We start from the raw sequence: 70,310 nt of genomic DNA, 5'->3' as shown, positions 1-70,310 counted from the left end.
TTCCCTTTTGAAACTTGTAGTTATTATTACGCTAAGCAAATTTAGCACACATATTCTTGGGTCTAGACCAACGTTTGGGTCAAGTTTTGTCGAATTCTGAGAACCTTTAAAATTTAGCAGTTTGGCTCGGTTTTATTAAAGCAAGTTTGTTTCCCTTTTATACAAACTTTTAGTTATTATCACACTTAGAAAATTTACCACACAAATTCTTGGGTCTAGACCAACGTATGGGTCAAGTTTCGTCGAATTCCGAGAACGTTCAAAATTTAGCTATTTTGCACGGTTTATTAAAGGCAGTTTGTTTCCCTTTTATACAAACTTGTATTTATTATTACGCTTACCAAATTTTCCACACCAATTTTTCGATCTAGACCAACGTTTTGGACAAGTTTCGTCCAATTCAGAGAACATTCAAAATTTATCTATTTTGCACGATTTTATTAAAGTATGTTTGTTTCCCTTTTATACAAACTTGTACTTATTATTACGCTTAGCAAATCTACCACACAAATTCTTGGGTCTAGACCAACATTTGGATCAAGTTTCTTCGAATTCTAAGAACGTTCATAATTTATCTGTCTTGTAGGGTTTTATTAATGCTAATTTGTTTTTCTTTTATACAAACTTGTAGTTATTATTACGCTTACAAAATTTACCACACAAATTTTTGGGTCTAGACCAACGTTTTGGTCAAGCTTCTTCGAATTCTGAGAACATTTAAAATTTAGCTGTTTTGCACGATTTTATTAAAGCAAGTTTGTTTCCCTTTTAACAAACTTGTAGTTATTATTACACTAAGCAAATTTAGGACACAAATTCTTGGGTCTGGACCAACGTTTGGGTCAAGTTTTGTCGAATTCTGAGAACGTTTAAAATTTAGCTATTTGGCTCGGTTTTATTAAAGCAGGTTTGTTTCCCTTTTATACAAACTTTTAGATATTATTAGTCTTAGCATATTTACCACACAAATTCTTGGGTCTAGACCAACGTTTGAGTCAAGTTTTGTCGAGTTCTGAAAACGTTCAAAATTTAACTTTCTTGCACGGTTTTATTAAAGCAAGTTTGTTTTCCTTTTATACAAACTTGTAGTTATCATCACGCTTAGCAAATTTAACACACAAATTCTTGGGTCTAGACCAACGTTAGGGTCAAATTTGGTCGAATTCTGAGAATGTTCAAAATTTAGTTGTTCTGAACGATTTTATTAAAGCAATTTTATTTCCGTTGTATACAAACTTTTTGTTATTATTACGGTTAACAAATTTACCACACAAATTATTGGATCTAGACCAACATTTGGATCATGTTTTGTCGAATTCTGAAAACGTTCAAAATTTAACTGTTTTGTACGGTTTTATTAAAAGAAGTTTGTTTCCCTTTTATACAAATTCTTGGATCTAGACCAACGCTTGGATCATGTTTCGATGAATTCTGAGCACTGTCAAAATTTAACTTTTTTGCACGGTTTATTAAAGCAAGTTTGTTTACCTTTTAAAACTTGTAGTTATTATTACGCATACCAAATTTACAACACAAATTCTTGGGTCTAACCAACGTTTGGGTCAAGTTTCGTCGAATTCAGAGAACGTTCAAAATTTAGCTGTATTGCACGATTCTATTAGAGCATGTTTTGTTTCTCTTCTGTACAAACATGTAGTTATTATTACACTTAGCAAATTTAACACACAAATTCTTTGGTCTAGACCAACGTTTGGATCAAGATTCTTCGAATTCTGAGAACGTACATAATTTAGGCGTTTTGCAGGGTTTTATTAATGCAAATTTGTTTCACTTTTATACAAACTTGTCGTTATTATTACGCTTACAAAATTTTCCACATAAATTCTTGGGTCTAGACCAATGATTGGGTCAAGGTTCGTCGAATTATGAGAACGTTCGAAATTTAGCTATATTGCACGGTATTATTAAAGCACGTTTGTTTCCCTTTTATACAAACTTGTAGTTATTATTACGCTTAGCGAATTTACCACACAAATTTTTTGGTCTAAACCAACGTTTGGGTCAAGTTTCGTCCAATTCTGAGAACGTTCAAAATTTTGCTATTTTGCACAGTTTGTTAAAGCAGGTTTGTTTCTCTTTTATACTAAGTTGTACTTATTATTACGCTTAACAAATTTACAACACAAATTATTGGGTCTAGACCAACGTTTCGGTCAAGTTTCGTCGAATTCTGAGAACGTTCAATATATAGCTGTTTTGTACGATTTTATTAGAAGAAGTTTGTTTCCCTTTTATACAAACTTGTAGTTATTACTATGCTTAACAAATTTACCACACAAATTCTTGGATCTAGACCAATGCTTGGATCAAGTTTCGACGAATTCAGAGCACGATCAAAATTTAGCTGTTTTGCACGGTTTATTAAAACAAGTTTGTTTCCCTTTTAAAACTTGTAGTTATTATTACGCTTACCAAATTTACAACACAAATTCTTGGGTCTAGACCAACGTATGGGTTAAGTTTCGTCGAATTCTGAGAACGTTCAAAATTTTGCTGTTTTGCACGATTTTATTAAAACATGTTTGTTTTCGTTTTATACAAACTTGTAGTTACTATTCCGCTTAGAAAATTTACCACACAAATTCTTTGGTCTACACCAACGTTTAGATCAAGTTTTTTCGAATTCTGAGACGTTCATAATTTAGCTGTTTTTTGCAGGGTTTTATTAATAAAAATTTGTTTCACTTCTATACAAACTTGTAGTTATCATTACGCTTACAAAATTTACCACACAAATTCTTTGGTCTAGACCAACGTTTGAGTCAAGCTTCGCCGAATTCTGATAACGTTCAAAATTTAGTTTTTTTTGCACGATTGTATTAAAGCAAGTTTGTTTCCCTTTTATACAAACTTGTAGTTATTATTATGCTATGCAAATTTAGTACACAAATTCTTGGGTCTAGACCAACGTTTGGGTCAAGTTTCGTCGAATCCTGTGAACGTTCATAATTTAGCTGGTTTGCTCGGTTTTATTAAAGTAAGTTTGTATCCCTTTTATATAAACTTGTAGTTATTATCACGATTAGTAAATTTAACACACAAGTTCTTGGGTCTAGACCAACGTCAGGGTCAAATTTCATCGAATACTGAGAATGTTCAAAATTTAGTTGTTCTGAACGGTTTTATTAAAGCAAGTTTGTTTCCCGTTTATACAAACTTGTTGTTATTATTACGCTTAACAAATTTACCACACAAATTCTTGGATCTAGACCAAGCTTTGGATCAAGTTTCGTCGAATTATGAGAACGTTCAAAATTTAGCTGTTATAAACGGTTTTGTTAAAGAAACTTTGTTTCCCTTTTATACAAACTTGTAGTTATTATTAGTCTTCGCAAATTTACCACACAAATTATTGGGTCTAGACCAACGTTCGGATCAAGTTTCGTTGAATTCTGAGAATGTTCAAAATTTAACTGTATCGCACGGTTTTATTAAAGCAAGTTTGTTTCCCATTTATACAAACTTGTAGTTATTATTAGGTTTAGCGAATTTACCACACAAATTCTTGGGTCTAGACCAACGTTTGGGTCAAGTTTCGTCGAATTCTGAGAACGTTCAAAATTTAGCTGTTTTATACGGTTTTATTAAAAGAAGTTTTTTTCCATTTTATATAAACTTGTAATTATTATTATGCTTAACAAATTTACCATTAAATTCTTGGATTTAGACCAATACTTGGATGAAGTTCTGAAGAATTCTGAGCACGGTCAAAATTTAGTTGTTTTGCACAGTTTATTAAACCAAGTTTGTTTCCCTTTTAAAACTTGTAAGTTATTATTACGTTTACCAAATTTACAACACAAATTGTTGGGTCTTGACCAACGTTTCGGTTAAGTTTCATCGAATTCTGAGAACGTTCAAAATTTAGCTGTTCTGAACGATTTTATTAAAGCATGTTTGTTTCCCTTTTATACAAACTTGTAGTTATTATTATGCCAAGCAAATTTAGCACACAAATTCTTGGGTCTGGAACAACGTTTGGGTCAAGTTTTGTCGAATTCTGAGAAGGTTCAAAATTTAGCTATTTTGCTCAGTTTTATTAAAGCAAGTTTGTTTCCATTCTATACAAGCTTGTAGTTATTATTAGTCTTGGCAAATTACCACACAAATTTTTGGGTCTAGACCAACGTTTGGGTCAAGTTTTGTCAAAATCTCAGAACGTTCAAAATTTAACTGTTTTGCACCATTTTATTAAAGCAAGTTTGTTTTTCTTTTATACAAACTTGTAGTTATCATCACGCTTAGCAAATTTAACACACATATTCTTGGATCTAGACCAACATTACGGTCAAATTTCGTCGAATTTTGAGAACGTTCAAAATTTAGTTCTGAACGGTTTTTATACAAACTTGTTATTATTACGGTTAACAGATTTACCACACAAATTCTTGGATCTAGACCAATGTTTTGATCAAGTTTCGTCGAATTTTGAGAAGGTTCAAAATTTAGCTGTTTGGTACGGTTTTATTAAAAGAAGTTTGTTTTCATTTTATACAAAGTTCTAGTTATTATTACGCTTAATAAATTTACCATACAAATTCTTGGATCTAGACCAACTGTTGGATCAAGTTTCGACGAATTTTGAGCATTGTCAAAATTTAGTTGTTTTGCACGGTTTATTAAATCAAGTTTGTTTTCCTTTTAAAACCTGTAGTTATTATTACGCTTACCAAATTTACAACACAAATTCTTGGGTCTAGACCAACGTTTGGATCAAGTTTCTTCGAATTCTAAGAACGTTCATAATTTAGCTGTTTTGCAGGGTTTTATTAATGCAAATTTGTTTCCCTATTATACAAACTTGTCGTTATTATTATGCTTACAAAATTTACCACACAAATTCTTGGGTCTAGACCAACGATTGGGTCAGGATTCGTCGAATTATAAGAACGTTCAAAATTTAGCAATTCTGCACGGTTTTATTAAAGCAAGTTTGTTTTCCTTTTATACAAACTTGTAGTTGTTATTACGCTTAGAAAATTTACCACAGAAATTTTTTGCTCATGACCAACGTTTGAGTCAAGTTTTATCCAATTCTGAGAACGTTCAAAATTTAGGTATTTTGCACGGTTTATTAAAGCAAGTTTGTTTCCAACAAATTTGTAGTTATTATTACGCTTAACAAATTTACAACACAAATTATTGGGTCTAGACCAACGTTTGGCTCAAGTTTCGTTGAATTTTGAGAACGTTCAATATTTAGCTGTTTTGTACGGTTTTATTAGAAGAAGTTTGTTTCCCTTTTATACAAACTTGTAGGTATTACTATGCTTAACAAATTTACGACACAAATTCTTAGATCTAGACCAACGCTTGGATCAAGTTTCGACGAATTCTGAGCACGGTCAAAATTTAGCTGTTTTGCCGGGTTTATTAAAGCATGTTTGTTTCCTTTTAAAACTTGTAGTTATATTACGCTTTCCAAATTTACAACACAAATTTTTTGGTCTAGACCAACGTTTCGATCAAGTTTCGTCGAATTCTGAGAACGTACAAAATTTAGGTGTTTTGCACGATTTTATTAAAGCATGTTTGTTTCCCTTTTATACAAACTTGTAGTTATTATTACGCTTAGCAAATTTACCACACAAATTCTTGGGTCAAGACCATCGCTTGGGTTAGGTTTCGTCGAATTTTGAAAATGTTCAAAATTTAGTTGTTTTATACAGTTTCATTAAAGCAAGTTTGTTTTCCTTTGATACAAACTTGTAGTTATTATCATCCTTACCAATCTTACAACACAAATTCTTGGGTCTAGACCAACATTTGGGTTAAGTTTCGTCGAATTCTGAGAATAATCAAAATTTAGTTGTTTTGTACGGTTTTATTAAAGCAAGTTTGTTTCCCTTTTATACAAACTTGTAGTTATTATTAAGCTTACCAATCTTACAACACAAATTATTGGGTCTACATCAACGTTTGGGTCAAGTTTCGATGAATTCTGAGAACGTTCAAAATTTAGCTGGTTTCCACGATTTTATCAAAGCATTTTGTTTCCCTTTTATACAAACTTGTAGTTATTATTACGCTTAGCAAATTTACCACACATTTTGAAAATATTCAAAATTTAGTTGTTTTGCACTGTTTTATTAAAGCAAGTTTGTTTCCCTTTTATACAAAACTTATAGTTATTATTACGCTTACCAAATTCACAACACAAATTCTTGGGTCTAGTCCGACGTTTGGGTCAAGTTTTGTCGAATTCTGAGAATGTTAAAAAATTTAGCTCTTTTCCATGGTTTCATTAAATCATTTTTGTTTCCCTTTTATACAAACATGTAGTTTTTATTACGCCTAGCAAATTTAGCACACAAATTCTTGGGTCTAGAGCAACATTTGGGTCAAGTTTCGTCGAATTTTGAGTTCAAAATTTAACATTTTTGCACGATTTTATTAAAACAAGTTTGTTTATATTTTATACAAACTTGTAGTTATTATTACGCTTAGTAAATTTACCACACAAATTCTTGGGTCTAGACCAACGTTTGGGTCAAGTTTCATCAAATTCTGAGAACGTTTAAAATTTAGCTGTTTTCCATGGTTTCTTTAAAGCAAGTTTGTTTACCTTTTATACAAACTTGTAATTATTATTACGTTTGCCAAATTTTCAACACAAATTCTATGATCTAGACCAACGTTTGGGTCAAGTTTCGTCGAATTATGAGAACGTTCAAAATTTAGCATTTTTGTACGATTTTATTAAAGCAAGTTTGTTTACATTTTATACAAACATGTAGTTATTATTACTCTTAGTAAATTTACCAAACAAATTTTTGGGTCTAGACCAACGTTTGGGTCATGTTTCGTCGAATTTTGAGAACGTTCAAACTTTAGCTGTTTTCCACGGTTTTATTAAAGCAAGTTTATTTCCCTTTTATACAAATTTGTAGTTAGTATTACACTTAGAAAATTTACCAAACATATTCTTGGGTGTAGATCAACGTTTGGGTCAAGTTTCGTTGAATTCTGATAATGTTCAAAATTTAGCTGTTTTACAGGGTTTTATTAAAGCAATTTTGTTTCCCTTTTATTCAAACTTGTAGTTATTATTACACATAAAAAATTTACCACACAAATTCTTGGGTCTAGACCAACCTGTGGGTCAAGTTTCGTAGAATTTTGATAAAGTTCAAAATTTAGCTATTTTGCACGATTTTATTAAAGCAAATTTGTTTCCCTTTTATTCAAACTTGTAGTTATTATTACGCTTAGAAAATTTACCACAAAAAAAATTCTTGGCTCAAGGCCAACGTTTGGGTCAAATTTCATCGAATTATGAAAATGTTCAAAATTTAGTTGTTTTGTACGGTTTTATTGAAGCAAATTTGTTTCCCTTTTATACAAACTTGTAGTTATTCTTATATTTACCAAATTTACAATACAAATTCTTGGGTCTAGACCAACGTTTGGGTCGAGTTTCGTCGAATTCTGAAAATGTTCAAAATTTAGCTGTTTTGCACGGTTTTATCAAAACAAGTTTGGTTCCCTTTTATACAAACTTGTAGTTATTATTACGCTTAGCATATTTAGCACACAAATTTTTTGGTCTAGACCAACGTTTGGGCCAAGTTTCGTCGAATTCTGAGAATATTTTAAATTTAACTGTTTTGTACGGTTTTATTATAAATTAATGGCATTAGATTATATTGGGATTGTTCTATTAATTTAATAAGTTGGATCTTACTAAATAATAAGGATAATTTGGGCATGTGTATTTAATTAGATTAAATACAAGTTGGTCTCAATTAAATGTATTTTTTTATTAAATTGAATTTTAATAAAAAATCATTGGGTTTGTATTTTAAGAGTATAAATCGTCTAAGCCCAATTTTTTTGAGCCCATAGAAAATTCCATCGAAGGAAATAATTTCTAGCAAATTGTAATTTTGGAAAGTGCAAGTTTAGCCATTTCGAATAAAGAGAAATATGCATTGTAGATGATAGAATGTATTTAAAAATATTCTTAATTATCAACACAAGATATATGCTGGCAGAGGGGCCAGCGCAGGCAGCAACAACAACGCGCGCTGTAGGGTCGACGGCCGACAGCTAGCCCGTTTTTCACCTCTTTTGAAAATTTGATTTTCGTGAATTTTTCTTCATTATTAATTATGTTGTTTTTTAGTTTTTGGATGAAATTGGATTTTTCTAAAAATTAAAATTTCATAATTAATTAGATTTATTATGTGCATTGAAAGCACATATGTTCGGTCATCCTTTAATTGCAAATTACAAACCTGTGTTTTCTTCGTATAATTTTTATTTGTGAAATTGGATATCATGGATTGTTGTATTACATGGGATGTATACTATGAAATGTATGTATGGATGATCACGAAGCACATGACCTCTTGTATGTTTATGATTATGGTTGAAATATTATCTTCTCTCACCCTCTTTTTATTTGCCTTAGAATAATAAGGCTTGCTATCTCCCTCCATATGAGTACCCGACTTTTGATCAGCATTTCTTTTTTAAATGTAAAGAGAGGAGTATAGGAAATTTGATGAGATTTTTATTTTTTATTTTTTTAAGCAAGCCTATGGAGAAGAAGGTCTAATGAGAAGGAGACCCACGAAGAAATTACAAGGCCCATCTATATGTTGATGGGTAAAATAATTTGTAATGAGAGTTTGTTCCAGTAAGGTCAATTTCACTGATAGAACACCTGTTTTCTTTTTTTTTTTTTTGGGTAAATGTAAGTTTCATAGTAAAATAAGATTGTACAGTACAATAGTGCTCAACTGGTGGTTTCTCACGCGATAGGCAAAGGGATACACACCATAATCTATATAACGCACATCAACTGACAGAACGAGATAAATTAACACTGATAATCCTCTGTCTAATATCTTCCACAATAATGGTGGCTATGTATTCGGTGATCGCTCGCTCCTTATGCTCAAAGTGTCTCTAATTTCGTTCCCTCCAAATGAAATTATCCACAGTGGCACGTCTAACAGAGCCTGATATCTATCACCTGCCTCTATCTTTCTCCGCCTAACAGAGCCTGATAGAAGGAGAAAAACTCATGAATAACCGGTCCTGAGTCTGGGTAGGTGGTCCCGTGTTCATCATTTATTTGCAAGATTCTCCGAGTGGCACGTCGTTGAGCTATCATGCAAAAGAAGACTCGTGAGCATTGATCCCCATCCTTCATCTATTGCATCTTAGCTCACTGCTGTAACATGATTTGATCCATTTTTTCCGCCTTAGAGTATACCAAACGACAACAGTGTTCGAGGAGTAGAAAGAGGTCATTCTGTCTATCCGAGCTAACCAAGATCTGTACTTCCTCAAGGAATCATTTAGCCAGTCGTACATTCTCTGAAAGATCTCCTTTATTGCGCTGTTGTTGTCGGAAAACTGGCCTTAAAGCTTTTAGTTTTCGCGTAATCGCGTACATAGGCACTCCAATAATGTCGTGTTTCCAGACATTCTGCACACTGGGAATAAAATCTGGTGAAAGAGTAAGGTAATTATCAAATCTGAACATACCTCCCAGTTGTTGTTGTCGATCCCCACAAAGCACCAGTGGTGAATGATCCGAGGTGCGTGGGGTGAGGCTTGAATAGTATGAGTTAGGAAAACGCTCAAGCCATATTTCAGTTATGAGCATCCAATCCAAATGCTTCAATAAACTTGGCGAATTCGAACTCCGGTTATGCTACGTGTACCATTCACCCTGTATGGGCATTTGTAGCAATCCCGTATCCTGTATGCATGCATTAAATTCATCCATCGCCAATATAATATCCCCATAATTACCACACACCTCACTGAGGTCACGAACAGCATTAAAATCTCCTCCTACTATCCACGGGTCATCCACACATTGACCAGCAAGCACCCCCAGTGATCGCCACAACTCACGCCGCTCAGGAATTTCAGTGGCACCATACACAATAGTAATAACAATGTACAAATTGATTACCTAACCCAAACACCTATTCCCACTGGCGGTTTTCCATAGGAGTTTTGGGTCTCCCTCCCTCGCGGTATACACTATACTTTATTTCTAGCTTCACAAATTGTCTGACGAGAGAGATCTCTTTACTTTCTTGCTTTGCGTTTTCGTTGTAGGGTGTGTCTCTATTGTTATGGCATGTTGGCAAGTAGTATAGCACCGTGTCAGCATTGTAGTTGTGTCGTCTCTCATTCTTGCTCTTTCTTTCGTTGTTCTAGTTGTAGTTCTGTCCTAGGTTTCTTAGATGTTCGTAATCTCTCTTAGCTGATTACCTTCCTTTTTGTGTGGCTGTTTTTTTTTTCTATTTCAGGGTAGTCTAGTGCGGGCGTGATTAGCGATTGGCAGTGGTTTCTGAAAGGTGCGGCGACTGGATCAGTCTGGGAATGCGCAAGCGAAAGCGGTGATTAAAATATATTAATTAAAAACTGAATATAATAAAACCATAGTTCCAAGGGTTGTACCCTTGGAGTCCTGAGCGTTCATTGTAGGTAATTAAATAAACAATAAAAATTTAAACGGGGCTTATGGTGAAATTAAAATTGAGGAGCGAAAGAAACGTAAATCAAATATTACCTCTTGTTTGATTTCTTTCAAACCACTTTTTGTCGATTTGTTCACGCTAGACTCCAACGTAGAAGTTCTCTAAAGACATGTTCAAACCACACCGAAAAATAGGAATCCCTTAATTCCCTTTGCTAGAAGAGAATAAAGGAGAAAACACACCAAGTGTGTTTGGAGACAGAGGGGGCGGCCGATTGGAGTTGTTCTAGGGTAAGAGGATTTTTTTTGTGTTATGTAATAATTAATTATTTTAAATAATTAATTAGAATATATATATATATATATATATACACCTTGTATGGGGGTACTAGAATGTTCTTAGATTCATTCCATTATCCATAAGGCAATATATTCTTTATTCGAAATAAACAATGACCAACATAGCACTTCCGGAAAGAGAGAATTGCTAGTCAATTATTACCTTCCCCAAAATTATCTAATGTGCTTAATTTAGGGGATTGTTTGGCCGATTTTATTAGGATAAAAAATACAAGGCCCAACTAATTTTGATAAAATCCAATTTAATTAACATCCACCTAAATAAGTCTATCATATATTTAATCCAATCAAATACATGAGCCCAATAAGTCTATTAATTAATAAGTCCAACTTATTATAATAATGACAAGCTCAATATAAATTAATTCTATTATTTATCCTTGGGCTTCTCCATGGATCTCTCTCATTTGTAAGTAATCCAATTACTTATGGAATTAACTCGTCACTTCTCGTGATTTGTGTGTGACTCTTTAGGTTCACCTCTTAGCTACTTGAGGTAGTGTTAAACACTATTATTAATTAAATCTAATTTAATTGATAATTCTCGATCAACCCTTGATCAAGAAAGTCCATCACCATAGGTAGTCGTCTAGCAACAATCCATGGCACTAGACACTAGGTGAATATCCATGTGAACTTTCAAGCTCTCAAATACATACGGGTACGATCCTTCGGTATACAGCCTCCCGATCTTAGTCTAGGGCATGGAATTTGGTGTCGGCTCCCATCCTGGACTAGCCGCCTATACTTAATACTTGAGATCGTGTTACGCTAAATTGCTCGACATAGAACCTCTTTTTCTATTCGACCAATGACTGTGAGCACAGGTTTATAGAGCGTAAACGCATCTCCAAGTGCATAGGAGATACCTTTGTCACCTATTGATAGAGGATAGACCATCTTCTTGAAACTGACCATCGGTATATGCTTTGACAGCACTGGACAAGGCTTATGATGACCATATCTATGACACAATTACCTCTCGCATAAATCCAAGATACAATCATCATATGCACGTGGCTTTCGTGATTCTCCAAGATTGAGGACTACTCCCGTACTATTGAAGCCGGGGATTCAAGTCATACCGACCAAGCCTCTAAGGCTTCCATATGACTATCCCTGCGAGTCAGTTCAGTTGATTCAACACTTAGCCAATCGACCCACTAAGATCGCATGGACGTCCAACTTGATGCCCATTGTTGAGGTCCAAGGAATATTTCAGACCCAACCCTCGGCAATTGATTTAATGACCGCCATCTAAGCAGTCCAGCTGTTGCACAATTATCAAAGTGGTCTGTGGGCTTTATTGTGATGTTCAAAACAAATGCAAACATATACAATGAGCACAACAAAGGAAATGCTAATAGCGAATACTCTTTTTATTTCTTCATTATCAAAGACTGTTCAGTCGTGGCCCCTTTAGAAAGAACTTCACTAAGTGAGAATCGCATTCTCATTTTAGATATTCAAGAATTCCCACTAAATATACACCCTCTCGATCCAATCAAAAGGAAAACAGTATGGTTCACCACTCCAAGTCTAATACTTTGAACATTTCAAACATAGTTAGACTTGTGAACTGCACATTGATCTTGTGTTTTTAGATAAACTGCAAATATCACATTGAATCCAATCCAACGTGCAACTAGTAAGCTCATTTTATCCCATAAAAGAGTTTTTGTGGTCTTTCTCCTTCTCAGAAAAAAGTTTTGAAATCTAATTGGTGTAAATCGCATATTTTTAGAACTTTGGAATCCATCACAAGAGAATCGGTATGACCCGGGAAGACGATGGAAGCGTGAAACAAAAAATAAAAAATAAAAACCGAATCAAAGGGGTCTTCCCTTTGAAATTCCCGGGAGTTTGGTATTGAAAAGCATAGTAACAAATATATAAACAATCAGCAGCAACGTGTGTGGTTCCCTTTTCGTTCTCTCATTTATTTGAGAATTCAAATTTGAATTCCTCTAAGTTGTCCACACGACAAAATGGAATAGATATAGTTCTTTTTCTATTGTTAGATAGAACAAAGAACAAGAAGAAAAACAACTCCAAACCAACAATACTATTTAGTGCTTTTGGATTATTTTATGTTCTAACTTGGATCCTATTCAATATAGAATGAAAGAAGAATATTTTTAGAGAGAAAAAGAGAGCAAAATTCGTGGCTTATGAGGTAGATTATGTTGGATATGTGTGTAATTTTATATATCACATACAATTGAATTCAAAATTCAATAACTACCAAGTTTCCCTTCAAGGCAACCTATACAACCACATGCATATAACCTCCAACCATGATGAAATAACCACTCCATCATGTTCATCATAGTCAGGAGTTTCAAATCCTTCTTAACTTGCTCCAACCTCCCTCAAATGGGCTTGGACTTCAAATATGCACCGGGCTTGATTTAATCAAATTAAACTAAGCCCGAACAAAGTTCATTGGACAATAATTAATTAAATTAATTTTAACCAGTTAAGTCAAAGATTTATTTAAATTCAATTAAATAAATTTAAGCCCAAACACGAATTAATTGATCTAATCAATTAATTAAATCAAATCTAATAAATTAATCCAATTAATTTAAAGGTCTTAAGCCTAAAAATTAATTAATCCAATTAATTAATTCTTGTGCCATCCATCAAATGGATTATTAAATAAATGAGCCAACCATTTATATATTCTCCTTGAATTAATTTAATCCAACTAAATTACTTCATCTCTTCTTTAATTAATTCCACCAATTCCATGGTGATTTGTGTGTGACTAATTAGGTTCACCCTCAGCTAGACTTGGACTTGTGTGACTCTTTAGGTTCACCCAGGCCGCAAGTCATGTACAATGCAATCACATCAACTAATAAATATTCATCGTATAGCAATAGCAGATGTAAAGAATAATATATACCCACAACTATAAATCAATCCACGACATAATATTTGATGTTACCGTTTATTAACTAAAGGCCCTACTTACTCTAATTGGAGTATATTAATCAATGGTTTTGGTGGTCATCATCATCTCGGTCAATGTCATATCATATACAACACAAGATACCTGTTGTATGTGATATCCCCACACTCTCTACTCCAGTGTGTAGCAATATCAGCACAAAACATCACAACAAAACATGGTATCTCCATACTACTCCGGTGTGTAGCTAACAATACAGGACATTCCCCACCACCCGGTCCTTACCCGCTATGGTACCTAGCATGAATCATATATTTTTCATATTACATCATTAATCATATCATCATCAATCACATTATCATAAACCATTGACTATGTTCCCAATTAGATAAGCACCATCGTTTATTTCAATTCACGATCATCATTCTATTCTCTATAATACTCACTTTTCAATAATAACTTCCCAATTTGATTTCATACAACAATCAATTATACGATCATCACATAATCATACCTCTCACGTCCGTACGTTACAATCACATGACACATAGTAACAATTCCACCGGTATTAAGGTAATTCAATAAATAATCCAACTAATTATATAAACAACCAAAATACAAAATCCACGTATATTAATATAAACCGAAGTTCATGATCAAATATAAGAAACCAATATATATATAATATATAGTACTAAACATATATATATATATATCTAATTGACTATACTTACCTTCAATTCCAAAATACTTCAATTTACACAAGGGACTGCTCAACCCTCTATTTTGTCGTCATGTCCTATAATAGAAACTTATACATATAATTAATATATAGAATATCTTAAACTCTAAATAAAATATTGATAATGTTCATACATATTCCACTAATATTTTAATATTTCACTTATTTTAAAGTTCAAACCCCTGTTTCGTTTTCTTTTAAATAACTACACTCTCTAAACTTCCCAAGTATATATTTAATTTATCAACTAACTCATAAGAATTCATTTACTCAAACCCCTTATATACTTATTACTATCATTTTTAACAACATCTCTATATTATATTACCATTAAAACTTCATTTTCATGATATCTTTTAAATATAATTTTCTGAACATTTCTATGATTGTTTTTTCAATTTATTGTTACTATATAATTTAATTAAACAACAATATATAGAATTATGTATTTGGTTAATCATTTCGATGAAATTATGTAAATTAACTATAATAATAATTAAATCTAGAAATCTAATAATTTAATTAACCAACTATGTCATTTTTATATAAAATGTGATATTTAATTCGACACTAATTTAACTAGCCAAACTCGTAAAATATTTACTAGAACATCACATCTTGTCTTAATTCAAAAGAAGCATCTTGCCTAATACACTGAAGGTATTTCATCCAACCATTCATATGATGTTTGTTCTGCATCCCTTTTTGGCTATATTCTTTGAACTTAAGTCATTGTTTTCAAGTGTTGGTTAACACTATAAGTTGAAGAAGCTTTGTGGAACATCGTTTTTCAAGTGTTGATTAACATTAATGATGAATTAGAATTTGATTCTGACTCATCATTTTGCACTTCATTCTCAACCCCAGTTTGAACCTCTGCATCAACCCCAATTTCCACCTCAGTTCGAAAATCTTCTTGTACCCCACCCCAATCAACATAGTCTCCCCAGAACACCCTTATCTCATCCCCTACTTCCTCACCCTCTACAGCCTCAATCTCTTCCTCACCCTCTACAACCTCAGTCTCTTCCTCAACATTCCTAGCCTCAGCCTCTACCCCCTCATTCTCAACCCCTTCCTCAACCCCAACTCCCTTATTCTCAGCCTCATCCCCTTCTTCAAGCCTTTCCTCAACCCCAACACCTCATTCTCAACCCCTTCCTCAATCCCTACATTCTCATTCTCAGCCTCAATCCCTTCCTCATCCCTTGCACCGTCAATACTATACTATAATAATGGCACAGGTTCTTCAGAATTAAGAATATTACCACTAGCATCGATAAATAACAAAGGGCCTGCTTTTTCTTCAATGTAAATTGATATACATTACAGCCTTTATAGTCTCTTAATAATTCTCTAATAGCCTCATCCCCTTCTACAATCTTTATAGACATTCATAATAATTTTTGGGGAAGTAAATAATAGATTACTACATTACTACCCTTGCCCCCAGCTTTAGTGTATATTGTTATTAGGTTATCATAGAATAATCTTTCTTGATCAACTCATGGAAAAAAGATCTTATACCCCCCAACATACCTAATGGTTGGTACGGATTTTATAACCCCACCGAATCACACAAAAAAGTCTGCATAGTCTCCGAAAACCATTCTCTGCAAATTAATTAAGAAACTAACTTAGCCATAACACATAAAATTGATAATTGATAATTAATTACTACAAAAATTGTAAATATTTCTGTTATTAACCGCAAAAATTTAACAATAAAGCATATCTAAACATTTTCAGTAGTAAAAGAAATACAAAAACAAACAATTATAAACTGTAATACACAAAGCTGGAGGGACCAAAAATAGTAATACACAAAAATTAGGAGGGGAACCAGAATACGAAAAAATATTTTAAACAACTAGTAAACAACAAAATACACACATAGAAAAAAAAAAACTGTAACCATATCAAATGTAAATAAAAATCCTACATGTTTTCAAACAAAACCACAAAACTCTTATAAGAAGCACAATATTTTTCTCAAAATAAATAAAAAATAAAAACTTACCCATTCTTCTTCAAGAACACGAACAACCTCTATGCAGCTCCACCTTCTCCTCAAATCCAAACCCCAAATCTAACCTACGAACCTTAAAATTGGTATTTTTGGTTCTATTTAGGGTAAACAAAATCAAATTTTTCAATCAAATTCCTTTGAATTCGCCCTCTCAATACAGACCAAAAAACCCTAATGGATAGTTAAATCTTATTGGCAGCTAATAAGATCTTAATCTTCCCTTGAACATTTATCACTGTTGTCCGCTAAGGTTTAGTATAATTACATGTGGACTCCTAATGATTTGAAAAATTAAATTCAGTAGCCCTGAAATTTACTTTTGTATAAAAAATAAGTCCTTTCAACAGTTAAAATTCACAAAAATTATTGATATCAACAAAAAAATTAGATAAAAATTTATATTTACCTCCGATTAACTTATAACTTACTTATTATAGATTAAACAAGTTTTTTTACGACCAAACTATCCCCATACATCATAAGTTAATACATATGAGGAAGTGTATCTTCACCCTTGCAAGTGCAGTTTAGTTAGAGAATACTTGTTTAATATCCAATAAGTTAGTAATAAGTCAATATAAGGTAAATATTGTTTTTCGTTCATTTTTTTTGTTAATATCAATAATTCAGTGAATTTTGACTAATGATGTGACATATTTGTCAGATAGAAGCAAATCTTAAAAGTACTAACTGTAATTTACAAACCACAGGATTTTTTCGATAATCACATTAAACCTTAGGGATGAGAGGTGTAATTATTCATTTATTTTATGGTGAGTAATAAATCAAGATTTATTAAAATATTAGTAGCTCAACCTCACTACATTCTTACTAGAAGACTAGAAACTTATGTATAGTTGTATGTCTCTTTGTGCAAATCAGTTCTATCAATATATACTATATAAAAAAGAATACCCAATTTTCACTCACAAATAGCGGTTAGTTACATCGCAACAATAATTTTTTAAATGCAAAAATATCCTTTTGCATTTTCAACCACTTCTACTCAAATTCTATTTTTAATTATATATCTATACTAATATGAAAAATTTCACTCACAAACATTAGTTTGTAAAACAACGACAACAAATTTTTTTGGAGTGGATAATATCGTTAAATTCGTTTATTTTTAATTAATTAATTATTTATTTTTTAAAAAATATGATGTGTTGGTTTATGTATCTTATTCTTATTTATAATATATTTTAAAGTATAAATAGTTACTCATTATATGCATGCAGGGATAACGTGCCATAACGACTAAGTATAAATTGTAATGTATTTACACTAGAAATCAAAATTAAAAGGACACAGAAAACATAAATTTCAATTAATTCATAACAAAAATTTGCTAAACTTTCTATTTATCAAAATAATCATAACACCAAAATTTAAGGATAAAAAGATATTAGAAAGAAACAAAAAGGGTATTATTATAACATAGAAAATTACCCATTCCCTTATCCCCTCCAAATCGCTATTGAGAAACCCTCATCAAACCCCCCTCCTCCCCCGTCTCACCATGCTGTAAATCAAGAAAGTGAAAGTTCATGTGCGTTATATAAATTATGGCGTATCACTTGGCCTGTCGAGGGAGAAACCACTAGTTGAGCACTGTTGTACTGTACGATCTTATTTTATTAATAAAACTTACATTTAGCTGGAAAGTTCACTGTTAAAACCGTCCTCTTCCCAGCAGAATGACATGTTCCCCCTCACATTCGTTTCTCCTTTCCTCTGTTCCCTTTTCACCCAGAAAAACAGAGGGAAGAAAATCAAGAAAATGGCGTTTCGTTCACCAATCTGCATGCGTAGTCTCGGTGAAGGGGCTACGGTGGAGTGTGCCCAGGATGGGCGAGTCAAGAAGGCGAACGTGATGGGGCGTGATGGTGCCCCTGTGCAAGGCAGCGTCAGCAGGAGAAGCAACGGCGTAGGTTGGGTACAAGATAGAAAAATCCGAGAAAGAAAAAATCCACTGGTAAAAATACTCAAAATCATCTTGCTCTTCCTTTCATTTCATTTCTTGAATTTTTGGTGAAAAGGGTTTCTTCAGTTCATTTCTTGAATTTGTGGTGAAGAGGGTTTCTCCATTTGATGGTGGATTTGATATGCAGGAGTTTCAAAGGAGAGTTGAGAGTTGTAAAGAGAGTGCTTCTTTGAGAGAATAGTACCATGATTCCTTACAACTGTTTCAGGGATATGTAAGGGTGTATGCATCTATCTGTTTGTTGTTGGAAGAATGGTGTGTGAGGAAGGGGATTTTGCTGTCTATCTCTTTTATTCCCACTCTTTTTATCCTATTTGCAGTTATATGATGTATTTATTTGTTTTACTGGTAAAAGACAGACACATGCATGTTATCCCTTGACTTTTAGATTATTTCATTGTTGGTTCTATGGTGGTTAGTTGCATGCATATTACGAATTGAGGATTCGCAATGCTGATTGCTCTTAAAGTCTGAATTTGGGTGTTATTTGCTATAGTTCGACAAAATATCACTCACTTACAGAATTCTTCATACAGATTCAAAGTTATAACAATACAAGGTACTTAATTATTTACGAATATAATACTTTTACATGTGAAAATTGGATATTATGTTATCAAGTCAGTACTATGTATTTTAAAAGAAAAAGCAAGTTAGTATTTCTATTTATTTTAATCATACTAAAATAGGACTGAATTTCACAAATGAACAATTTTATTAACTGAAATTTGAGGAGAATTTCGCATTATAATTTATCTAAGAATTTTATTAATATGGTGGATGAGTGTGCCATACTCTAGATCATAAGGGAAAGATCAAATCCTTGTTGAACCATTTTTTCGGTTATTCTGAATTCTGCTGCATGTATCATGCTTCGATGTCAAAATCATTGCTACTGCAATGTAGATGGTACATTTTTCTGGATAAGTCATATATCCGTAATTTATGCCATCCAGGTTATATATTTTACTCGTTGAAGTTAATTAATACTAGTTAATAATTGACAACTATTTTCGGAAGGTCTATATTTCAATGCAGTATGCCCATGCTAAAATTGTATATTAGAGATATTGAATCAGTGAGAACTATATAGCCTTCTTCTCTAATGAGAGCTCCTTGCCTTTTTCCTTTTTTCCATTTTCCAGTTCATATCTATGTCATTGTAATTTTACTTATACCCGTCTTTATTATGTAAGATATCTCGGGCATTCGATTAATCAGTACCTGTCCCAATTTCTGAATTCTGACCATTATTTTTCATTTCCTTTTATTTCATGATTTGTGAATATTTGTAGACATCTGTGGTTGGAACTTTGTGACCAATGCACTTTCAACTAATTGACTACTAACAATGCTGCATCTAAAGTACATGCTTATCGTACTAAAATTACTCAGAACAAAATATAGGACACAGTTCATTGGCATTTGAACCAGTTGGATCTAGAGGCACATGTTCGACAATGAACATAATTTCACCATACGATATTGTTGTAAAAATTAAACCTTCTTTGTTTATATGTTTTCACTTTCAATTTTCAGTTTTAACAAGAAATATGTGTCTTCAATTCTCTATTGTAAAATGATTTGATTTTTCCTATTTATATAGATTGTTTTTTGCCTATGTAAGCTAAACAAGCTATTGATGATCACAAAGTTGTTTGAATTATGTTTCTTCTATTTGTGTGCAATAGCTTTTTTTTATTGTTTGTACACAAACTCATGAGCTTTATTTTCATGTGGATACACCAAAGTTATTCACAAATTGAGAAAGAATGAACGCTGCTATTGGCGTAGGGAGAGATTGAGAACACAAGGTTAAGAATCCAAAGGAAGAGGGGCAAGTGGAAAAGTGTTACTCAAGTAAGAACTTTGAAACTCTTAACTCTCTCTTGTGCTTTTATGATGTGTAAATGAATTTTTCTGTAAAATTGCATTGAGTCTGCATTCTGTTGCTTGACAATTAGAAGAATTGCAGAATTCAAAATCAAATTCTACTGCAACCTTTGAAATCTTATATTTCCGTTGTGCATTAGGGCTGTTTAATTGGATTCTGCTGCACAATTGAATTGTGTTGCTGCAGAAGCTCAATTCTGCAGTAGCAGAATCACGAGAATTCTAATTGTGGTGCATCAAAATATTCCTCTTGGTTTGCTGCCTGTGATTTGTCATGAACAGCTGGATGATTTCTATCTCATGCTTCAATGTGATAAATGAAGTGATTCTAAAAGAGCTAGGATAGGAGGGGTGCTCAACATATTTCTGGGCTTCTCTTTGAAAGAACTGACGTAAATGATCTGATAGCATTTGCTTCTTGCAGGCTCTAAAGACATATTTTCTGCTTTGAAAGAGAATGCCGCAGAACTCAGTGGGGGTTTGGACTCCTTGAAGCATCAGGTCCGTATCTTCTTATCTTGTTCTGTATTTTATAGTGCACCTTAGTTGCACTAAGGAATTTTAGAGTTTGGTTATACATTAGGTGCATGCAGTTCAAATGTACTCACATAACATTTATTTCAGTTGTCTATGTATCTCGGAGAGATTATCCTTTTCTTAATCTATACTGACTTAGTGCTCTTTCAAGTTTCCCCATTACTATAAAGGTTTACATTAAATTTATTTTCTTCCCTTGACTGGGATTTATTTATGTTTATTACAGATATCCATCCCACTGTACTAATTACATAGGTTAAATACAGTTATATAATGTTAATACAGACTGAGAAGTGAGAACAAAGAATTGATGACCGGTACTCATTTTCTAATAGCGTGGGAACTTCTGTATGTTCTAGCGTACATGCGGTATATTCTATTTTATATTTGCTGATGACCATATAGAAAGAATATGTATTGTTATAGGCTTACCATGAAATTTTGCTTATAGATTTCTTCATGGTATGATTTTTCTGCAAGTGTTCAACCAATTTCTTACAATATGGTTTAAGGTCATCTGCAATTTATTTTATATGCAAAAGCACTGTAAGTTTCATATTTACGTGGAGCATGAATATGCTAGAGCCAAAAGTTCCTCCATCAATAAACTAGTATCTGTTTTGTTAAAATGGAATTGTTTATTTACACTTGCTTGCTTTTTCCTTCCTTTTTCATTTTTGATTCTTGTTTGGTTAGGAAATTTTGAATGCGTCTTTCCTGTTTATGTCATTTTTCTATTTTGTTATTACTGATAATGCAAAGTTCTCTTTGTTTGTGCAGATAGCATATAACCTTCTATTCTCTCTTGTCATCGCTTTCATATCAGATCTTTGAGCACAGTACCAAACAAAGCGCCAGTCTTGTCCTAGGATGCTTCTTTTAGGCATGAATTTCATGAGATTGTATGATAAAACCTTACCTATTTGTTTGACACTGTACCTGTGTCTATGACATCATGAACCTTACTGGATCCAGTGCTTCTTCCAGGTGATGGTTGCTGGAAATGATACTGTAGTTGAAGGCTTTGTTGATTGTGTAAGGCTTCAATGGGTTGTACATTTGATTATGGTAGAAGATGTAAATGATGCAAACGAGGCACTGACAAGTACTTTGTCTAATGATATGAAAAGTGTTTGCTCATGTTTGGACGTCGGTTTTGCCAATAACGTTTTCTAGTTTTGGCTGGATAAGATCTTTCATACAGCAGCATATCAGGTTGGTGATTAATCTTTCTGAAAGCTAATTTGACACCAGAGGTGGTATTGCAAGCTCCATCATCTAATTTTAATCATGCTCTTGACTGGAATGAAAACTTCCTGGTTGAAGGATCATGACTAGTCCTAAACTGATGTTGTGTCATACCCTATTTGTTCTCTGTGGATGAATTCTTTATAGAAAAATATTTGGTTTTTATGCAATCTCCAGAACCTACCTAGAAGTAGTTTTGAGTTCTTTCATCCTAAGAAAGTTAGGGATGGACGCAACATTTGATGGTATCATCTTGTTTTGAATTGGCATCATGCAATTCTTATGTTGAGGATAGTTCCGTTTAATGACTTGGCTACATCTGGGCCTGAATAGTTGTTTTCTGTAGCATATACCAATCCTGAAGGTTGGTTTATGACTTGCTCCATTGGAGTGACTTGAAGTAATGGAAAGTTTGATAAGTGAACTTCAGCAAAAGTGAAGAGAGATATCAGTATTTTTTTTTGTGAAAGAAAATTTATTTCTCTTTCTTTTATTTTCTTCCTTTTGTTTCACTCTCTCCAATAAAAACTGAAGGATGGTTCTTGCTTGGAATTTGCGTTTCGTAACTGAAGGCTTTGAAACATGTTATGCATGTATTAAAACTTCTCTTATGGTTTTTGCTTCATTCCATTTTATTCAAACCTAAGGAGCTCTATTCCTGTATTCTCAAGTCTCGCGTGTACTAATTCGCTGCGAACTGTTTAACCAAAACCAATGGCTTGTCTCATCTGTTCTGCACCTTAATTAAATTATTAGATACCGACCTTTGAATTTTTAGAACATATTAAGTTGACCACTAGTGCTTCATTTGGTAAATGCTCTCTAGAACTTAAGTAAATATTGCTATAACAGGTGCTGAGTTTTCTCCCCTTATTTTTTCTTTCTTAAGTTGGTGTCTCCCTTGCTATACATGTACATTTGCATGTCATGCTTGAATCTTAAGGCTATACTATATCATCCCTTTCCTTAATAAAACAAGTGGCACCACCTTTATCTAAATTGATATTTGGTTGACCTTAAGTAGCTCTTAGATTGTTTTTCTATATCTATGTCCTTCGGCTGGCCATCAATTGCAGTTGTGTCTTTTCATGCAGAATGATGATGAGGATATGGTCTACATGTACAATGCTTATCTTCACAAGCAAATGGCATGCTTTCTTTCTCATCCACTTGCCAGAGACAAGGTTAGTTGATTATGATTTGTTTGCTGTCATGCATCAATCTTCATTGAATATTGAGAACTCGGTTGGCTTAAATGTTTTAGCTTCTTCAAATGTGGTACAAGTTTGTAGTTTTATCGTATGTTTTATTTATGTTTCTGATTCATGCGATTGATAACCAAAAGGGTGCAAGTTACTGAAGTTAGGGCTGATTGTCAAGTGGAGAATAATAGAGTTGGGGGTCATGTGGTCACTGGTAAACAAATTCCCTCCAGGTTCTGTAGGAAGTTCCAATAATGCTGGTATTGTAATGATCCTCTTGGATAAAAAACATCCATGTTACCCTTAACATGTATATATTAAGGTGGACTTGGATTACTAGAAGAAGATGAAGTAAGAAACAGAGACTTGTGAAAGAGTAGGCTGACGTTGATATAGCGCGAAGACTTAATTAAGATGTTATTTTGCAATTTAAGAATGGTACTAGCACACTGATTAGGACATGCAATTTAATGAGTACTAGTGAGTCGTCTTTGAGGGAGGGGTTGACTGAGACGATTCATGATGGAAAAAAGAATCTCCATGTCAACATAGAATTCGTATTAGGCAATGAAATAAATTTTGGGGTAGCAAGTTGAGTTGGTTTGCAACTCTATAAAAGTCCATTATCATTTTATTTACGTTTATTTGGTCTACATCAATTAATGGTCTATGTATTCAGTTTCTTGGTAGTTGTGAATGTGACAGTAGGCCGCTTTCATGTTGAAGCTACTAGATAGGTTGTGGGAACCTTATTGTCATGAGAGAGCTTATTTGTTACTTTCAAATGAGTTCTCATGTCTATTTTTGTGTTTTCGAGATACTTCACATAAAAAGGATAATTACATAGTCATCCTTTGAGATTTGACATAATTACAGATTCAATGATTACATACTATTGTCAGTTATATTTTTCCTATATATTTCCCTGCTGGTCGAACTTCTATCCCAGAAATGTTGATTTCATCATAAAAATGCTTGGAAAAGTTGATTTTGCCCCTGCATGTTCTTTTAATCACCGTCAGAGTGTTTTGGACCAAAACTGTTTTATTCTTGTGTATACTTGGTCATGTGAGGGTTCTGGGTAAGATCATGAAAGAACTTTTTAAGGGGCGTGACTGCATGTAATTTTATCTTTTCCACTTTCCTTTTGAGTTTCTTGTTTTCTTTGTCATTTCACCCTTTCATTTTCATTTCTGGTCTAGTTGTTTGCAATTATTTATTTTTTTTTGTGGGGGGGGGGGGGATGAGCACAATGAAGGAAGAGGGGTTTAAATAGAGTTTTTACATAATTCTCATTGAAGATTGATGTAATTACAGAAAGGCCATCTAAACTCTCCCTTTATGTTTGACATAAATATGAGAAAGAACCTCTAGGGATAGTTTGGACACTCAATTTGATATTTTGGTTATTTTTTCCTTTTCTTTGGATGAATAATTCACGTCAAGGTCATTTCAAATGAAATCATCTGCTTTTGGTGCAGTCTTTGACCGGGGGTGTTGGTGTAATTATTAAATAACGAGTCTTTCTAAATTATGGCAAGCCTTAGGGTTGTTTAATTAATTTTTCATTTATAACTTGGCATGTCTTGATTTGTTGTGTAGGACCAAATATACACCTCTTAAAGCAAGTCCATGACAAAGTATGTATAGCTGAGGTAGGAATGTCATCTGATTTCTGGTCGAATACCAAGAGATGCAATTGATAATGCCATATTTACTAGTCAATTAAATGAGATATAGTTTTTGGGATTGAAAGCTACGTCAGTGAACAGCAGTTGGGAAAGTCAGGAACTTGTATTATGGACAAAGCTAGAGGAAGATGTCTACCCAAAATCATCTAGCATGAGGTACTTTAGGATTTGAGTCTTCGTGGCTTAACTTTGGAATGGTCCTTGATCTCATGAGTGGAAAGAGGATTCCTGCAATGGACTAATGTTAGTTTGGGATGAGGCTAGGGCAAGGCTTTATTGAGTAGAAATTTAAACAATAATAATGCAAAAGTTTTTCGTTCATATAAAATGATACAGCTTTTGCTTTGCTGTAACTTCAGTGTGCTTTATAAGAATGCTAAGTATACAATAATTGCTGACATTGCTTCTTTGATTGAAAAATAATTTGACGGGTAAATGAAGCAAAAGAGAAGGCTATTTCTATGCTTAGTCCATACCACCCTACTGCCACACAATCAGATGATTGAAGGCAGTGGCCATCCTCAAGAAACTTACGAAACTGTGCGGGAACCTTTTGTCTCCCTTTTGGAGTTTGTGAGTGAAATTTATCAGGACTGCATGCTATTTCCTCTTGCAAATGCCACATGTGAATTTCTAAGCGAGCCACTTTCCAGCATGTGAAGTGGTATCTTTTGTGCATGGTTATTTGTAACTGGTCAATTTTTAGATAATACAAAAGTTTCCATAAATCGATAAGCGGCTGAAGGTGGAGACTGAAAAAGTTGTTGTGACTCCACGTAATTACTGGCCATATTTTCATTGTTTTGAGACATTTCTCTTAATTTACTGAATGATCATGGGTGTCAAAGTTCTCAACTTGATTTCTACTGTATTGCTTCCATTTCATTCATGATATTGCCTTGATGTGGGCCTAATGTTCTGTTCTCATATTTACATTATACCGAACCTGTTAGTACACTGATGCTGGGTCATATGGAAACTGTTTGGCGATGCGATCACCACATTTTGGTTTTGCAAAACTAATGTTTATTCCCAAAAATTATAATATATGTATTTTTTAGGTCATTTTGATTGGATCCTAGTAAATAATCTTCCTGTTTGGTTTGATTAGATCTTGGTCATAGAATCTTCCTGCCAGTCATCGAATTAATCATCCATATAGATATGTTTAAATCTTTGCAGAAAGGAATTGAATGACCTCTAACCAGTGTAGTCAATAAAGCGCCATGGCGCCCCTCGCGCCATACGGCGCCAATGGCGTGCGCCTTCTCCATGGCTTCTCCATCGTGCACGCCTGGGCGCCATTTTGGCATTGCCAGGGCCTGGGCGGCCGGCTCCTAGCTAGGCTGCCCAAGCCCATGAAATAAAAGAAACCCTATTAAAAAAGGAATTTCATCAAATTATATGTACTTTGCATGCATGGGTAACTATCATTCTTGACTCTTCTTTATTCACTTCTCTCTTCTTCCTCTGCCAATGCATCTTTTTCTCAATTCTTCTCTTCTTCTTCTCTTCCATAGTAATGTGCCGCTGCTGTTCACCGTTTATTTATGGGAAGACTTTTTTTCTAAATTCATGAAGTGTAAATCTTTGGCATGTACAGCAGTACAAGCTCTAATTATGCCGATTGAATCATTGAATTTGATGTGATTTTATTAATGTCTAAGTGCTTTAGTTGTTTTATTAGTGTTCTTTTTGGGATGATTAATTACAATATTTTATTGTATGTTTATGTCGGTATTTATTATGGACTCATAGACTTCCACATTCAGATTATCAAAGCTAAGAGCATACCTTATTTTGTATGTCTTATTTAACTCCTTATAACTTAATCTAGTCAAAATAATACTAATTATATAAATGTATAGATTATTTCTTATATTTGCGTCATCCTACGAAAGGCGCGCGCTGCACCGTGTGCCATGCCTTCAGGAGCCCTTGACGCCATTGTGTGCCGTGCGCTACTGACTACTATGGTTTACTCGATTGGATTCTGTGTGCACAATGACAAGAGGGCCTGTAGCTGTTCTGATTGCGAGGTAATTATGTTCGAATGTGCAGTTTCACATGTGCAATTTTCACTTGTTCAGTTTGAAGGATATTAAGATTCAAACCAGTTCACTAAATAGTTTTCATCCATTTAGAGTTCCTCTTTAGTTTCCAATGTGGTAATGCAACCAAGCTATGATTTCACTTATGTTGTACTCGTCCTTATCACTTTAGGTTCTTGTAACTTATCAACAAAAAAGTTTAATATTTTTGTTTGCAACAATGTGATTTATCGCAGAAGCCTCTTTGGAAGAAACGGTAAACTTAATCCGTGGCTGGAGAGGGGGCAAATTGATACCATATTTAGGATAAACTACACTCATTCGTGGATTGAAGGAGATGATAAGAGGGCATCAAGAGCAATCATGATTCAGGTGCCTAATGTCTTGTTGCCGAATGTCCAACTCATTATTCACTTGATATGCCTATTACATAAACTGCTTTTTGTTTCTTCCACTATCCGAATTCAAGAATGCCAGGAACACTTGTTCATGGAAATCATGCTTACAGTAACGGCCATATGATTGGGCACATCACTGCTGGAATTGAGTATGGTAGGCCATTTTGGCCAAAATGGGATGGAACAACTCGAATTATTTTTTAGGTGCATTTCTGTAATTTATGGTTTCAATTAACAGTTGTGCTCTCGTGTTCCTCATTTTTGGGGCTACCTTGAGTTTATGTTGCCAGTTCAAGTGACCATTCTTGTGCTTTAACTCTTGATTTTGGGTTGAAAGTTTATTAATTGCATTGCCTTTGTGGAATAGTTTGGTATTTAGTTTGAATAGGTTGCAATTCCTCAAATATATCTCGATCTAACTGTCTTTCATATATTGGTAAAATATAAAAGGACCTTCATATTGACGGATAAATGATATAAAGTATGACAATAAGAACAAAAAAGGTTGAAATTCAAAATTTTGAGCAGCTTTTGAAGCAAGAATATCTAATCAATCTATAACAACAAACTTGCTTCGAGCTTTTCTCTCCTACCATTCTTTGATGATAAGGAAGTGCTTCCTCTAGAATAAAAAAGGTTCAAGCACTTCAATTAGTAGACGAGTTGGTTAGAGTGTTACCAAGCACGAGACACGCGTTAGGTCAAATAGCTCTCCACACTCACTCATCGTCGAAATTATGTGTTCAAGACTTTCTTTGTTGTTTGTTTCAAGAACTCAACAAAAGAATTTTGCAACTGGATTTGGCTTATTTTGATGCATCTATTTCTGCAAAATTTTGCTGAAGAATAAGTTGATTCAGCAGCAAAATTTGCTCATTATGCTGCAAAATGAGGCTGATCGTGCAAAGTGTGCTGATTGAACTCAGCTTCCAATTTGCTCATGTGATTTAATTTTTCTTATTTATATGGATTTTTTTTGGCCTATGTAAGCTAAACAAGTAGTTGGTGATCACAAAGCTGTTTAAATTATGATCCTTCTATTTGTGTAGTGTTGCTTTTGTTTCTTTTTTGTACACAAACTCATGAACTTTCTTTTCATGTGGATATGCCAAAGTTATTCACAAATGGGGAAAGAGTGAATGCCGCTTGTGGCATAGGGAGAGATTTAAAAACCGAAGGTTGAGAATCCTAAGGAAGAGGGGCAAGTGGAAAAGTGTTACTAAAGTAAGATTCTTGAAGCTCTTAACGTTCTCTTGTGCTTGTGTGATTTATAAATGAATTTTTCTGTAAAATTGCATTGAGTCTGCATTCTGTTGCTCGAGAATTAGAAGAATTGCAGAATTCAAAATCAAATTCTACTACAACCTTTGAAATGTTATATTTCCATTGTGCATTAGGGATGTTTAATTAGATTCTGATGCACAATTGAATTGTGTTGCTGCAGAAGAACAATTCTGCAGTAGCAGAATCACGAGAATTCTAATTATGGTGCATCAAAATATGCAGTAGATTTCCGTTTCCACAGCAGAAATTTTGCTGTTTGCTAATTATGTCTGCTACATACTGTTGTGCCGCAACAACCATTTTGTAAATGTTAGGGTTTCTTATATGGTTGTCTTGTCTTCTATTTTTTTTTTTCAGATTACTAGAACGGATTTTCTAAAGATGCAATGGGAGATAAGCTTAAGAGAATTCGAACGGCAAAAAGAAAATCCGGAAAAAAAGAGCAAAAGGAAAAAAAAAACAAAAATCCAACAAGAAAAGAACAAAAAAAAAAAAAAGAAAAAGAGATCAGTATTCGCAAAAAAAAAAAGAGATAGAAAAGCGATCCCCATTGAGTTTTGATAACGTAAGTGTTGATGGGAAATGTCGAGCTTTCTCCATTGTTGGAATATCCTTTCGCAGTGGAGTATCTCTGAAATTTGAGTTCTTGATCCAATTGCATTTTAGGATATTATTAAATTACAAGTTTGAGAAGAAGGGGTCAATGATATATCCATACATATCCTTGATAAGAAGTACGGGACTCGTTCCTGATTTTTCTTGAATCATGTGAACTAGGGTGTTTCCATATCGCTAATAGATCTCACAGCTCGTGTTATTTCTTGTTATCTTTAGTGGTGAGCCAACTGTGGGGGAATAAAGCCAGCAACATTAGTCTTGCAACTTAACACCAAGAAAGGGCAGGTATTTGGTACATTTGATCTTTGATGTCTTATGGAATACTTCCTTCTGTTGTATGCATTGGGTAACTTGCTCCAAAGAACTTTTTCTATTGCTTTCTTTCCTTGTAGCTTAGTTATTCTAAAATACCAGACCAACTTCCGATGCACTGACCTCAACACTCTTTACCACTTTCTTCTTGAAAGAAGTTCTGAGTTGTTTTGACAGTGATAAATAATGAGGCCATTATACAACTTGTTTCATAAGCAACAATTAAAAAATCCAATATAAGGAATTGTAGAAATTGAAATTGGTAGATTAGTTTACTATCTCATGTTTAGGATTGCGTTCTTTGTGTTATGAAGGTCTATTGTATGATTTATTGGAAAAGTGATGTGTGTTATGTCCTAGCTATGGTATTATGGACGACGTTAGTATTATTCGTGAGCCGGCTGTTGCTAAATGATTTTTGATGCTACTTCAATATTTTTGGTAAATGTGGTTAAATGTTAATGGCAGTGTCCACCTGTATCTATTGGTTTATTGTAATTTCGTCAATGCAGGAAAAGTTGATTTGATCATGAACATTGTTGAGCGTAAAAGTGGTGGAACTTATATGTAACGGGGGTTTCTAGTGTAGTTTACTCGATCGGATTCTGTGTGCACAATAAGAAGCGGGCCTGTAGCTGTTCTGATTGTGAGGTAATTATGTTAGAATGAGCAGTTTCACTTGTGCAATTTTCAGTTGTTCAATATTAAGATTCAACCAGCTTACTAAATAGTTTTCATCCATTTAGAGTTCCTCTTTATTTTCCAATGTGGTAATGCAACCAAGCTATGATTTCACTTATGTTGTACTCGTCGTTATTACTTTAGGTTCTTGTAACTTATCAACAAAAAATGTTTAATATTTTTGTTTGCAGCAATGTGATTTATCGAAGAAACCTCTTTGGAAGAAACGGTACACTTAATCCATGGCTGGAGAGGGGGCAAATTGATTCCACATTTAGGATAAACTACACTCATATGTATGAACAAAATTTATAATTTTGATAATTTTAGTAATTTATACTAACTGTCGAACACTAGTTTAATTGGTATAAGTAGAGATAATAAATTTTGTTCGTACATATATAGAAGCATCATATGGAAATATATTAATTTAGTTTGAGTAAGGATTACATCCTTCAGCGATCATATCCATATAGAAGTGAGTTTTAATTTAGTTTGTGTAGGGATTACATCTTTTGTTGATCGTACTTAATGTATCGGCATGTTTTAACTAGTTGCAAATAGGATTATATATATTTCTTGTTGATGTGCATAGTGATAAATTAAATCAAATTGTTCGCGATTGCATTTCAGATTGATGAATAAATGTATAATGCGATTATATTAATATAAGAAGACTAACATGAATTGTGATCGCATGTTAACGTTTATAATATCTATAAAAGCGTATTAATAATTGCTATATTCTTGAATATTAACGAGGAATAAGTTGTGTAATTATTTCCTGTAACATATAATGAAGAATTCATGTAAAATAATTCAGAAAACTAGTTTAGTACTGCATACAATAGCGTTATTACAAAACTAAAATAATATAAAATAAAATTAATGGATGCAATCAGTATCATCAACGGATGGATACTGCAACTTAATTGCTTTCATATTAATCATGGACCACAAAATGTCCAAATACATGAATCAATTGCATATAGTAACAATGACAAGAATAGTATAATTAACATTCAGAATTTGCTACAATTATATTTCAGTAAATCTAAATAAGAGATAAAATCTGTAGACCACATTATTAACGTTTAATTAATATAGATTTTGTCATTATAATATATATTTTTTCATATATAGTAGGTTGACGAATTAATGAGAATAGTTAAACTCACTCTATTTTACTCAAAAGCAAATCCTACGTTAGATATGGATAATCACTAAGTACTTTGTCATTATCTTTTAATTTTTCATAATTTGTTTCTCATTCGATATAGTAAAATTACTCATTATACATCTCAAGAATAATTTTTTTTTCAAAAAATAATTATCGATTGATTTATTGCATTTCTTATGGTACCTGCATGGTGTAGATTTTGACATCTTAATTATGATTATTATTTGTATTATCTTTTTACGACATCTTTGCAACAATTAATGATTCTTTTTCTGTTTCGTAAATACAGTAAAAAATACAGTAATTTTAATAGAGCCTTACTCATGATTTATTTGAATTGTTATATAGTAAGTGGATAGGGATAGGGATGAAGTTATTACTATGCATGGCTTGATTTGTTCCACATTGTGTGTACGTATGTATGTATAAATACCCCCCTACACATCCTATTTTTCTTCACGTTCGAACAATTGTCTAGGTAATTTCTTTCGCATCAATGAAACTTATTCGTGATTCTCTCTAGAGCCCACAAATGTTTGAAGTTTTTCTACAAAAAAATCCTTTTGAAGAAGAGAAATTACTTCAAGAATATAGAAGGGCTTGTCACTCTATGGTAGATAGATATTCTAAAATAGTAGATTGTACTGGATACATGTTTTGTTTGTTTTATTTGGGAGTATTCTAACACGTGGCCTTTTTCTTTTTTTATTTGTGTGATGAAATTTGCCGATTGTATTGGGTATATTTTCAACAAGAAATATATATAATCCTATTTGCATCTAGTTAAACTTGCCGATTCATTAGTATGATCAACAAAAGATGTAATCCCAACTCAAACTAAATTAATACTCACTTCCATATGAGTATGATCAACGAAGGATATAATCCGTACTCAAACTAAATTAATACTTACTTCAATATGATGCTTCTACATATGTATGAACAAAATTTATTATGTCTACTTATACCAATTAAACTAGTGTTCGAGCAGTTAGTGTGATCATTAAAATGTTAAATCCTACTTATTTGTATAGGTATAAAAATACAGTTTCTGTCTTGTAATTTATGAAGGGGTGTCATTTTTTATCCAACATAAGTTTTGAAAATTAGTTTTTACAAGACTACAATTATAAAAATTATAAAATTAATAGAATTAAAAAATTACTAAAATAATTAGTGTTATCAATAAAATATAAGTAAAAATACAATGGGTGAGTAGGTGGAAATATACGTACACATATATATCCGGAGTTCTTGAACAAAGTTGAAAATTAAATCAAATTATTCGCGATTGCATTTGAGGTTGATGTATAAATTTGTAATACGAATATATTAGTATAAGATGACTAACAGGAATTGGGATTGCATGTTAAACTTAATGATTTCTATAGAAGCGTAATCATCGCTTTATTCTTGAATATGAACGAGGAATAAAATCTGTGATTAATTCTTGTAACATTTATCTAAGTTAATAAAACTCATATACGTACATTTACGGTGCATCCATCAACGAAATATTTAGTCCTAGCTACCAAATTAAACTTTGTTTATAGAATCTTTTGAAATATAATCCTACTCATATCAATTTAAAGCTCATGTCAGTACAATTAATATGATCAAGAATAGTTGCAAATTATCTAAATTATAAATGTGAATATATTAATGATGTTTGTATCAATAAAGTATAATACAGTCTTGTGCGAACGTACTTATACAAAGTAAAAATTCATGTTCCGTGTATTTATTATGATTATCAAGTGAAAAATCGTGGACGTGCAATTACTGTGGTGTACCAAAGAAGTTATTATGTTGATCCAGTCTAACACCAATGTCCGTACAATTAGTGTACAAGCATAATGTGATGCTTCTACTAACAAAATATATATGTACCTTCTTGCATATGAACAATTAGTATGATCAACAAAATTATGTAGTTCTACTTATATACTGAGTTAAAATCCATGGCGGTAGAATTAGTATGAAAGAAAGAATATTCAATGCTTTGATCAACGAAATATATATGTAATCCCTTTTATACTAATTAAAACTCATGCCCGTGCGATTAGCATGATCTACAATAAATATATTTAATCCTATTTGCAGCTAGTCAAAAGTTGCCGATACATTTAGTACGATCAACAAAAGATGTAATCCCTACTTGTTATAATTTGTAGCCCAATGAGTTATTAAAAGGCCAACCTTTGCAGCCCAACTACCTGACCCGCTTGGCAGCCCACAACCGACCCGATAACCCGACCCATCCTATCTACCTACATATATCACATCTGTAACCCTAAATCTCAATTTCTCTCTTCTCTGTTTTTTCTGCGCCGTCTACTTCCTCTCCTCTCCAAATCCTCTCTGTGATTTTCTGCGTTCTCTTCTCCGAGAGCCATGGCCACTTTCATGAACCAATCTAATGGTTTCAGGAAAGCCATCAAGGTTTTCCTTCTCTACCACTGTTTTCACCCCTTTAAATAGAGGATTCTCCCTTTCGGCTAAAACATGAATCAAACTGTTTATCTCCTTCACCATTCACGAAAGTTCTTTGTGAAATTTTTAGTAGGGGTCTTTGTGGCCGTGTGATACTAAGATTTGAGTGATCGGAGTTGTGGTCGGGTTCTTGGTTTGTGGAGTTACCGTGAGTCGGTTCACTGGGGAAACAGTGCCTAATGACCGTATTCCTTTATCGAGATAGTGGATCTAGCTGCTCTAAGGAGGTAATCCGTACTCAAACTAAATTTATACTTACTTCCATATGATGCTTCTACATATGTATGAACAAAATTTATAATTTTGATAGTTTTAGTAATTTATACTAACTGTTCGAACACTAGTTCAATTTGTATAAGTAGAGATAATAAATTTTGTTCATACATATGTAGAAGCATCATATGGAAGTAAGTATTAATTTAGTTTGAGTACGTATTATATCCTTCGTTGATCATACTCATACGGAAGTAAGTATTAGAATAGTTTGAGTAGGGATTACATCTTTTGTTGATCGTACTAAATGTATTGGCACATTTTAACTAGTCGCAAATAGGATTATATATACTTCTTTTTGATGTGCATAGGGATAAATTTAATCAAATTATTCGGAATTGTATTTGAGATAGATGAATAAATGTATAATGTGAATATATTAATATAAGACGACTAACACGAATTATGATCGCATGTTAACGTCTATGACATCCATAAAAGCATATTAATCATTGCTATATTCCTGAATATTAACGAGGAATAAGTTGTGTGATTAATTCCTGCAACATATAATGAAGACTTCATGTAAAATAATTCAGGAAACTAATTTACTACTGCATACAATAGCGTTATTACAAAACTAAAAATAAATAAAATAAAATAAATGGATCAATCAGTATCATCAACGGATGGATACTGCAACTTTATTCCTTTCATATTAATCATGGACGACAAAATGTCCAAATACATGAATCAATTGCGTATAGTAACAATTACAAGAATAGTATAATTAACACTCAGAATTTGCTACTATTAAATTTCAGTAAATCTAAATAAGAGATAAAGTCTGTAGAACACATTTATTAACGTTAAATTAATATAGATTTTATCATTATAATATATGTTTTTTCATATATAGTAGGTTGACGAATTAATGAAGATACTTTTTCAGATTCAAAATTCAATTTTGTAAACTACTCGATTTTACTCAAAAGCAAATCCTACGTAAGATATGGATAATCACTAAGTACTTTGTCATTATCTTTTAATTTCTCATAATTTTTTTCTCATTCAATATAGTAAAATTACTCATTATACACCCCAAGAATAATTTTTTACAAAAAATAATTATCAATGGATTTATTGCATCTCTTATGGTACCTGCACGGTGTAGATTTTGACATCTTAATTATGATTAGTATTTGTATTATCTTTTTACGACAGCTTCGCAATAATTAATGATTCTTTTCCTATTTCGTAAATACAGTAATTTGGACAGAGCCTTACTCATGATTTATTTGAATTGTTATATAGTAAGTGTATAGGGATAGGGGTGTAGTTATTACCATGAATGGCTTGATATGTTCCACATTGTTTGTACATATGTATGTATAAATACCCCCCTACACATCCTATGTTTCTGCACTTTTCAAACAATTGTCTAGGTAATTTCTTTCACATCAATGAAATTTTTTCAATATTCTCTCTAGAGCCCACAAATGTTTGAAGTTTTTGTTCAAACAAATCCTTTTGAAGAGAGAAATTAATCCAAGAATTGAGAAGGGCTTGTCACTCTATGATAGATAGATATTCTAAAATAGTAGATTGTATTTGGTATATGTTTTGTTTTAGAGTATTCCAACACATGGCCTTTTTCTTTTTTTATTTGTGTTATGAATTAGACAGGTGTTAAAAAAAGTAAAAGTAATTACCCATTAGAATGTCGATCTCCGCTTAGAAGCCAGCACAATCTAGCATGACGAAATTTTTAGTTCGGGGCATGATGAAAAAGCGCCAAGGGAAGGATAGGGTGGTGGTGGTATTGGGTGCCAATGGCACAGGCAAATCGCGCCTGGCGATTAACCTGGCCACAAGTTTCGAGGGAGAGGTCATCAACTCGGACAAAGTTCAGGTCTCAAGGGCCTACACATAGTAACCAATAAGGTGAGCAATGAGGAATGCCGCGACGTGCCGCACCATTTGCTCGGAATCATTGATCCCGAGGTGGATTTCACTGTACATGATTTTGTGCATCATGCATTACTGGCTGCTGATGGCATCGTACAAAAGAATCAGTTTCCAATCATTGCTGGAGGGTCCAGTTCCTTCGTACAGGCACTTGTCAATGACAACACTGAGTTTTCCTCCAAGTACGAGTGTTGCTTTCTCTGGATGGACGTGGCGATCCCGGTCTTGCATTCGTACATGTCGAAAAAGGTTGATCAGATAGGTGGATAGCGGGTTGGTGGAGGAGGGTAAGGCATTTTTTGACCAAAAAATTCGGGACTATGATTATGGGATTAGGCGTGCCATTAGGGTCCCTGAGATGGCTGAATTCTTCAGGAGTGAGGGTCTTGTCGATAGTGAAACTTGGGCTAAGCTTCTTAAGGCAGCTATTGATGAAATTAAGAAGAACACTTGGAAATTAGCTTGCCGTCAAGTTGAAAAGATTTTGATGTTTGTATCAATAAAGTATAATACAGTCTTGTGCGAACGTACTTATACAAAGTAAAAATTCATGTTCCGTGTATTTATTATGACCATCAAGTGAAAAATCGTATACGTGCAATTACTGTGGTGTACCAAAGAAGTTATTATGTTGGTCCAGTCTAAAACCAATGTCCGTACAATTAGTTTACAAGCTTAATGTGATGCTTTTACTAACAAAATATATATGTACCTTCTTGCATATGAACAATTAGTATGATTAACAAAATTATGTAGTTCTACTTATATACTGAGTTAAAATCCATGGCGGTAGAATTAGTATGAAAGCAAGAATATTCAATGCTTTGATCAACGAAATATATATGTAATCCCATTTATACTAATTAAAACTCATGCCCATGCGATTAGCATGATCTACAATAAATATATTTAATCCTATTTGCAGCTAGTCAAAAGTTGTCGATACATTTAGTACGATCAACAAAAGATGTAATCCCTACTTGTTATAATTTGTAGCCTAATGACTTATTAAAAGGCCGACCTTGGCAGCCCAATTACCTAACCCACTTGGCGGCCCACAACCGACCCGGTAACCCGACCCATCCAATCTACCTACTTATATCACACCCCTAGCCCTAAATTTCAGATTCCCTCTTATTTGTTTTTTCTGCGCTGTCTACTTCCTCTCCTCTCCGAATCCTCTCTGTGATTTTCTGCCTTCTGTTCTCCGAGAGCCATGGCCATTTTCATAAACCACTCTAATGGTTTAGGAAAGCCACCAAGGTTTTCCTTCTCTACCACTGTTTTCACCCCTTTAAATAGGGGATTCTCCCTTTCGGCTAAAACATGAATCAAGCTGTTTATCTCCTTCACCATTCGCCAAAGTTCTTTGTGAAATATTTAGTAGGGGTCTCTATGACCGTGTGATACTGAGATCTGAGTGATCGGAGTTGTGGTCAGGTTCTTGGTTTGTGGAGTTACTGTGAGTCGGTTCTTTGTGGAAACAGTGCCTTGTGACCATATTCCTTTATCGAGATATTGGATCTAACTGCTTTAAGCATGTTAATCACTATACAGTTGATTTAATTATTTCATTATTTCTTTCATTTGTTATTATCATTTAAGTTGTATATTGGCATGTAATAATTGTATGGTGTTTCGTACTCCAATTTTTGTAATAGTTGGATAGGATTTTCTGGTGATTTCCGCTCTATACTACTCAAACTAAATTTATACTCACTTCCATATGAGTATGATCAATGAAGGAGGTAATCCATACTCAAAATAAATTTATACTTACTTCCATATGATGCTTCTACATATGTATGAACAAAATTTATAATTTTGACAATTTTAGTAATTTATATTAACTGTTCAAACACTAGTTTAATTTGTATAAGTAGAGATAATAAATTTTGTTCGTACATATGTAGAAGCATCATATGGAAGTAAGTATTAATTTAGTTTGAGTACGGATTATATCCTTCGTTGATCATACTCATATGGAAGTGAGTATTAAATTCGTTTGAGTAGGAATTTACATCTTTTGTTGATCGTACTAATGTATCGGCAAGTTTTAACTAGTCGCAAATAGGATTATGTATATATTTCTTTCTGATGTGCATAGGGATAAAGTAAATCAAATTATTTGCGATTGCATTTGAGAAAGATGAATAAATGTATAATGTGAATATATTAATATAAGATGACTAACACGAATTGTGATCGCATGCTAACGTTTATGATATCCATAAAAGCATATTAATCATTGCTATATTCCTGAATATTAATGAGGAATAAGTTGTGTGATTAATTCCTGTAACATATAATGAAGAATTCATGTAAAATAATTCAGGAAACTAAATTACTACTGCATACAATAGCGTTATTACAAAACTAAAACAAAATAAACTAAAATAAATGGATCAATCAGTATCATCAACGGATGGATACTGCAACTTAATTACTTTCATATAAATCATGGACCACAAAATGTCCAAATACATGAATCATTTGCATATAGTAACAATTACAAGAATAGTATAATTAACATTCAGAATTTGCTCCCATTAAATTTCAGTAAATCTAAATAAGAGATAAAATCTGTAGAACAAATTTATTAACGTTAAATTAATATCGATTTTGTCATTATAATATATGTTTTTTTCATATATAGTAGGTTGACAAATTAATGAGGATACTGTTTGAGATTCAAAATTCAATTTTGTAAACTCACTTGACTTTACTTAAAAGCAAATCCTACGTAAGATATGGATAATCACTAAGTACTTTGTCAGTATCTTTTAATTTCTCATAATTTTTTTCTCATTCAATATCGTAAAATTACTCATTATACATCCCAAGAATAATTTTTTACAAAAAATAATTATCGATGGATTTATTGCATTTCTTATGGTACCTGCACGGTGTAGATTTTGAAATCTTAATTATGATTAGTGCTTGTATTATCTTTTTATGACAGCTTCGCAATAATTAATGATGCTTTACCTATTTCGTAAATACAGTAAAAAATACTGTAATTTGGACAGAGCCTTACTCATGATTTATTTGAATTGTTATATGGTAAGTGGATAGGGATAGGGGTGTAGTTATTACCATGAATGGCTTGATTCGTTCGACATTAAGTGTATGTATGTATGTATAAATACCCCCCTACACATCCTATATTTCTTCATGTTTCAAACAATTGTCCAGGTAATTTCTTTCAAATCAATGAAACTTGTTTGTGATTCTCTCTAGAGCCCACAAATGTTTGAAGTTTTTCTTCAAACAAATCGTTTTGAAGAAGAGAAATTAATCCAAGAGTTGAGAAGGGCTTGTCACTCTATGATAGATAGATATTCTAAAATAGTAGATTGTATTTGGTACAAGTTTTGTTTTAGAGTATTCTAACACGTGTCCTTTTTCTTTTTTTATTTGTGTGATGAAATTGACAGGCGTTACAAAAAGTAAAAGTAATTACCAATTAAAATGTCGATCACTGCTTGGAAGCAGCACAATCTAGCATGACAAACTTTTCAGTTCGGGGCATGATGAACAAGCACCAAGGGAAGGATAAGGTGGTGGTGGTATAGGGTGCCACTGGCATAGGCAAATCGCGCCTGGCGATAGACCTGGCCACCCCTTTCCGGGCAGAGGTCATCAACTCGGACAAAATTCAGGTCTACAAGGGCCTTGACATAGTAACCAAGAAGGTGAGCAATGAGGAATGCCACGGCGTGCCGCACCAATTGCTCGGAATCATTGATCCCGAGGTGGATTTCACTGTACATGATTTTGTGCATCATGCATTGCTGGCTGCTGATGCCATCGTACAAAAGAATCGGTTGCCAATCATTGCTTGAGGGTCCAATTCCTTCATACAGGCACTTGTCACTGACAACACTGAGTTTTCCTCCAAGTACGAGTGTTGCTTTCTCTGGATGGACGTGGCGATCCCGGTCTTGCACTCGTACGTGTCGAAAAGGGTTGATCAGATGGTGGATAGCGGGTTGGTGGAGGAGGGCAAGGCATTTTTTGACCCAAAAATTCGTGACTATGATTATGGGATTAGGCGTGCCATCGGGGTCCCCGAGATGGATGAATTCTTCAGCAGTGAGGGTCTAGTCGATGGTGAAACTAGGGCTAAGCTTCTTAAGGCAGCTATAGATGAAATTAAGATGAATACTTGCAAATTAGCTTGCCGTCAAGTTGAAAAGATCTTGAGGATGAGGGAGGAATTTGGGTGGGAGATCTATCGGTTAAACGCCACACAGGTATTCCTTCGATGTGGTGGAGAAGCCAATGATGCATGGGAGAAATTGGTGCTGGAGCCGAGTACGAACATGGTGGCTCGTTTCATTTGCAAAGAAAACATAGATCCGAAACCTACTGCATATGAACAATTAGTATGATCAATTATGTACGTTCGTGCATATGAACAATTAGTATGATCAGCAAAATTTTGTAGTTCTACTGATATACTGAGTTAAAATTCATGGCAGTACATTTAGTGTGAAAGCATTAATATTCAATGCTTTGATCAACGAAATACATATGTAATCCAATTTATACAAATTTAAACTCATGTCTGTTCGATTGGCATTATCAACAAGAAATATATATAATCCTAATTGCGTCTAGTTAAACTTGCCGATTCATTTAGTACGATCAACAAAAGAAGTAATCCTTACTCAAACTAAATTAATACTCACTTCCATATGAGTATGATCAACGAAGGACGTAATCCGTACTCAAACTAAATTAATACATACTTTAATATTATGCTTCTACATATGTATGAACAAAATTTATTGTCTCTACTTATACCAATTAAACTAGTGTTCGAGCAGTTAGTGTGATTATTAAAATGTTAAATCCTTCTAATTTGTATAGGTATAAAAATACAGTTTCTGTCTTGTAATTTATGACGGGCTGTCATTTTTTGTCCTACAGAAGTTATGATAATTAGTTTTTACAAGACTAAAATTATAAAAATTATAGAATTAATAGAATTAAAATTACTAAAATAATTAGTGTTATCAATAAAATATAAGTAAAAATACTATGGGTGAGTAGGTGGATATATATGTACACATATATATCTGGAGTTCTTGAAGAAAGTTGAAAATTAAATCAAATTATTCGCGATGAGGTTGATGTATAAATTTGTAATACGGATATATTAGTATAATATGACTAACACAAAATGTGATTGCATGTTAATTTTTATGATATCTATAAAAGCGTATTAATCATCGCTATATTGTTGAATATGAACGAGGAATAAGATTTGTGATTAATTCTTGTAACATTTATCTAAGTTAATAAAACTCATATACGTATATTTATGGTGCTTCCATCAATGAAATATTTAGTCCTAGTTACCAAATTAAACATTATTTATAGAATTATTTTGAAATATAATCCTACTCATATCAATTTAAAGCTCATGTCAGTACAATTAATATGTCAAGAAAAGTTGCAAATTGTCTTAATTATAAATGTGAATATATTAATGATGCTTGTATCAATAAAGTATAATATAGTCTTGTGCGAACGTATTTATACCAAGTAAAAATTCATGTTCCGTGTATTTATTATGATCATCAAGTGAAAAATCGTGTACGTGCAATTATTGTGATGTACCAAAGAAGTTATTATGTTGGTCCAGTCTAAAACCAATGTTCGTACAATTAGTTTACAAGCATAATGTGATGCTTTTACTAACAAAATATATATGTACCTTCTTGCATATGAACAATTAGTATGATCAACAAAATTATGTAGTTCACTTATATACTGAGTTAAAATTCATGGCGGTAGAATTAGTATGAAAGCAAGAATATTCAATGCTTTGATCAACGAAATATATATGTAATCCCATTTATACTAATTAAAACTCATGCCCGTGCGATTAGCATGATCTACAATAAATATATTTAATCCTATTTGCAGCTAGTTAAAAGTTGCCGATACATTTAGTACGATCAACAAAAGATGTAATCCCTACTTGTTATAATTTGTAGCCTATTGACTTATTAAAAGGCCGACCTTGGCAGCCCAATTACCTGACCCACTTGGCGGCCCACAACCGACTCGGTAACCCGACCCATCCAATCTACCTACTTATATCACACCCCTAGCCCTAAATTTCAGTTTCCCTCTTATTTGTTTTTTCTGCGCTGTCTACTTCCTCTCCTCTCCGAATCCTCTCTGTGATTTTCTGCCTTCTGTTCTCCGAGAGCCATGGCCATTTTCATAAACAAATCTAATGGTTTAGGAAAGCCACCAAGGTTTTCCTTCTCTACCACTGTTTTCACCCCTTTAAATAGGGGATTCTCCCTTTTGGCTAAAACATGAATCAAGCTGTTTATCTCCTTCACCATTCGCCAAAGTTCTTTGTGAAATATTTTGTAGGGGTCTCTGTGACCGTGTGATACTGAGATCTGAGTGATCGGAGTTGTGGTCAGGTTCTTGGTTTGTGGAGTTACCGTGAGTCGGTTTATTGTGGAAACAGTGCCTTGTGACCGTATTCCTTTATCGAGATATTGGATCTAGCTACTTTAAGCATGTTAATCACTATACTGTTGATTTAATTATTTCATTATTTCTTTCATTTGTTATTATCATTTAAGTTGTATATTGGCCTGTAATAATCGATGGTGTTTCGTACTCCAATTTTTGTAATAGTTGGATAGGATTTTCGAGTGATTTCCGCTCTATACTACTCAAACTAAATTTATACTCACTTCCATATGAGTATGATCAATGAACGAGGTAATCCATACTGAAAATAATTATATACTTACTTCCATATGATGCTTCTACATATGCATGAACAAAATTTATAATTTTGACAATTTTAGTAATTTATATTAACTGTTCAAACACTAGTTTAATTTGTATAAGTAGAGATAATAAATTTTGTTCGTACATATGTAGAAGCATCATATGGAAGTAAGTATTAATTTAGTTTGAGTACGGATTATATCCTTCGTTGATCATACTCATATGGAAGTGAGTATTAGATTCGTTTGAGTAGGAATTACATCTTTTGTTGATCGTACTAAATGTATCGGAAAGTTTTAACTAGTCGCAAATAGGATTATGTATATTTCTTTTTGATGTGCATAGGGATAAAGTAAATCAAATTATTCGTGATTGCATTTGAGATAGATGAATAAATGTATAATGTGAATATATTAATATAAGATGACTAACACGAATTGTGATCGCATGTTAACATTTATGATATCCATAAGAGCATATTAATCATTGCTATATTCCTGAATATTAACGAGGAATAAGTTGTGTGATTAATTCCTGTAACATATAATGAAGAATTCATGTAAAATAATTCAGGAAACTAAATTACTACTGCATACAATAGCGTTATTACAAAACTAAAACAAAATAAAATAAAATAAATGGATCAATCAGTAACATCAACGGATGGATACTGCAACTTAATTACTTTCATATAAATCATGGACCACAAAATGTCCAAATACATGAATCAATTGCATATAGTAACAATTACAAGAATAGTATAATTAACATTCAGAATTTGGTCCAATTAAATTTCAGTAAATCTAAATAAGAGATAAAATCTGTAGAACACATTTATTAACGTTAAATTAATATCGATTTTGTCATTATAATATATCTTTTTTTCATATATAGTAGGTTGACAAATTAATGAGGATACCTTTTGAGATTCAAAATTCAATTTTGTAAACTCACTTGACTTTACTCAAAAGCAAATCCTACGTAAGATATGGATAATCACTACGTACTTTGTCATTATCTTTTAATTTCTCACAATTTTTTTCTCATTCAATATCGTAAAATTACTCATTATACATCCCAAGAATATTTTTTTACAAAAAATAATTATCGATGGATTTATTGCATCTCTTATGGTACCTGCACTGTGTAGATTTTGACATCTTAATTATGATTAGTATTTGTATTATCTTTTTACGACAGCTTCGCAATAATTAATGATTGTTTTCCTATTCCGTAAATACAGTAAAAAATACTGTAATTTGGACAGAGCCTTACTCATGATTTATTTGAATTGTTATATAGTAAGTGGATAGGGATAGGGGTGTAGTTATTACCATGAATGGCTTGATTTGTTCTACATTATGTGTACGTATGTGTGTATAAATACCCCCCTACACATCCTATGTTTCTTCATGTTTCAAACAATTGTCCAGGTAATTTCTTTCACATCAATGAAACTTGTTCGTGATTCTCTCTAGAGCATACAAATGTTTGAAGTTTTTCTTCAAACAAATCGTTTTGAAGAAGAGAAATTAATCCAAGAGTTGAGAAGGGCTTGTCACTCTATGATAGATAGAAATTCTAAAATAGTAGATTGTATTTGGTACAAGTTTTGTTTTAGAGTATTCTAACACGTGTCCTTTTTCTTTTTTTATTTGTGTGATGAAATTGACAGGTGTTACAAAAAGTAAAAGTAATTACCAATTAAAATGTCGATCTCCGTTTGGAAGCCAGCACAATCTAGCATGACAAACTTTTCAGTTCGGGGCATGATGAACAAGCACAAAGGGAAGGATAAGGTGGTGGTGGTATTGGGTGCCACTGGCACAGGCAAATCGCGCCTGGCGATAGACCTGGCCACCCGTTTCGGGGCAGAGGTCATCAACTCGGACAAAATTCAGGTCTACAAGGGCCTTGACATAGTAACCAATAAGGTGAGCAATGAGGAATGCCACGGCGTGCCGCACCATTTGCTCGGAATCATTGATCCTGAGGTGGATTTCACTGTACATGATTTTGGGCATCATGCATTGCTGGCTGCTGATGCCATCGTACAAAAGAATCGGTTGCCAATCATTGCTGGAGGGTCCAATTCCTTCATACAGGCACTTGTCACTGACTACACTGAGTTTTCCTCCAAGTACGAGTGTTGCTTTCTCTGGATGGACGTGGCGATCCCGGTCTTGCACTCGTACGTGTCGAAAAGGGTTGATCAGATGGTGGATAGCGGGTTGGTGGAGGAGGGCAAGGCATTTTTTGACCCAAAAATTCGTGACTACGATTATGGGATTAGGCGTGCCATCGGGGTCCCCGAGATGGATGAATTCTTCAGGAGTGAGGGTCTAGTCGATGGTGAAACTAGGGCTAAGCTTCTTAAGGCAACTATAGATGAAATTAAGATGAATACTTGCAAATTAGCTTGCCGTCAAGTTGAAAAGATCTTGAGGACGAGGGAGGAATTTGGGTGGCAGATCTATCGGTTAAACACCACAGAGGTATTCGTTCGATGTGGTGGAGATGCCAATGATGCATGGGAGAACTTAGTGCTGGAGCCGAGTACGAACATGGTGGCTCGTTTCATTTGCAAAGAAAACATAGATCCGAAACCTAATGCATATGAACAATTAGTATGATCAATTATGTACGTTCGTGCATATGAACAATTAGTATGATCAACAAAATTTTGTAGTTCTTTTGATATACTGAGTTAAAATTCATGGCAGTACATTTAGTGTGAAAGCATTAATATTTAATGCTTTGATCAACGAAATACATATGTAATCCAATTTATACAAATTTAAACTCATGTCTGTTCGATTGGCATTATCAAAAAGAAATATATATAATCCTATTTGCGTCTAGTTAAACTTGCAGATTCATTTAGTACGATCAACAAAAGAAGTAATCCTTACTCAAACTATATTAATACTCACTTCCATATGAGTATGATCAACGAAGGACGTAATCCGTACTCAAACTAAATTAATACATACTTTAATATTATGCTTCTACATATGTATGAACAAAATTTATTATCTCTACTTATACCAATTAAACTAGTGTTCGAGCAGTTAGTGTGATTATTAAAATGTTAAATCCTACTTATTTGTATAGGTATAAAAATACAGTTTCTGTCATGTAATTTATGAGGGGCTGTCATTTTTTGTCCTACAGAAGTTATGATAACTAGTTTTTACAAGACTAAAATTATAAAAATTATTGAATTAATAGAATTAAAATTACTAAAATAATTAGTGTTATCAATAAAATATAAGTAAAAATACTATGCTGTGAGTAGGTGGATATATACGTACACATATATATCTGGAGTTCTTGAAGAAAGTTGAAAATTAAATCAAATTATTCGCGATTGCACTTGAGGTTGATGTATAAATTTGTAATACGGATATATTAGTATAATATTACTAACACAAATTGTGATTGCATGTTAATTTTTATGATATCTATAAAAGCGTATTAATCATCGCTATATTCTTGAATATGAACAAGGAATAAGATTTGTGATTAATTCTTGTAACATTTATCTAAGTTAATAAAACTCATATACGTATATTTATGGTGCTTCCATCAATGAAATATTTAGTCCTAGTTACCAAATTAAACTTTATTTATAGAATTATTTTGAAATATAATCCTACTCATATCAATTTAAAGCTCATGTGAGTACAATTAATATGTCAAGAAAAGTTGCAAATTGTCTTAATTATAAATGTGAATATATTAATGATGTTTGTATCAATAAAGTATAATATAGTCTTGTGCGAACGTATTTATACCAAGTAAAAATTCATGTTCCGTGTATTTATTATGATCATCAAGTGAAAAATCGTGTACGTGCAATTATTATGGTGTACCAAAGAAGTTATTATGTTGGTCCAGTCTATAACCAATGTTCGTACAATTAGTTTACAAGCATAATGTGATGCTTTTACTAACAAAATATATATGTACCTTCTTGCATATGAACAATTAGTATGATCAACAAAATTATGTAGTGCTACTTATATACTGAGTTAAAATTCATGGCGGTAGAATTAGTATGAAAGCAAGAATATTCAATGCTTTGATCAACGAAATATATGTGTAATCCCATTTATACTAATTAAAACTCATGCCCGTGCGATTAGCATGATCTACAATAAATATTTTTAATCCTATTTGCAGCTAGTTAAAAGTTGCCGATACATTTAGTACGATCAACAAAAGATGTAATCCCTACTTGTTATAATTTGTAGCCTATTGACTTATTAAAAGGCGGATCTTGGCAGCCCAATTACCTGACCCACTTGGCGGCCCACAACCGACCCGGTAACCCGACCCATCCAATCTACCTACTTCTATCACACCCCTAGCCCTAAATCTCAGTTTCCCTCTTATTTGTTTTTTCTGCGCTCTCTACTTTCTCTCCTCTCCGAATCCTCACTGTGATTTTCTACCTTTTGTTCTCCGAGAGCCATGGCCATTTTCATAAACCACTCTAATGGTTTAGGAAAGCCACCAATGTTTTCCTTTTCACACCTGTTTTCACCCCTTTAAACAGGGGATTCTCCCTTTCAGCTAAAACATGAATCAAGCTGTTTATCTCCTTCACCATTCTCCAAGTTCTTTGTGAAATATTTTGTAGGGGTCTCTATGACCGTGTGATATTGAGATCTGAGTGATCGGAGTTGTGGTCGGGTTCTTGGTTTGTGGAGTTACCGTGAGTTGGTTCATTGTGGAAACAGTGCCTTGTGACCATATTCCTTTATCGAGATATTGGATCTAGCTGCTTTAAGCATGTTAATCACTATACTGTTGATTTAATTATTTCATTATTTCTTTCATTTGTTATTATCATTTAAGTTGTATATTGGCCTGTAATAATCGTATGGTGTTTCGTACTCCAATTTTTGTAATAGTTGGATAGGATTTTCTAGTGATTTCCGCTCTATACTACTCAAACTAAATTTATACTCACTTCCATATGAGTATGATCAATGAAGGAGGTAATCCATACTCAAAATAAATTTATACTTACTTCCATATGATGCTTCTACTATGCATGAACAAAATTTATAATTTTGACAATTTTAGTAATTTATATTAACTGTTCAAACACTAGTTTAATTTGTATAAGTAGAGATAATAAATTTTGTTCGTACATATGTAGAAGCATCATATGGAAGTAAGTATTAATTTAGTTTGAGTACGGATTATATCCTTCGTTGATCATACTCATATGGAAGTGAGTATTTGATTCGTTTGAGTAGGAATTACATCTTTTGTTGATCGTACTAAATGTATCGAAAAGTTTTAACTCGTCGCAAATAGGATTATGTATATTTCTTTTTGATGTGCATAGGGATAAAGTAAATCAAATTATTCGTGATTGCATTTGAGATAGATGAATAAATTTATAATGTGAATATATTAATATAAGATGACTAACACGAATTGTGATCGCATGTTACCATTTATGATATCCATAAGAGCATATTAATCATTGCTATATTCCTGAATATTGACGAGGAATAGGTCGTGTGATTAATTCCTGTAACATATAATGAAGAATTCATGTAAAATAATTCAGGAAACTAAATTACAACTGCATACAATAGCGTTATTACAAAACTAAAACAAAATAAACTAAAATAAATGGATCAATCAGTAACATCAACGGATGGATACTGCAACTTAATTACTTTCATATAAATCATGGACCACAAAATGTCCAAATACATGAATCAATTGCCTATAGTAGCAATTACAAGAATAGTATAATTAACATTCTGAATTTGTTCCAATTAAATTTCAGTAAATCTAAATAAGAGATAAAATCTGTAGAACACATTTATTAATGTTAAATTAATATCGATTTTGTCATTATAATATATCTTTTTTTCATAAATAGTAGGTTGACAAATTAATGAGGATACTTTTTGAGATTCAAAATTCAATTTTGTAAACTCACTTGACTTTACTCAAAAGCAAATCCTACATAAGATATGGATAATCACTACGTACTTTGTCATTATCTTTTAATTTCTCATAATTTTTTTCTCATTCAATATCGTAAAATTACTCATTATACATCCTAAGAATAATTTTTTACAAAAAATAATTATCGATGGATTTATTGCATCTCTTATGGTACCTGCACGGTGTAGATTTTGACATCTTAATTATGATTAGTATTTGTATTATCTTTTTACGACAGCTTCTCAATAATTAATGATTCTTTTCCTATTCCGTAAATACAGTAAAAAATACTGTAATTTGGACAGAGCCTTACTCATGATTTATTTGAATTGTTATATAGTAAGTGGATAGGGATAGGGGTGTAGTTATTACCATGAATGGCTTGATTTGTTCTACATTATGTGTACGTATGTGTGTATAAATACCCCCTACACATCCTATGTTTCTTCATGTTTCAAACAATTGTCCAGGTAATTTCTTTCACATCAATGAAACTTGTTCGTGATTCTCTCTAGAGCACACAAATGTTTGAAGTTTTTCGTCAAACAAATCGTTTTGAAGAAGAGAAATTAATCCAAGAGTTGAGAAGGGCTTGTCACTCTATGATAGATAGATATTCTAAAATAGTAGATTGTATTTGGTACAAGTTTTGTTTTAGAGTATTCTAACACGTGTCCTTTTTCTTTTTTTATTTGTGTGATGAAATTGATAGGTGTTACAAAAAGTAAAAGTAATTACCAATTAAAATATCGATCTCCGCATGGAAGCCAACACAATCTAGCATGACAAACTTTTCAGTTCGGGGCATGATGAACAAGCACCAAGGGAAGGATAAGGTGGTGGTGGTATTGGGTGCCACTAGCACAGGCAAATCGCGCCTGGCGATAGACCTGGCCACCCGTTTCGGGCCAGAGGTCATCAACTCGGACAAAATTTAGGTCTACAAGGGCCTTGACATAGTAACCAATAAGGTGAGCAATGAGGAATGCCACGGCGTGCCGCACCATTTGCTCGGAATCATTGATCCCGAGGTGGATTTCACTGTACATGATTTTGTGCATCATGCATTGCTGGCTACTGATGCCATCGTACAAAAGAATCGGTTGCCAATCATTGCTGGAGGGTCCAATTCCTTCATACAGGCACTTGTCACTGACAACACTGAGTTTTCATCCAAGTACGAGTGTTGCTTTCTCTGGATGGACGTGGCGATCCCGGTCTTGCACTCGAACGTGTCGAAAAGGGTTGATCAGATGGTGGATAGCGGGTTGGTGGAGGAGGGCAAGGCATTTTTTGACCCAAAAATTCGTGACTATGATTATGGGATTAGGCGTGCCATCGGGGTCCCCGAGATGGATGAATTCTTCCGGAGTGAGGGTCTAGCCGATGGTGAAACTAGGGCTATGCTTCTTAAGGCAGCTATAGATGAAATTAAGATGAATACTTGCAAATTAGCTTGCCGTCAAGTTGAAAAGATTCTGAGGATGAGGGAGGAATTTGGGTGGCAGATCTATCGGTTAAACGCCACAGAGGTATCCCTTCGATGTGGTGGAGATGCCAATGATGCATGGGAGAAATTGGTGCTGGAGCCGAGTACGAACATGGTGGCTCGTTTCATTTGCAAAGAAAACATAGATCCGAAACCTACTGCATATGAACAATTAGTATGATCAATTATGTACGTTCGTGCATATGAACAATTAGTATGATCAGCAAAATTTTGAAGTTCTACTGATATACTGAGTTAAAATTCATGGCAGTACATTTAGTGTGATAGCATTAATATTCAATGCTTTGATCAACGAAATACATATGTAATCCAATTTATACAAATTTAAACTCATGTCTGTTCGATTGGCATTATCAACAAGAAATATATATAATCCTATTTGCGTCTAGTTAAACTTGCCGATTCATTTAGTACGATCAACAAAAGAAGTAATCCTTACTCAAACTAAATTAATACTCACTTCCATATGAGTATGATCAACGAAGGACGTAATCCGTACTCAAACTAAATTAATACATACTTTAATATTATGCTTCTACATATGTATGAACAAAATTTATTATCTCTACTTATACCAATTAAACTAGTGTTCGAGCAGTTAGTGTGATTATTAAAATGTTAAATCCTACTTATTTGTATAGGTATAAAAATACAGTTTCTGTCTTGTAATTTATGAGGGGCTGTCATTTTTTCTCCTACAGAAGTTATGATAATTAGTTTTTACAAGACTAAAATTATAAAAATTATAGAATTAATAGAATTAAAATTACTAAAACAATTAGTGTTATCAATAAAATATAAGTAAAAATACTATGGGTGAGTAGGTGGATATATATGTACACATATATATCTGGAGTTCTTGAAGAAAGGTGAAAATTAAATCAAATTATTCGCGATTGGACTTGAGGTTGATGTATAAATTTGTAATACGGATATATTAGTATAATATGACTAACACAAATTGTGATTGCATGTTAATTTTTATGATATCTATAAAAGCGTATTAATCATCGCTATATTCTTGAATATGAACGAGGAATAAGATTTGTGATTAATTCTTGTAACATTTATTTAAGTTAATAAAACTCATATACGTATATTTATGGTGCTTCCATCAAGGAAATATTTAGTCCTAGTTACCAAATTAACCTTTATTTATAGAATTATTTTGAAATATAATCCTACTCATATCAATTTAAAGCTCATGTCAGTACAATTAATATGTCAAGAAAAGTTGCAAATTGTCTTAATTATAAATGTGAATATATTAATGATGTTTGTATCAATAAAGTATAATATAGTCTTGTGCGAACGTATTTATACCAAGTAAAAATTCATGTTCCGTGTATTTATTATGATCATCAAGTGAAAAATCGTGTACGTGCAATTATTGTGGTGTACCAAAGAAGTTATTATGTTGGTCCAGTCTAAAACCAATGTTCGTACAATTAGTTTACAAGCATAATGTGATGCTTTTACTAACAAAATATATATGTACCTTCTTGCATATGAACAATTAGTATGATCAACAAAATTATGTAGTTCTACTTATATAATGAGTTAAAATTCATGGCGGTAGAATTAGTATGAGAGCAAGAATATTCAATGCTTTGATCAACGAAATATATATGTAATCCCATTTATACTAATTAAAACTCATGCCCGTGCGATTAGCATGATCTACAATAAATATATTTAATCCTATTTGCAGCTAGTTAAAAGTTGCCGATACATTTAGTACGATCAACAAAAGATGTAATCCCTACTTGTTATAATTTGTAGCCTAATGACTTATTAAAAGGCCGACCTTGGCGACCCAATTACCTGACCCACTTGGCGGCCCACAACCGACCCGATAACCCGACCCATCCAATCTACCTACTTATATCACACCCCTAGCCCTAAATCTCAGTTTCCCTCTTATTTGTTTTTTCTGCGCTCCCTACATTCTCTCCTCTCCGAATCCTCACTGTGATTTTCTACCTTCTGTTCTCCGAGAGCCATGGCCATTTTCATAAACCACTCTAATGGTTTAGGAAAGCCACCAAGGTTTTCCTTTTCACACCTGTTTTCACCCCTTTAAATAGGGGATTCTCCCTTTCAGCTAAAACATGAATCAAGCTGTTTATCTCCTTCACCATTCTCCAAGTTCTTTGTGAAATATTTTGTAGGGGTCTCTATGACCGTGTGATATTGAGATCTGAGTAATCAGAGTTGTGGTCGGGTTCTTGGTTTGTGGAGTTACCGTGAGTCGGTTCATTGTGGAAACAGTGCCTTGTGACCGTATTCCTTTATCGAGATATTGGATCTGGCTGCTTTAAGCATGTTAATCACTATACTGTTGATTTAATTATTTCATTATTTCTTTCATTTGTTTTTATCATTTAAGTTGTATATTGGCCTGTAATAATCGTATGGTGTTTCGTACTCCAATTTTTGTAATAGTTGGATAGGATTTTCTAGTGATTTCCGCTCTATACTACTCAAACTAAATTTATACTCACTTCCATATGAGTATGATCAATGAAGGAGGTAATCCATACTCAAAATAAATTTATACTTACTTCCATATGATGCTTCTACTATGCATGAACAAAATTTATAATTTTGACAATTTTAGTAATTTATATTAACTGTTCAAATACTAGTTTAATTTGTATAAGTAGAGATAATAAATTTTGTTCGTACATATGTAGAAGCATCATATGGAAGTAAGTATTAATTTAGTTTGAGTACGGATTATATCCTTCGTTGATCATACTCATATGGAGGTGAGTATTTGATTCGTTTGAGTAGGAATTACATCTTTTTATGATCGTACTAAATGTATCGGAAAGTTTTAACTAGTCGCAAATAGGAATATGTATATTTCTTTTGGATGTGCACAGGGATAAAGTAAATCAAATTATTCGTGATTGCATTTGAGATAGATGAATAAATGTATAATGTGAATATATTAATATAAGATGACTAACAGGAATTGTGATCGCATGTTACCATTTATGATATCCATAAGAGCATATTAATCATTGCTATATTCCTGAATATTAACGAGGAATAAGTTGTGTGATTAATTCCTGTAACATATAATGAAGAATTCATGTAAAATAATTCAGGAAACTAAATTACAACTGCATACAATAGCGTTATTACAAAACTAAAACAAAATAAACTAAAATAAATGGATCAATCAGTAACATCAACGGATGGATACTGCAACTTAATTGCTTTCATATAAATCATGGACCACAAAATGTCCAAATACATGAATCAATTGCATATAGTAACAATTACAAGAATAGTATAATTAACATTCAGAATTTGTTCCAATTAAATTTCAGTAAATCTAAATAAGAGATAAAATCTGTAGAACACATTTATTAACGTTAAATTAATATCGATTTTTTCATTATAATATATCTTTTTTTCATATATAGTAGGTTGACAAATTAATGAGGATACTTTTTGAGATTCAAAATTCAATTTTGTAAACTCACTTGACTTTACTCAAAAGCAAATCCTACGTAAGATATGGATAATCACTACGTACTTTGTCATTATCTTTTAATTTCTCATAATTTTTTTCTCATTCAATATCGTAAAATTACTCATTATACATCCTAAGAATAATTTTTTACAAAAAATAATTATCGATGGATTTATTGCATCTCTTATGGTACCTGCACGGTGTAGATTTTGACATCTTAATTATGATTAGTATTTGTATTATCTTTTTACGACAGCTTCGCAATAATTAATGATTCTTTTCCTATTCCGTAAATACAGTAAAAAATACTGTAATTTGGACAGAGCCTTACTCATGATTTATTTGAATTGTTATATAGTAAGTGGATAGGGATAGGGGTGTAGTTATTACCATGAATGGCTTGATTTGTTCTACATTATGTGTACGTATGTGTGTATAAATACCCCCCTACACATCCTATGTTTCTTCATGTTTCAAACAATTGTCCAGGTAATTTCTTTCACATCAATGAAACTTGTTCGTGATTCTCTCTAGAGCACACAAATGTTTGAAGTTTTTCGTCAAACAAATCGTTTTGAAGAAGAGAAATTAATCCAAGAGTTGAGAAGGGCTTGTCACTCTATGATAGATAGATATTCTAAAATAGTAGATTGTATTTGGTACAAGTTTTGTTTTAGAGTATTCTAACACGTGTCCTTTTTCTTTTTTTATTTGTGTGATGAAATTGACAGGTGTTACAAAAAGTAAAAGTAATTACCAATTAAAATGTCGATCTCCGCTTGGAAGCCAGCACAATCTAGCATGACAAACTTTTCAGTTCGGGGCATGATGAACAAGCACCAAGGGAAGGATAAGGTGGTGGTGGTATTGGGTGCCACTGGCACAGGCAAATCGCGCCTGGCGATAGACCTGGCCACCCGTTTCGGGGCAGAGGTCATCAACTCGGACAAAATTCAGGTCTACAAGGGCCTTGACATAGTAACCAATAAGGTGAGCAATGAGGAATGCCACGGCGTGCCGCACCATTTGCTCGGAATCATTGATCCCGAGGTGGATTTCACTGTACATGATTTTGTGCATCATGCATTGCTGGCTGTTGATGCCATCGTACAAAAGAATCGGTTGCCAATCATTGCTGGAGGGTCCAATTCCTTCATACAGGCACTTGTCACTGACAACACTGAGTTTTCCTCCAAGTACGAGTGTTGCTTTCTCTGGATGGACGTGGTGATCCCGGTCTTGCACTCGTACGTGTCGAAAAGGGTTGATCAGATGGTGGATAGCGGGTTGGTGGAGGAGGGCAAGGCATTTTTTGACCCAAAAATTCGTGACTATGATTATGGGATTAGGCATGCCATCGGGGTCCCCGAGATGGATGAATTCTTCAGGAGTGAGGGTCTAGTCGATGGTGAAACTAGGGCTAAGCTTCTTAAGGCAGCTATAGATGAAATTAGGATGAATACTTGCAAATTAGCTTGCCGTCAAGTTGAAAAGATCTTGAGGATGAGGGAGGAATTTGGGTGGCAGATCTATCGGTTAAACGCCACAGAGGTATTCCTTCGATGTTGTGGAGATGCCAATGATGCATGGGAGAACTTGGTGCTGGAGCCAAGTACGAACATGGTGGCTCGTTTCATTTGCAAAGAAAACATAGATCCGAAACCTAATGCATATGAACAATTAGTATGATCAATTATGTACGTTCGTGCATATGAACAATTAGTATGATCAGCAAAATTTTGTAGTTCTACTGATATACTGAGTTAAAATTCATGGCAGTACATTTAGTGTGAAAGCATTAATATTCAATGCATTGATCAACGAAATACATATGTAATCCAATTTATACAAATTTAAACTCATGTCTGTTCGATTGGCATTATCAACAAGAAATATATATAATCCTATTTGCGTCTAGTTAAACTTGCCGATTCATTTAGTACGATCAACAAAAGAAGTAATCCTTACTCAAACTAAATTAATACTCACTTGAATATGAGTATGATCAACGAAGGACGTAATCCGTACTCAAACTAAATTAATACATACTTTAATATTATGCTTCTACATATGTATGAACAAAATTTATTATCTCTACTTATACCAATTAAACTAGTGTTCGAGCAGTTAGTGTGATTATTAAAATGTTAAATCCTACTTATTTGTATAGGTATAAAAATACAGTTTCTGTCTTGTAATTTATGAGGGGCTGTCATTTTTTGTCCTATAGAAGTTATGATAATTAGTTTTTACAAAACTAAAATTATAAAAATTATAGAATTAATAGAATTAAAATTACTAAAATAATTAGTGTTATCAATAAAATATAAGTAAAAATACTATGGGTGAGTAGGTGGATATATATGTACACATATATATCTGGAGTTCTTGAAGAAAGTTGAAAATTAAATCAAATTATTCGCGATTGCACTTGAGGTTGATGTATAAATTTGTAATACCGATATATTAGTATAAGATGACTAACACGAATTGTGATTGCATGTTAATTTTTATGAAATCTATAAAAGTGTATTAATCATCGCTATATTCTTGAATATGAACGAGGAATAAGATTTGTGATTAGTTCTTGTAACATTTATCTAAGTTAATAAAACTCATATACGTACATTTATGGTGCTTCCATCAACGAAATATTTAGTCCTAGTTACCAAATTAAACTTTGTTTATAGAATTATTTGGAAATATAATCCTACTCATATCAATTTAAAGCAAATGTCAGTATAATTAATATGATCAAGAATAGTTGCAAATTGTCTTAATTATAAATGTGAATATATTAATGATGTTTGTATCAATAAAGTATAATATAGTCTTGTGCGAACGTATTTATACCAAGTAAAAATTCATGTTCCGTGTATTTATTATGACCATCAAGTGAAAAATCGTGTACGTGCAATTACTGTGGTGTACCAAAGAACTTATTATGTTGGTCCAGTCTAAAACCAATGTCCGTACAATTAGGTTACAAGCATAATGTGATGCTTTTACTAACAAAATATATATGTACCTTCTTGCATATGAACAATTAGTATGATCAACGAAATTATGTAGTTCTACTTATATACTGAGTTAAAATTCATGGCGGTAGAATTAGTATGAAAGCAAGAATAGTCAATGCTTTGATCAACGAAATATATATGTAATCCCATTTATACTAATTAAAACTCATGCCCGTGCGATTAGCATGATCGACAATAAATATATTTAATCCTATTTGCAGCTAGTTATAAGTTGCCGATACATTTAGTACGATCAACAAAAGATGTAATCCCTACTTGTTATGATTTGTAGCCTAATGACTTATTAAAAGGCCGACCTTGGCAACCCAATTACCTGACCCACTTGGCGGCCCACAACCGACCCGGTAACCCGACCCATCCAATCTACCTACTTATATCACACCCCTAGCCCTAAATCTCAGTTTCCCTCTTATTTGTTTTTTCTGCGCTCTCTACTTTCTCTCCTCTCCGAATCCTCACTGTGATTTTCTACCTTCTGTTCTCCGAGAGCCATGGCCATTTTCATAAACCACTCTAATTGTTTAGGAAAGCCACCAAGGTTTTCCTTTTCACACCTGCTTTCACCCCTTTAAATAGGGGATTCTCCCTTTCAGCTAAAACATGAATCAAGCTGTTTATCTCCTTCACCATTCTCCAAGTTCTTTGTGAAATATTTTGTAGGGGTCTCTATGACCGTGTGATATTGAGATCTGAGTAATCAGAGTTGTGGTCGGGTTCTTGGTTTGTGGAGTTACCGTGAGTCGGTTCATTGTGGAAACAGTGCCTTGTGACCGTATTCCTTTATCGAGATATTGGATCTAGCTGCTTTAAGCATGTTAATCACTATACTGTTGATTTAATTATTTCATTATTTCTTTCATTTGTTATTATCATTTAAGTTGTATATTGGCCTGTAATAATCGTATGGTGTTTCGTACTCCAATTTTTGTAATAGTTGGATAGGATTTTCTAGTGATTTCCGCTCTATACTACTCAAACTAAATTTATACTCACTTCCATATGAGTATGATCAATGAAGGAGGTAATCCATACTCAAAATAAATTTATACTTACTTCCATATGATGCTTCTACTATGCACGAACAAAATTTATAATTTTGACAATTTTAGTAATTTATATTAACTGTTCAAACACTAGTTTAATTTGTATAAGTAGAGATAATAAATTTTGTTCGTACATATGTAGAAGCATCATATGGAAGTAAGTATTAATTTAGTTTGAGTACGGATTATATCCTTCGTTGATCATACTCATATGGAAGTGAGTATTTGATTCGTTTGAGTAGTAATTACATCTTTAATTGATCGTACTAAATGTATCGAAAAGTTTTAACTAGTCGCAAATAGGAATATGTATATTTCTTTTTGATGTGCACAGGGATAAAGTAAATCAAATTATTCGTGATTGCATTTGAGATAGATGAATAAATGTATAATGTGAATATATTAATATAAGATGACTAACAGGAATTGTGATCGCATGTTACCATTTATGATATCCATAAGAGCATATTAATCATTGCTATATTCCTGAATATTAACGAGGAATAAGTTGTGTGATTAATTCCTGTAACATATAATGAAGAATTCATGTAAAATAATTCAGGAAACTAAATTACAACTGCATACAATAGCGTTATTACAAAACTAAAACAAAATAAACCAAAATAAATGGATCAATCAGTAACATCAACGGATGGATACTGCAACTTAATTGCTTTCATATAAATCATGGACCACAAAATGTCCAAATACATGAATCAATTGCATATAGTAATAATTACAAGAATAGTATAATTAACATTCAGAATTTGTTCCAATTAAATTTCAGTAAATCTAAATAAGAGATAAAATCTGTAGAACACATTTATTAACGTTAAATTAATATCGATTTTGTCATTATAATATATCTTTTTTTCATATATAGTAGGTTGACAAATTAATGAGGATACTTTTTGAGATTCAAAATTCAATTTTGTAAACTCACTTGACTTTACTCAAAAGCAAATCCTACGTAAGATATGGATAATCACTACGTACTTTGTCATTATCTTTTAATTTCTCATAATTTTTTTCTCATTCAATATCGTAAAATTACTCATTATACATCCTAAGAATAATTTTTTACAAAAAATAATTATCGATGGATTTATTGCATCTCTTATGGTACCTGCACGGTGTAGATTTTGACATCTTAATTATGATTAGTATTTGTATTATCTTTTTACGGCAGCTTCGCAATAATTAATGATTCTTTTCCTATTCCGTAAATACAGTAAAAAATACTGTAATTTGGACAGAGCCTTACTCATGATTTATTTGAATTGTTATATAGTAAGTGGATAGGGATAGGGGTGTAGTTATTACCATGAATGGCTTGATTTGTTCTACATTATGTGTACGTATGTGTGTATAAATACCCCGCTACATATCCTATGTTTCTTCATGTTTCAAACAATTGTCCAGGTAATTTCTTTCACATCAATGAAACTTGTTCGTGATTCTCTCTAGAGCACACAAATGTTTGAAGTTTTTCTTCAAACAAATCGTTTTGAAGAAGAGAAATTAATCCAAGAGTTGAGAAGGGCTTGTCACTCTATGATAGATAGATATTCTAAAATAGTAGATTGTATTTGGTACAAGTTTTGTTTTAGAGTATTCTAACACGTGTCCTTTTTCTTTTTTTATTTGTGTGATGAAATTGACAGGTGTTACAAAAAGTAAAAAGTAATTACCAATTAAAATGTCGATCTCCGCTTGGAAGCCAGCACAATTTAGCATGACAAACTTTTCAGTTCGGGGCATGATGAACAAGCACCAAGAGAAGGATAAGGTGGTGGTGGTATTGGGTGCCACTGGCACAGGCAAATCGCGCCTGGCGATAGACCTGACCACCCGTTTCGGGGCAGAGGTCATCAACTCGGACAAAATTCAGGTCTACAAGGGCCTTGACATAGTAACCAATAAGGTGAGCAATGAGGAATGCCACGGCGTGCCGCACCATTTGCTTGGAATCATTGATCCCGAGGTGGATTTCACTGTACATGATTTTGTGCATCATGCATTGCTGGCTGCTCATGCCATCGTACAAAAGAATCGGTTGCCAATCATTGCTGGAGGGTCCAATTCCTTCATACAGGCACTTGTCACTGACAACACTGAGTTTTCCTCCAAGTACGAGTGTTGCTTTCTCTGGATGGACGTGGCGATCCCGGTCTTGCACTCGTACGTGTCGAAAAGGGCTGATCAGATGGTGGATAGCGGGTTGGTGGAGGAGGGCAAGGCATTTTTTGACCCAAAAATTCGTGACTATGATTATGGGATTAGGCGTGCCATCGGGGTCCCCGAGACGGATGAATTCTTCAGGAGTGAGGGTCTAGTCGATGGTGAAACTAGGGCTAAGCTTCTTAAGGAGGCTATAGATGAAATTAAGATGAATACTTGCAAATTAGCTTGCCGTCAAGTTGAAAAGATCTTGAGGATGAGGGAGGAATTTGGGTGGCAGATCTATCGGTTAAACACCACAGAGGTATTCCTTCGATGTTGTGGAGATGCCAATGATGCATGGGAGAACTTGGTGCTGGAGCCGAGTACGAACATGGTGGCTCGTTTCATTTGCAAAGAAAACATAGATCTGAAACCTAATGCATATGAACAATTAGTATGATCAATTATGTACGTTCGTGCATATGAACAATTAGTATGATCAGCAAAATTTTGTAGTTCTACTGATATACTGAGTTAAAATTCATGGCAGTACATTTAGTGTGAAAGCATTAATATTCAATGCTTTGATCAACGAAATGCATATGTAATCCAATTTATACAAATTTAAACTCATGTCTGTTCGATTGGCATTATCAACAAGAAATATATATAATCCTATTTGCGTCTAGTTAAACTTGCCGATTCATTTAGTACGATCAACAAAAGAAGTAATCCTTACTCAAACTAAATTAATACTCACTTGCATATGAGTATGATCAACGAAGGACGTAATCCGTACTCAAACTAAATTAATACATACTTTAATATTATGCTTCTACATATGTATGAACAAAATTTATTATCTCCACTTATACCAATTAAACTAGTGTTCGAGCAGTTAGTGTGATTATTAAAATGTTAAATCCTACTTATTTGTATAGGTATAAAAATACAGTTTCTGTCTTGTAATTTATGAGGGGCTGTCATTTTTTGTCCTACAGAAGTTATGATAATTAGTTTTTACAAGAGTAAAATTATAAAAATTATAGAATTAATAGAATTAAAATTACTAAAATAATTAGTGTTATCAATAAAATATAAGTAAAAATACTATGGGTGAGTAGGTGGATATATATGTACACATATATATCTGGAGTTCTTGAAGAAAGTTGAAAATTAAATCAAATTATTCGCGATTGCACTTGAGGTTGATGTATAAATTTGTAATACCGATATATTAGTATAAGATGACTAGCACGAATTGTGATTGCATGTTAATTTTTATGAAATCTATAAAAGTGTTTTAATCATCGCTATATTCTTGAATATGAACGAGGAATAAGATTTGTGATTAGTTCTTGTAACATTTATCTAAGTTAATAAAACTCATATACGTACATTTATGGTGCTTCCATCAACGAAATATTTAGTCCTAGTTACCAAATTAAACTTTGTTTATAGAATTATTTGGAAATATAATCCTACTCATATCAATTTAGAGCAAATGTCAGTATAATTAATATGATCAAGAATAGTTGCAAATTGTCTTAATTATAAATGTGAATATATTAATGATGTTTGTATCAATAAAGTATAATATAGTCTTGTGCAAACGTATTTATACCAAGTAAAAATTCATGTTCCGTGTATTTATTATGACCATCAAGTTAAAAATCGTGTGCGTGCAATTACTGTGGTGTACCAAAGAACTTATTATGTTGGTCCAGTCTAAAACCAATGTCCGTACAATTAGTTTACAAGCATAATGTGATGCTTTTACTAACAAAATATATATGTACCTTCTTGCATATGAACAATTAGTATGATCAACGAAATTATGTAGTTCTACTTATATACTGAGTTAAAATTCATGGCGGTAGAATTAGTATGAAAGCAAGAATATTCAATGCTTTGATCAACGAAATATATATGTAATCCCATTTATACTAATTAAAACTCATGCCCGTGCGATTAGCATGATCGACAATAAATATATTTAATCCTATTTGCAGCTAGTTATAAGTTGCCGAGACATTTAGTACGATCAACAAAAGATGTAATCCCTACTTGTTATGATTTGTAGCCTAATGACTTATTAAAAGGCCGACATTGGCAGCCCAATTACCTAACCCACATGGCAGCCCAGAACTGACCCGGTAACCCGACGCATCCAATCTACCTACTTATATCACATCCCTAGCCCTAAATCTCAGTTTCCCTCTTATTTGTTTTTTCTGCGCTGTCTTCTTCCTCTCCTCTCCGAATCCTCCTTATGATTTTCTGCCTTCTGTTCTCCGAGAGCAATGGCCATTTTCATAAACCACTCTAATGGTTTAGGAAAGCCACCAAGGTTTTCCTTCTATACCACTGCTTTCACCTCTTTAAATAGGGGATTCTCCCTTTCGGCTAAAATATGAATCATGCTGTTTTTCTCCTTCACCATTCGCCAAAGTTCTTTGTGAAATATTTAGTAGGGGTCTCTATGACCGTGTGATACTGAGATCTGAGTGATCGGAGTTGTGGTCGGGTTCTTGGTTTGTGGAGTTACCGTGAGTCGGTTCATTGTGGAAACAGTGCCTTGTGACCGTATTCCTTTATAGAGATATTGGATCTAGCTGCTCTAAGCATGTTAATCAGTATACTGTTGATTTAATTATTTCATTATTTCTTTCATTTGTTATTATCATTTAAGTTGTATATTGGCCTGTAATAATCGTATGGTGTTTCGTACTCCAATTTTTGTAATAGTTGGATAGGATTTTCTGGTGATTTCCGCTCTATACAACTCAAACTAAATTTATACTCACTTCCATATGACTATGATCAACGAAGGAGGTAATCCATACTCAAAATAAATTTATACTTACTTCCATATGATGCTTCTACATTTGTATGAACAAAATTTATAATTTTGACAATTTTAGTAATTTATATTAACTGTTCAAACACTAGTTTAATTTGTATAAGTAGAGAAAATAAATTTTGTTCGTACATGTGTAGAAGCATCATATGGAAGTAAGTATTAATTTAGTTTGAGTACGGATTATATCCTTCGTTGATCATACTCATATGGAAGTGAGTATTAGATTCGTTTGAGTAGGAATTACATCTTTTGTTTATCGTATTAAATGTATCGGAAAGTTTTAACTAGTCGCAAATAGGAGTATGTTTATTTCTTTTTGATGTGCATAGGGATAAAGTAAATCAAATTATTCGTGATTGCATTTGAGATAGATGAATAAATGTATAATGTGAATATATTAATATAAGATGACTAACACCAATTGTGATCGCATGTTAACGTTTATGATATCCATAAAAGCATATTAAGCATTGCTACATTTCTGAATATTAACGAGGAATAAGTTGTGTGATTAATTCCTGTAACATATAATGAGGAATTCATGTAAAATAATTCAGGAAACTAAATTACTACTGCATACAATAGCGTTATTACAAAACTAAAACAAAATAAACTAAAATAAATGGATCAATCAGTATCATCAACGGATGGATACTGCAACTTAATTACTTTCATATAAATCATGGACCACAAAATGTCCAAATACATGAATCAATTGCATATAGTGACAATTACAAGAATAGTATAATTAACATTCAGAATTTGCTCCAATTAAATTTCAGTAAATCTAAATAAGAGATAAAATCTGTAGAACACATTTATTAACGTTAAATTAATATCGATTTTGTCATTAAAATATATGTTTTTTCGTATATAGTAGGTTGACGAGTTAATGCGGATACTTTTTCAGATTCAAAATTCAATTTTGTAAACTCACTTGACTTTACTCAAAAGCAAATCCTACGTAGGATATGGATAATCACTAAGTACTTTGTCATTATCTTTTAATTTCTCATAATTTTTTTTCTCATTGACTATCGTAAAATTACTCATTGTACATCCCAAGAGTAATTTTTTACGAAAAATAATTATCGATGGATTTATTGCATCTCTTATGGTACCTGCACGGTGTAGATTTTGACATCATAATTATGATTAGTATTTGTATTATCTATTTACGACAGCTTCGCAATAATTAATGATTCTTTTCCTATTCCGTAAGTACAGTAAAAAATACTGTAATTTGGACAGAGCCTTACTCATGATTTATTTGAATTGTTATACAGTAAGTGGATAGGGAAAGGGGTGTAGTTATTACCATGAATGGCTTGATTTGTTCTACATTATGTGTACGTATGTGTGTATAAATACCCCCCTACACATCCTATGTTTCTTCATGTTTCAAACAATTGTCCAGGTAATTTCTTTCACATCAATGAAACTTGTTCGTGATTGTCTCTAGAGCCCACAAATGTTTGAAGTTTTTCTTCAAACAAATCGTTTTGTAGAAGAGAAATTAATCCAAGAGTTGAGAAGGGCTTGTCACTCTATGATAGATATTCTAAAATAAAAGATTGTAATTGGTACAAGTTTTGTTTTAGAGTATTCTAACACGTGTCTTTTTTTTTTTTTTTATTTGTGTGATGAAATTGACAGGTGTTACAATAAGTAAAAGTAATTACCAATTAAAATGTCGATCTCCGCTTGGAAGCCAGCACAATCTAGCATGACAAACTTTTCAGTTCGGGGCATGATGAACAAGCACCAAGGGAAGGATAAGGTGGTGGTGCTATTGGGTGACACTGGCACAGCCAAATCGCGCCTGGCGATAGACCTGGCCCCCCGTTTCGGGGCAGAGGTCATCAACTCGGACAAAATTCAGGTCTACAAGGGCCTTGACATAGTAACCAATAAGGTGAGCAATGAGGAATGCCGCGACGTGCCGCACCATTTGCTCGGAATCATTGATCCCGAGGTGGATTTCATTATACATGATTTTGTGCATCATGCATTGCTAGCTGCTGATGCCATCGTACAAAAGAATCGGTTGCCAATCATTGGTGGAGGGTCCAATTCCTTCATACAGGCACTTGTCACTGAAAACACTGAGTTTTCCTCCAAGTACGAGTGTTGCTTTCTCTAGATGGACGTGGCGATCCCGGTCTTGCATTCGTAATTGTCGAAAACGGTTGATCAGATGGTGGATAGCGGGTTGGTGGAGGAGGGCAAGGCATTTTTATACCCAAAAATTCGTAACTATGATTATGGGTTTAGTCGTGCCATCGGGGTCTCCGAGATGGATGAATTCTTTCGGAGTGAGGGTCTAGTCGATGGTGAAACTAGGGCTAAGCTTCTTAAGGCAGATATTGATGAAATTAAGATGAATACTTGCAAATTAGCTTGCCATCAAGTTGGAAAGATCTTGAGGATGAGGGAGGAATTTGGGTGGCAGATCTATCAGTTGAACGCCACAGAGGTATTCCTTCGATGTGATGGAGATGCCAATGAAGCATGGGAGAAATTGGTGTTGGAGCCGAGTACGAACATGGTGGCTCGTTTCATTTGCAAAGAAAACATAGATCTGAAACCTACTGCATATGAACAATTAGTATGATCAATTATGTACGTTCGTGCATATGAACAATTAGTATGATCAGCAAAATTTTGTAGTCCTACTGATATACTGAGTTAAAATTCATGGCAGTACATTTAGTGTGAAAGCATTAATATTCAATGCATATGTAACAAAATACATATGTAATCCAATTTATACAAATTTAAACTCATGTCTGTTTGATTGGCATTATCAACAAGAAATATATATAATTCTATTTCCGTCTAGTTAAACTTGGCGATTCATTTAGTACGATCAACAAAAGAAGTAATTCCTACGCAAACTAAATTAATACTCACTTCCATATGAGTATGATCAACGAAGGATGTAATCCGTACTCAAACTAAATTAATACATACTTTAATATTATGCTTCTACATATGTATGAACAAAATTTATTATCTCTACTTATACCAATTGAACTACTGTTCGAGCAGTTAGTGTGATCATTAAAATGTTAAATCCTACTTATTTGTATAGGTATAAAAATACAGTTTCTGTCTTGTAATTTATGAGGGGGTGTCATTTTTTGTCCTTCAGAAGTTATGATAATTAGTTTTTACAAGACTAAAATTTATAAAAATTACAATAGAACTAAAATTACTAAAATAATTAGTGTTACCAATAAAATATAAGTAAAAATACTATGGGTGAGTAGGTGGATATATATGTACACATATATATTTGGAGTTCTTGAAGAAAGTTGAAAATTAAATCAAATTATTCGCGATTGCACTTGAGGTTGATGTATAAATTTGTAATACGGATATATTAGTATAAGATGACTAACACGAATTGTGATTGCAAGTTAATATTTATGATATCTATAGAAGCGTATTAATCATCGCAATATTATTCAATATGAGCGAGGAATAAAATTTGTGATTAATTCTTGTAACATTTATCTAAGTTAATAAAACTCATATACGTACATTTATGGTGCTCCCATGAACGAAATATTTAGTCCTAGTTACCAAATTAAACTTTGTTTATAGAATTATATGAAATATATTCCTACTCATATCAATTTAAAGCTCATGTCAGTACAATTAATATGATCAAGAATAGTTGCAAATTGTCTTAATTATAAATGTGAATATATTAATGATGTTTGTATCAATAAAGTATAATATAGTCTTGTGCGAACGTATTTATACCAAGTAAAAATTCATGTTCCGTGTATTTATTATGACCATCAAGTGAAAAATCGTGTACGTGCAATTACTGTGGTGTCCCAAACAAGTTATTATGTTGGTCCAGTCTAAAACCAATGTCCGTACAATTAGTTTACAAGCATAATGTGATGCCTTTACTAACAAAATATATATACCTTCTTGCATATGAACAATTAGTATGATCAACAAAATTATGTAGTTCTACTTATATACTGAGTTAAAATTCATGGCGGTAGAATTAGTATGAAAGCAAGAATATTCAATGCTTTGATCAACGAAATATATACGTAATCCCATTTATACTAATTAAAACTCATGCCCGTGTGATTAGCATGATCTACAATAAATATATTTAATCCTATTTGCAGCTAGTTAAAAGTTGCCGATACATTTTGTACGATCAACAAAAGATGTAATCCCTACTTGTTATAATTTGTAGCCTAATGACTTATTAAAAAGCCGACCTTGGCAGCCCAATTACCTGACCCACTTGGCAGCCCACAACCGACCCGGTAACCCGACGCATCCAATCTACCTACTTATATCACATCCCTAGCCCTAAATCTCAGTTTCCCTCTTATTTGTTTTTTCTGCGCTGTCTTTTTCCTCTCCTCTCCGAATCCTCTTTGTGATTTTCTGCCTTCTGTTCTCCGAGAGCAATGGCCATTTTCATAAACCACTCTAATGGTTTAGGAAAGCCACCAAGGTTTTCCTTCTCTACCACTGCTTTCACCTCTTTAAATAGGGGATTTTCCCTTTCGGCTAAAACATGAATCATGCTGTTTTTCTCCTTCACCATTCGCCAAAGTTCTTTGTGAAATATTTAGTAGGGGTCTCTATGACCGTGTGATACTGAGATCTGAGTGATCGGAGTTGTGGTCGGGTTCTTGGTTTGTGGAGTTACCGTGAGTCGATTCATTGTGGAAACAGTGCCTTGTGACCGTATTCCTTTATAGAGATATTGGATCTAGCTGCTCTAAGCATGTTAATCACTATACTGTTGATTTAATTATTTCATTATTTCTTTCATTTGTTATTATCATTTAAGCTGTATATTGGCCTGTAATAATCGTATGGTGTTTCGTACTCCAATTTTTGTAATAGTTGGATAGGATTTTCTGGTGATTTCCGCTTTATACTACTCAAACTAAATTTATACTCACTTCCATATGAGTATGATCAACGAAGGAGGTAATGCATACCCAAAAAAAATATATACATACTTCCATATGATGCTTCTACATATGTATGAATAAAATTTATAATTTTGACAATTTTAGTAATTTATATTAACTGTTGATACACTAGTTTAATATGTATAAGTAGAGATAATAAATTTTGTTCGTACATATGTAGAAGCATCATATGGAAGTAAGTATTAATTTAGTTTGAGTACGGATTATATCCTTCGTTGATCATACTCATATAGAAGGGAGTATTAGATTAGTTTGACTAGGGATTACATCTTTTGTTGATCGTACTAAATGTATCGGCAAGTTTTAACTAGTCGCAAATAGGATTATGTATATTTGTTTTTGATGTGTATAGGGATAAAGTAAATCTAATTATTCGCGATTGCATTTGAGATAGATGAATAAATGTATAATGTGAATATATTAATATAAGATGACTAACACGATTTGTGTTCGCATGTTAACGTTTATGATATCCATAAAAGCATATTAATCATTGCTATATTCCTGAATATTAACGAGGAATAAGTTGTGTGATTAATTCCTGTAACATATAATGAAGAATTCATGTAAAATAATTCAGGAAACTAAATTACTACTGCATACAATAGCGTTATTACAAAACTAAAACAAAATAAACTAAAATAAATGGATCAATCAGTATCATCAACGGATGGATAATGCAACTAAATTACTTTCATATAAATCATGGACCACAAAATGTCCAAATACATGAATCAATTGCATATAGTAACAATTACAAGAATAGTATAATTAACATTCAGAATTTGGTCCAATTAAATTTCAGTAAATCTAAATAAGAGATAAAATCTGTAGAACACATTTATTAACGTTAAATTAATATCGATTTTGTCATTATAATATATATTTTTTCATATATAGTAGGTTGACGAATTAATGAGGATACTTTTTCAGATTCAAAATTCATTTTGTAAACTCACTTGACTTTACTCAAAAGCAAATCCTACGTAAGATATGGATAATCACTGAGTACTTTGTCATTGTCTTTTAATTTCTCATAATTTTTTTTCTCATTCAATATCGTAAAATTACTCATTATACATCCCAAGAATAATTTTTTACAAAAAATAATTATCGATGGATTTATTGCATCTCTTATGGTACCTGCACGGTGTAGATTTTGACTTCTTAATTATGATTAGCATTTGTATTATCTTTTTACGACAGCTTCGCAATAATTAATGATTCTTTTCCTATTTCGTAAATACAGTAAAAAACAGTGTAATTTGGACAGAGCCTTACTCATGATTTATTTGAATTGTTATATACTAAGTGGATAGGGATAGGGGTGTAGTTATTACCATGAATGGCTTGATTTGTTCTACATTGTGTGTACATATGTATGTATGAATACCCCCCTACACATCCTATGTTTCTTCACGTTTCAAACAATTGTCCAGGTAATTTCTTTCACATCAATGAAACTTGTTTGTGATTCTCTCTAGAGCCCACAATTATTTGAAATTTTTCTTCAAACAAATCGTTTTGAAGAAGAGAAATTAATCCAAGAGTTGAGAAGGGCTTGTCACTCTATGATAGATAGATATTCTAAAATAGTAGATCGTATTTGGTACAAGTTTTGTTTTAGAGTATCCTAACACGTGTCCTTTTTCTTTTTTTATTTGTGTGATGAAATTGACAGGTGTTACAAAAAGTAAAAGTAATTACCAATTAAAATGTCGATCTCCGCTTGGAAGCTAGCACAATCTAGCATGACAAACTTTTCAGTTTGGGGCATGATGAACAAGCACCAAGGGAAGGATAAGGTGGTGGTGGTATTGGGTGCCACTGGCACAGGCAAATCGTGTCTGGCGATAGACCTGGCCACCCGTTTCGGGGCAGAGGTCATCAACTCGGACAAAATTCAGGTCTACAAGGGCCTTGACATAGTAACCAATATGGTGAGAAATGAGGAATGCCGCGGCGTGCCGCACCATTTGCTCGGAACCATTGATCCCGAGGTGGATTTCACTGTACATGATTTTGTGCATCATGCATTGTTGCCTGCTGATGCCATCATACAAAAGAATCGGTTGCCAATCATTGCTGGAGGGTCCAATTCCTTCATACAAGCACTTGTCATTAACAACACTGAGTTTTCCTCCAAGTACGAGTGTTGCTTTCTTTGGATGGACGTGGCGATCCCGGTGTTGCATT

The 70,310-nt window shown here is 33.2% G+C and overlaps 1 long non-coding RNA gene and 9 pseudogenes across 6 annotated transcripts; all 10 read left to right on the top strand.

Moving 5' to 3' along the window:
- Positions 1 to 18,220: 18,220 nt before the first annotated feature.
- Positions 18,221 to 30,836, top strand: LOC148789408 (uncharacterized). Of its 6 annotated transcripts, none has more exons than XR_016067443.1 (12): positions 18,221 to 18,494; positions 18,631 to 20,363; positions 20,821 to 20,897; positions 21,714 to 21,835; positions 21,921 to 22,148; positions 23,276 to 23,365; positions 26,943 to 27,113; positions 27,362 to 27,497; positions 28,638 to 28,747; positions 29,642 to 29,710; positions 30,250 to 30,388; positions 30,610 to 30,836. It is a non-coding gene; the product is annotated as an uncharacterized LOC148789408 (long non-coding RNA). The 6 variants fall into 6 exon arrangements; XR_016067444.1 differs by having other exon boundaries at positions 26,976 to 27,113; positions 30,610 to 30,835; XR_016067449.1 differs by having other exon boundaries at positions 20,298 to 20,363; positions 30,610 to 30,818.
- A 5,224-nt stretch (positions 30,837 to 36,060) lies between these two features.
- LOC148789407 (adenylate isopentenyltransferase 5, chloroplastic pseudogene) lies at positions 36,061 to 36,542 on the top strand (annotated as a pseudogene).
- Positions 36,543 to 39,778: 3,236 nt separating this feature from the next.
- Positions 39,779 to 40,666, top strand: LOC105180138 (adenylate isopentenyltransferase 5, chloroplastic pseudogene; annotated as a pseudogene).
- Positions 40,667 to 44,752: 4,086 nt separating this feature from the next.
- On the top strand, positions 44,753 to 45,676 carry LOC148789406 (adenylate isopentenyltransferase 5, chloroplastic pseudogene; annotated as a pseudogene).
- Positions 45,677 to 49,804: 4,128 nt separating this feature from the next.
- Positions 49,805 to 50,692, top strand: LOC148789405 (adenylate isopentenyltransferase 5, chloroplastic pseudogene; annotated as a pseudogene).
- A 4,152-nt stretch (positions 50,693 to 54,844) lies between these two features.
- LOC148789404 (adenylate isopentenyltransferase 5, chloroplastic pseudogene) lies at positions 54,845 to 55,708 on the top strand (annotated as a pseudogene).
- Positions 55,709 to 59,802: 4,094 nt separating this feature from the next.
- Positions 59,803 to 60,726, top strand: LOC148789403 (adenylate isopentenyltransferase 5, chloroplastic pseudogene; annotated as a pseudogene).
- Positions 60,727 to 64,819: 4,093 nt separating this feature from the next.
- Positions 64,820 to 65,272, top strand: LOC148789402 (adenylate isopentenyltransferase 5, chloroplastic pseudogene; annotated as a pseudogene).
- A 54-nt stretch (positions 65,273 to 65,326) lies between these two features.
- LOC148789401 (adenylate isopentenyltransferase 5, chloroplastic pseudogene) lies at positions 65,327 to 65,743 on the top strand (annotated as a pseudogene).
- Positions 65,744 to 69,829: 4,086 nt separating this feature from the next.
- LOC105180169 (adenylate isopentenyltransferase 5, chloroplastic pseudogene) overlaps positions 69,830 to 70,310 on the top strand; it is a 926-nt pseudogene continuing 445 nt past the window's right edge.

The sequence above is a fragment of the Sesamum indicum genome, linkage group LG1, assembly GCF_026168435.1.
Source record: "Sesamum indicum cultivar Baizhima isolate 11 linkage group LG1, ASM2616843v1, whole genome shotgun sequence".
NCBI lineage: Eukaryota > Viridiplantae > Streptophyta > Magnoliopsida > Lamiales > Pedaliaceae > Sesamum > Sesamum indicum.
Note: the sequence above shows the minus strand (reverse complement) of the source record. Positions and strands in the feature narration are given on the sequence as shown.